The sequence below is a fragment of the Mixophyes fleayi genome, chromosome 1 (assembly GCF_038048845.1).
Source record: "Mixophyes fleayi isolate aMixFle1 chromosome 1, aMixFle1.hap1, whole genome shotgun sequence".
Taxonomy (NCBI): Eukaryota; Metazoa; Chordata; class Amphibia; order Anura; family Limnodynastidae; genus Mixophyes; species Mixophyes fleayi.
The window spans coordinates 445,063,225-445,135,313 of NC_134402.1; positions in this window are offsets into that span (position 1 = coordinate 445,063,225).

Here is a 72,089-nt window from a genome sequence, read left to right on the forward strand (position 1 = left end):
GAGGTGGATGGGACAGGGCTAAACTTTGAAAACACAGCGACTGCGACAATTAGAAGCCTCCCGTCTAATGACAAGTATAAGATTCTGTAACACAATAACAAAAAAAACGCCTTTTAGAAAATCCACCATAAGTGCATGCTGCAATGTACTCACTTAAAGTTATTTTTACTTAGGAAAAGTTATTTTTACTTTTGCTATGTTTTTTCTGCGGAGAGCTTTTAGTCATCAACTAAAATCCTTCTCAGCAACTACAATTCCAATTAGTCTATATATATATATATATATATATATATATATATATATATATATATATATATATTATAGACCAATTGGTATTCCCATCGATCAGCATTACAACCATCCAATTTGCAGAGAAATAGATAGAGGGTATATACATATGTTTTCACATTTAAGACCAATGCTTTTATCTTTTCTTAAATGCAACTTTATCTTGATATCTATAATAAGTTGTTGTTTATTATTTAATTGTGCAACTTGGCTTTCAAACTTTTTGTAGCATTTTTAACCTTTGTATGCTTAGTACTCCTATTTTATTACATTTTATTCCTATTTTAAGTACTTTCGTAGTTCTCCACCTCACTGCTTGGTGAATCTGTAGAAGAAGAAACATATCACAAGACTGGGAACAGACAAATCACCCTGCAGTAAACGTGGGCCTTTCAGAAATAGAGGCTGAAAGCGTGATCCAATGGGGACGCGGCGAGTAACGAGAAAATATGTTTATGGTTTGACACTGAAATATATCCATTTGTTGGAGGCCCAAATGAAGGGGATCTTCTATATCAAGCTGAATACAAGGAGTGATGGTAGAAAATAAAGCCGGTGCAGGAATAGATGAGTAAATAATCACTATTTTGGGGTTTGGCTTGGGCAGGTGTTTTTAAGAGCCCATTATAACTGTGAAAGAATCTTGTGTGTGATGTGAATGAAGGTATTTGTTCTGCCCCCCTGTAATATTATCAGCCAACTATAAGACAGAATGTCAGCCAAAACCTCAGGTTAAAGCAATCGCAGCAGGGAACAGTAATTGTCTGTAGAGGCTCGTAGAGGTGTAATGTTTTCCCCGTACCCAAAGCTGTAGGCCAAGGGCGCTTCAGAGCAAGAAAGGATTGGCATCGACCTTCAGCTTCAACTGGCATCATAGACCTTCATTCCTCTACCGCATCGCCCGGTCCATAGGGGCATTGTTAAGTGCTCAGAAAGAACCAGGGCATGTTCCCAGGGCTCCCCAAATTCGTAGTCAGCCCTACCTGTTTATTATAGCTGGAGTCACATAACGGTTTAAAGGATAACTCCAACTAAAACAAATGTTTCGCTGATATATCCCTCTGCCCCAACTTCCACAAAATATCTGCCCCCTTCAGGGGCGAACGCAGGGTTTAGAAGGGGGGGTTTCCGCCCCCCCGGGAAAAAAAAAATAGAGCGAGAGAGAACTGCTGCGCATGCGCAGCAGCTCCATTTCGGCGAGGCTGAATCCTACAGCAGCCGCGGTGCTGTCAAGAAGCATCCGCGGCAGTGCTGTATTATACTACAATACAGCACTGCCGCAGGGGCTTCTTTGACAGCGCCACGGCTGCTGTACAGTATCGTTGGTTCCCGGAGGGGAGGGGTTTCTGGAGAACCAGAAACCCCCCCTGCGTGCGCCACTGCCCTTTGTGTAAGGGTGACAGCTATGCTTTAAATGTACTTAGTTAAGGGATATGTATATAAAGATATTGATTAGTTTAAAGAATAGCTTATTTCTTATCTTATTTTCTTCTTTGATGTTCGTTGTTTGCCCCAGATGTGGGGTTACTTTGGTGTCAGGATGCAGACATAGAGTCCAGCATTTTCAAATAATTACCTGGTCAATTTGCTGCTGCGACGGTGCATTGAAGTATGTTATACGCAAAAATAGGGACAGGTACAGAGACTGGGACTGTCGTAGGAAATCAGGGACAATTGGCAATTAAGCGGCACGTTGGCGTGGGCTTATTTTAGCTCATTGAGACCCAGACAGGCTTTGATTCGTCTTGTACTGTTCTCAGAGTACAAAGCTCTCAGCTCCTCTGCACAAACATTGTGCTGCTAATCCCAGCTTTCTCTGGACATCACAAAGCTCCGACTTCTGCTTTTCCATTTGTTCTTTAATGTTTGCCAACATAAAAGAAGATTATTTTGGAAAACAAAACAAAGTGCGCATTTCACATGCTGCTGAGGCCATAGAGAGAGACTGTCTCATTTTGTCAACAATCGTTCTTCCTATGTACCTTATTAAACACCCTGGGGGCCCATTTCAGCTCAGCACTTCCATGCAATTTGCCCTGAGATCTTCTAACCTGCCATCATCAGAACAATCCCAGGACCATATTTTAAGACCATAGTTTTACCTGTCCTTGTGGAATGCAGGAATTATTTCATGTAAATTAAATGACAGGTTTTTTTTTTTTATCTTAAAGGAGAACATTTTATGGTAAAAAAAAAAAGAAAAGAAAACAGCATAAGAAATTTCTATGCTGCCCTCTAACGCGCACAGTTTATATGATAAATATATCCCTGTTTGCAGGGCTGTCCAACCCGCGGCCCGCGGGCCGAATGCGGCCCAGCATGCCTGTAAATGTGGCCCAGCAGGAGTTTTGGTTGTGGCAAGGGGGCAGCGCTGTTAATGAAAAAAAAAATTCCTGCAAAAAAAGAAAAAGATAAGAAAATACTTACCTTGTGGTCACGCAGTCCCTCTCTGGTCTCTTCCTCCGTGCGGTGCTCACAGTGAATGTCGGGCGTGACGTCATCATGTCCGACATCCATTGTGGTGCTGTTCCGACATCCATTGCGGAGCACAGCACATAGGAGTCACCCGCGCGAACTATCGGCAGCAGTGAAACGAAAAAAATGAGAAGAGGATCAGAGAACAAGCCGATTAAAAAGTAAGTTAAAGGTTTCTTTTTTTTATTATTTCAAGGGACGCTGACCAGTGCATAAACTCACCTGGTCCTGGAGCATCACGGACCTTATCTTCCTGTCTTAATGACTGCTGTATTGAAGCCCTTCATAAAATGTTGTAACAATATCACTTGATGTTTGACAGCAGCCATTAGCATGTCATTGAAGAACTGAGCAACAACAAGGAGCATTAGCAATGTTTTCTATGGTTTTTTTGGATGATCAGCTATCATTAGTGCTAGTGTATTTTATGTGCGGCCCAAAACAACTTGTCGCCTTCCAATGTGGCCCAGGGAAGCTAAAAGTTTGGACACCCCTGGTCTAATGCATACTTGCCAACTTTTCCTCGTTGACTTCAGGGAGATCCTGGGGGAGATGGGCGTGCGGGGCGAGGCTTGATGAATTACATCATTTTGGCCCCGCTCAAGAAACGATTGTCACAATTTTGGGCATTTACAGCAGGGGGCAGGGCTAAGATGATGCAATACTTGCATCATTAAGCCCCCCTCCCCGTCACTTATCTATTGCGAGGGCGAGAACCGGGAGGTCACCCTGCTCTCCCGGGACCCCGGAAGGTCTACCAGAAATGCGGGAGTCTCCCGGACATTCTGGGAGAGTAGGCAACTATGCATTAAAGAGAAGCAGCTAATGAATCTCTATAGACTGAAGTGTCGTTTACATTTCTGTCTCCATTACGGAAGTCATGTGGTCTTATCTGTCAGTCTTTGATTAAATCTTGGTCTCCATGAAAATGGCCACCTCCATAGGCATCAACACATGGACATAGGACTCAATTTCTGAACTGTGTTATCATGCCACAGATGGCGAAGCCAACCACGTCTTGTACTGGCTCAGCATCAGGGAGAATGCCAGACTCTTCAGGGAGTGAGGGAGATCACCCCTATTTCAGGGAGTCTCCCTGACATTCAGGGAGAGTTGGCAAGTATGGTCTAATGTTCCCCTGTATCTGAATATGATTAGCACCTAAAATTGTAATGTTTAAAATGAACTCCTTAAATCACTGAAATAGGCTCACGCAGCTCGTAGTTCAGTAGCCGTCAGAACATGCTGGGAGTTGTAGTTCTACAATAGCTGAGGAGACACAGCTCGCCGGCCTCAAAGGCATCCAAAATTTGACACATGCTGTTGGTATGTATTTGATTCGTTTGTAAGGGTCACATTCCGTTTAATCTGATATTTCCCTAAAACTTAACTTGTGCGCGCAATACCATAACAAGCTCCACAAAGTCACTAAGAAGCTTGTTCTGCAATCTCGGCTAGTTTATTATTTTGCATGTAAGGAAAATACTGGTTGTTTTGTCATGCAGCACACAAATACCTGATGGCTTTATTTTTACACTGAAATTTAAAGTTGTTCTAGGACATGTCCTTCCCAACTATAAATCTGTCCCCATATTTTAAATTTACCTCCCCCTCCAATGCAACATGGTTTTGCCCGGGTGCAAAGCTGCTCCTTTTTTATACTCTTCTCTCCTTAATGACTCAGGCCCTTGAAGTCTAGGCATGTGCAACGTTCACACATGTTTATGCTAAATTCCAGTAAACAAGGAGCCAACCAGTCTCAGACATGAGCAGAGATTGCAAAACAAGTTTCTTAGTGACTTTTTTTTAACTTGTTATCATATTGGGACACAAGTTGTGCAATGCGGATTAAGTTTTAGGGAAATACCAGATTAACCGGAATGTGACCATTACATATGAGTCAAATACATACCAAGGCACGTGTCATACCCCTCCTCTCTGGTGAACCTCGTGCTTGGACCTAACACTTATGGGACAGGAATGATCCTCTTCTATATGATGTTTGAGCTTTCATTGCAGCCTTTCGGAAAGTCTTCGGTGAACCTAGTAGAGTATCCTCTACCTCCGCAGGTCTGTTTGGCTTGTGCCAGGGTACCATGTCTGTTGGCTAGTATGCCATTCATGTTCGTAAGTTGGATTTGGAACTCTGTTGGAATAACGATGCCTTGGCAGCCACCTTCTGGAAGGGTCTCTCAGACAACAATCAATGACGTGTCGACAGGTCGAGATGTTCCGCCATCGTTTGACAGTCTCTTATCCATTTGTAATATTGGGGAATGGCCAGAACGAAAGGAAAACATCTGAAAAAAGTTGGTCCAAAATTCAGAGAGACTTCCAGTTGTTTCTACAGAGGAACCTATGCTAGTATCCCTTGAAATGCCAAAACTTGGTGGTTCTTGAGAGGCTGTCCTAGGCGGTGTTGGCAGTTCTCCAATCACTTTAGTCATGTCTAAAATGACTCTTTCATTTTGAGTTCACAATTTGAAAAATGCTTTACTGAGCTTTTCCTGGTTTCTGGGGCAAGATTTGTTCAAAGGTATCAGATTCCATTACTCAAGAATCATTTTTACATTATGACTATTAATGTAAGTTCTTGGAGGATTATATCAAGTTCAAAGTTTAAGTTCCACTTAAAGCAGCAATTCCATGAATAAATTCAGGACTGTTATTTTTTCTTCTATAAAGAATGTTGATATTTACCATTTCCCTTTTTTTGCCTTCCAGGCTGCTATTAATGATTTATGATTCTGGACTACCATGGCAACCACAGTCACATGGCAAATGATGTAGTGACCAGGGAGGCTTTGGAATGCCCCTCTGAATTCTGTCTGCACTGGAACATCCTCCTTCTCCTTCTCTGCCATCACATGACATGCTGAGAGCTAAGAGCCTGTGTTTGTGTAGCAGACTGACTGTGTCTGTGTCTGGCAGCCATTTTCATTTGCCATAAAGCGTTTGAAAAGGAAATAATTATTTGTAGGAGGATAGCTAAGAAAATGAATCTTTAATAGGTACTTTATTTTCTATTTAAAGTTAAAATACCTTAACTTACAAATTAGGGTCCTGCATGAAGAATAAATCTTTTTATATGTCATTTTAAAATGTTTGAATGTGGTCTTCCTGACAACTAAGGACTACTAGGACTACTGTTAGGACTACCTTTGCTGGAACAACGCCTTCTAATTAAAGATGCCGAACTGGCCACAACTCATTTCTTGAACCGATTCATTGAATTGGTACCAAAATGTAAAAATTTGCTGGAATTTCTCGCATTTTAGATTGAATAACAAAGTGAGCTAATTTCGAGACAGTGAAACAGATTCAATCATGTACAAGTGCGTTAACATTCCTTCAAAATTGAATTGATACATTTTAACTTTTTGCAGGAACCACAAAATTGAACGGCAAAATTCGAACTTTACATTACAGCGTTCCCAGTTCGAATGGAAAAAAATGTTTAAAATACTTTTGTATAATTTAAAATATTATTAAAATAGTGTTGAAAAATAAAAATATTTTAAAATGCTAATTTTAACAAAGAGGATGCGAATGGCAATCTTCGAAGGCATGCTGTGATGACGAACATCAACCACCAATTTCGGAATACAAATTAAGTTTGTGGTCTATTGATAGTTGTACCTTGAACATGTTCATGGCCTTGGAATTGGTGAAATTTGAACGACTTTTGAACAGGTTTGACATTTTCGAGCATTGACTTGTGGTACAGCCAAATCCTGCCAGGGGCGTTCTACATGTTTGTCGCCTGTCTTCTATTCATTTGGAAGACAGGTGACAAACAGGACGAGTATGTAACGGACTTACCTGATCCCCGCCGCTCCGTCCGGAGGCCGCATTTCCGCATCCAGGACCACGTGACCGCACTCGGAGGCGGTCACATGACCGCAACCTAGAGGCGGGGATTTTGAATCCCCTTCAGCATAAAAACCTCACTCTGGCACTCGCTGAGTGTCAGAGCAACACTTACCTATTCCTGGCTCCTGTTCTTCGTGGATTGCAGTGTCTTCCAGTTTCCAGTGACTTCCTGTGTGCTGATCTCTGCCTGTTTGACTTCCCTGGCTCTCCTATCCCTGTGTACCGACCCGGCTTGCTGACCATTCTCCTATTCTTGTGAGCCGTGTACCGAACCTGGCTTGTTGACTCCGAGTTGCCTTCTGATTCTGCCTGACTCCATTCCTGTGTACCGACCCGGCTTGTTTGACTCCGCTACCTCCGCTTCACTCCGCTGTACTGCATCTTGGGGCGAACCTGGGGACCGCGACCTGCGACTCCTGCCAGCGAAGCCCACCCCGCCTTGCGGCGGTTCTTGGTGAACACCGGGGAGATCGTTAGACTCCGCACCTCAGGTAAGCCAGCGCTAATCAAGATTAGTAATATAGTATCCAGAATCTGTTACAGAGTAGCACCTGGGCTCAACTAGTTGCCACCAGAACATGGAATCCTACAGGAGAGATAAATGCTTCTATATCCACAGAAACATTCTAAAAATAACACCTGAAATATATACCGATCTCTTCCTTCGGAATATTCAGAATTCGCGACAAGGCCGAGACTTAAACCACCGCTCTGTCCCTTCGATTGTGCTAACGATTTCCTAATACTGCTCCCAGACTTCAAACGTAATCAAGTTTATTTCTAGAAACCAAAGTCACACATCCAAGTACATTAAGGGGAGTTTGGAAAGAGGATTTTTTTTTTGATAAACTGTATTTTGACTACAATGGTCTAAAGAAAATAACCATAAAAAAAGAGAAAACCTGTTCAACTGATCTCAGAACACTTGGATTGAATTTAGGCCACAGTCTTCTCCAAACTATTTATGGGACGCATACAATATCATCTGTATCAAAGAAAGGCATGATTGGAAGATTGCTTTCAATACACAAGACGGGCACTCTGATTGCCTTGTGATGCCTTCCGTGCTCTGCAATGTCCCAGCAGTCTTTCAACATTTGGTCAATTAAATTTTCGACAATTATATCTATCAATTTTTTATTATTTCCCTAGATGGTTTTGTGGTCTATGCTTCAGACCTAGTTTCACACTGTTTCCATGGATGTGAGTGAGTTCTCTGTACAGCGCTGCGGAATTAGTGGCGCTATATAAATAAATTGATGAGGATGATGATATCTGCTCTTCAATGTCTTCGAAAAAATGGGTTGTATGCTAGACTCAAGAAATCACAATTCCATTCAAGGGTGACATTATTTTTAAATCCGACCTTTAAATGGACCCCGAATTAGCAATAGCCGTGTTTAACATGATGCAAACCCAAAGGTTTGAAAAATACAGATCTCCAAGATATCTGGAAAGAAGACATAAGTTGCTGGGCACCATCAGCTAACACCTGCTTTACATCCTGGAGATAATGTATGGCTTGCCACTAAACAAATCGAACTCAAGGTGTCTTCTCGTTGCTCTGTTCATTGGACCGTTTAACAGTTTCTCAATCCTGTCACTTTCCAGTTAAAGTTACCTTCTTGCTAATGTTTTTCATGTCTCTTCTCAAGCAGTAGTATTGGTTATTTGTCTGGGGTCATCCACCATCATCATCATCACCATTTATTTATATAGCGCCATTGATTCCCCAGCGCTGTACAGAGAACTCACTCACATCAGTCCCTGCGCCAATGGAGCTTACAGTCTAAATTGCCTAACATACACACACAGAGACAGAGACAGACACAGACAGACTAGGGTCAATTTGTTTGCTGCCAATTAACCTATCAGTATGTTTTTGGAGTGTGGGAGGAAACCGGAGCACCCGGAGGAAGCCCACGCAAACATGGGGAGAACATACAAACTCCTCACAGATAAGGCCATGGTCGGGAATTGAACTCATGACCCCAGTGCTGTGAGGCAGAAGTGCTAACCACTGAGCCACCGTGCTGCCCATAAGAGGGGCAGTTCTCTAACATGCCGCTTACAGACTCTTTGCTTGGCATCTTCGCTCCCAGTGCCAGGTCTCTGATTATTTTTGCCGGCAATAGGGCTCTACAGCCGTTGATGTTGGAAATTATTAAATTAATAACAATTAATATATAGTTGCAAGCCAAAGGGAAGTACGGGAAGAGCACTATAGAAAGGGAAAGCACCAGCAAAGACAGTGCGTGTTAGAGCAAGAGGGGTAATAAGGAGTAAAACATAGTAGAACTGATAAATATTATAATAGGTAGAGTAAGTATGAACAGCCGAGACTACCGTCACCGGAGCTACAGTGAGGACGCCAACTAGACAAGAGTCCAAAGGGAGAGACCTCAGGCTTCACTATAACAGTACGGACGTCTACCAGGACAAGTAGCACCAGGGCTCAGCTAGTGGTCACCAAAACATAGAATCCTACAGGAGAGATAAATGCTGCTATACCCACAGAAACATTCCAAAACGACACCTAGCCAAGAGAATTGGCTCTAAACGGTGCTCAACCGAAATACCAAGTAGGATAGAAACACACGTTAAAAATATTATTGCAGATAGAGACCGAACCCTGGTAGTGGATAGATCTAGTGAGCATCCTGGAATCCACTTGGTTACTAATTGTAAATCAAGTGTTGTGTTTAACTAGAGAGAAGTTCTATATATTTAATAGGGAGAGATAATTGTTATAAGACTGACGGCACACCGGCCAACCTGTCTGATTTAGGCAGTAGAATCCGTATTTGAGGGAACTGTCCCCCAGATCAGGACTTTTGTCCAGATTCCAGGACCGTTGGAAGACGGGCACCGCTGACGGGCGCCCATTCGATACCAAACATGCAAACTGCAGGTGCTCGTGGTGAAGAGCAGGGGCAAACGCAGTGGGCGTGACCAGCATACATCTGGGCGTAGCTATAATTTTAGACAGTACTTGGCTGCTCTCCAACTCTTCCTATCCCCATAATATACATGGGCAATGCTGCCAGCACTACTGTTAGGTGCACGCAGCTCTCCCTTTTCAAGCAGAGCTGTGTGAAGTGGGAACAGGGTCCAGCCACCTCAATTATACAGTGCTCCAGGCTTAGAGGGGGTTTCCAGGCACTAAGAAACTCCCCCGTGGTTTGTCTATGAAGGAATACGCCAATGTAAGGGGAACGGAGTTAGGGACGGCGCAGCACCACGCCCCAAACACACGCACAACATCCCAATTAGTAAAGTGTTGGGAGGGATGCTCATGGGGAGAGTATTAAAAATATTTAAGAAACTTTTTTAAGATAAATTACAAAATTGTATAGAATATTGAGATTACGTTTCCTGTTTTGAATAAATTGGTTATTAACTGGGGAGAGTTATATCTTATTGATGCCCCGTGATTGTCCATACATTCATCCCTCCCAAATTCCTTCCCATGGTCCTGCCAATAAAGACCATTCCACTAAAAATGTCTAATTAATTGGGCTCGTGTTCTGGTTGGGAGTCTCAAAGTTGGTGACGCTCTCTCAGAAGCGAATCCGTCGACATTGGCCGTCGACCAACGAGAGCAACACATTGTTTAATGCGCAAGAGTGAAATAATCTGCTTACTGCAATGTGGCCTCATCCGTTTCTATCTCATTTAACAACCAATGATAAAATGTATTTTTAACCTTGGACATCTCATGTACTAAATCACGATCACTATCCCCTACAAGCTGAAAACAATTATTTTTTTGACTTCCCCAAGGGTGATTCATAGGCGTAGTTTATGCATTTCCAATCCCCATGTCTTCCCGGGAACGAATCTCACTGACTTAATCATTGATCTAAGCTAATGATGATATTGGAAAAGCGGCTGCAGATGAAACTCTGGGCGCCGGTCACCGGTGAACTGCATTAAATGAAAGGAATTTAATTTTCCTTTAATGAACGAAGACCGTTTGTAGGTTAAAAGCAGAAACACAAATTAATAATTGTTCAAAAACAATTTAACAAAAAAAATACAAAACTCCAAAAATGTAAAAACGCCTGTCTCCTGTAATGCTTTTTTATATTATATTATATATATACATGATATAGCAAAATAGACTGTGATATTATTTGTTTCCAAGGCAATAGATTCTGATCTGGAACACATAATTTAAAGCAATATTGCTGATTAATTGATACATACAGTTTAATGATTGCAATTAATTTTTAAAAAAAATGCAAAGTTTCTTGATTGAAATGTACAAATTATTGGTATTTTTCTTGTTTGAAGATCTAATGATGCTAATAAAGTACAATAAGTTATACTATAAAATAATGTTTATGGAGCTTTATGTAAATTATAAGAAGGGCGCCATATCAGTTATCACCTAGCTACGCCCCCCACCTCTGACCAATACACATTGAAAGCAGCCATTCTGTGGCCTGAACCAATATTCAGTCTGTATATTCACTAGAAGCTAGTGACACACCTGAGGCATGAGGCACAAAGTGCTTCGTGAATCACTGATGCCACAAGCCCCTTGTGAATAAATTAGCTGCACGCTCGTAAACATGGCGTCCCACAAAATGGCCGCCTCCACTGTGTGTAGCTGGCAGCCTGTGGCATATTATAGAGAGAAACAATACCTCACAACACATCATACTTGCCAACTTTTCTTCGTTGGCTTTGGGGAGATCCCCGGGGGAGGTGGGTGTGTAGGGGCGGGGCTTGATGAATTGCATCATTTTGGCCCCCGGGGCTAATGACACAATATTTGCGTCACTAAGCCCCCCCGCCACTTATCTATTGCGGGGGCGAGAACCAGGAGTTTGCCCTGCTCTCCCGGGAGCCCGGGAGGTCTCCCGGAAATGCAGGAGTCTCCCCGGGAGAGTGGGCAACTATGCGTTAAAGAAAAGCAGCTAATGAACCTCTAGAGACTGAAGCGTCTTTTACATATCTGTCTCCATTATTGAAGTCAGGTTGTCTTACCTGTCAGTCTTTGGTTCAATCTTGGTCTCCATGAAAATGGCCACCTCCATAGGCATCAACACATGGACATAGGACACAATTTCTGAACTGTGTCATCATGCCACAGATGGCGAAGCCAACCACGTCTTGTACTGGTTCAGCATCAGGGAGAATGCCAGACTCTTCAGGGAGTGAGGGAGATCACCCCTATTTCAGGGAGTCTCCCTGACATTCAGGGAGAGTTGGCAAGTATGAGATACATGTCTGGTACAAAGTAGTTTAGGTTTAGGGTGGAGTTCGATGAGATTAAAATGAAAGATGAATGCGTCTGTGCTCTGGTTACAAGATGTGCCATGATGCGCGATCCATCTAACACATACTTGCCAACTCTCCCGGATTGTCCGGGAGACTCCCGCATTTTGCGAGAGTCTCCCGGACGAGTGTGGCAATCTCCCTGATAGGAAGGGGGAAAAATTTAGTTTAAACGCCGCGATTCACCCGGAATCGCGGCGTTTAGCCCCGCCCCCACTGTAAAATGACGCGATTTGCGTCATTCCGTCACGGGGCGGGGCCAAAATGACGCGATTTCGCAGCCCCGCCCCCTGCACGCCCACGACCCAGCCGGCATCTCCCGGAAACAAAAAAAAAAATGTTGGCAAGTATGATCTAACAATCCCGTTGCCCCACTTCACTCTCCTCTGTCGGCTTAGCCTGTGTGTCAGAGGTCAATTGGGTGACCTGAGTTGGAGGCTTATGGTGGTAAAAACAACTCACAACATTCTTTTTATATTTGGGTGAAGTTGTCTTTAAAAAGAAAACATTTTTATTTCTTTATAATGAAAACTCATATCCAAATTTTAATTTAATTGCCAAATGTTACCCTGACATTCAACCGTCTCTATATTTGGGACACTGTCCTAATTGGGTCTGACACAGATACATGTTCCAGATCTATTGTTTTGTCCCAGGCAAATAAATAATTGAAAGTTCATGCGGACAAAAATATCAACCATTGTTCCTTTAAAGAATATTTTGTTCTGCGGTATCACAAAGCATTTATTCCACCACAAGTACAAAACAGAGAATTTATATGAGACCAATCGCTTAAAAAAATATGTTAAAGTTGAAGGTGCATCTTTCCTTTCATGGAAAGTCGAAACAGATTTGGTTACTCCAGAAAAGCCATCAGAAGTTGTTTACTAAATGCTGCCATATTTCTTGAAATGTCAAACACACATCTGTAGTGACTTACTTACTTTAGACACTGCGAAATTGAAGATATTCTCTATTTCATACAAACCCCTCCAAGAGAATTGCCCTAAGATTCTGGCCTCAACCCAACCCCACTTCATGAAAAGACCAGAAGAAAATGTCAGATCAGAAGAAACAAATTCCAGCAATATCGGCCTCGATTTATTAACAATCCAAAAACCTAATCATTTTCACAATTTATTTCTTTTAAGTCCTAAACATTTTTAATCTTTTGAAATTTGACCATACATTTTTCTGTCAGATTTTACAGAGAAACTAAAACTTTTTTTGTGACAAGAGCTGACATTTGTTTCTCTGAAATAAAGTTGTCACATTGACGTTGAAAAGAAAGTTCACCAGATTCAAGAAAACTCCTTGTACTGCAGATTACCAACCATTAACGATAGATTTACAGTATATTCTTCAGAAAGCTGCAATTCCTACATGAAATTCAAATAAATATCTTTTTATTTTATCTGAACTGACTGTAATAAAAAGATACTTTACGTTTTAATCTGATTTTACCGTGAGATTGAACTTTTTAATGTTATAATCTCAAATCCCCCAATCACACACATGATTGCAACAGTCTCTTACGTATTTTCAGTTCAAGCTTCTGGATTTTTACGTTTATTTATTTCCATAGCCCTTTTATAAGGTTCCTTGGGGTAGATTTATCAAACCTTCTTAAAAGGAAAAGTAGAGGTGTTGCCCATAGCAACCAATTAGATTATCGCTATCATTTATCTAGTACATTCTAGAGAATGATAGCTTGAATCTGATTGGTTGCTGTGTGCAACACCTCCACTTTTCGACTTGGGTCAGTTTTGATAGCAGCCAATTAACCTACCAGTATGTTTTTGGAGTGTGGGAGGAAACCGGAGCACCCGGAGGAAACCCACGCAAACACGGGGAGAATATACAAACTCCACACAGATAAGGCCATGGTCGGGAATAGAACGCAAACGCAGGATATGTAAAGGGGGGTTTCCACACCACACCGCCAGTGGGCGTGATCAGCATGCATGGGGACGTGGCTATAATATTAGACAGTGCTTGGCTGCTCTCCAACTCTACCTATCCCCATAATATACATGGGCAATGCTGCGTGGACTACTGTTAGGAGCACGCAGCTCTCCCTTTTCAAGCAGAGCCGTGTGAAGCGGGGGCAGGGTCCAGCCACCTCAATTATACAGTGCCCCAGGCTTGGAGGGGGGTTTCCCATGCACTAGGAAACCCCCCTCGGTTTGCCTATGCCTTCGCTGTGAGGCAGAAGTGCTAACCACTGAGCCACCATCTTCTACAACTGTTTATTATTGGGAGTATTATTATGGCGCTGGCTTCTTACATTGTCATACCTCCCGCGGTAGAATCACTAATGTCCGCCTCGTTCTACAATGCCGTGGCGCGATGACATTATCTGACACAACTATTATAAACTGCTCTGGTTTTTTCCGAGAAGCTCCGCGTTTCAACTACAAGCCGGATTGATCTTGAAAATGAGAAAACACAATGTTGTCTCTGATCATCAAAGAACTCGGGTTAATTCTTCTAATTTATTACTTGTACTTGAACTGTGGCCAATAGCATATATCACCCAGCAACATTTACTTGGAAACGGTCCAGGGATAATATTATTCCTTGTTTTTACTTGCGATAGGAAAGCATCTGAGGCTCCAAGCCCCGGGAAAATAAAATAAAACTGGCTCCAGATATTCAATAGCCATTAATAACCCAACCTCAGGCCAAAATGTTCTTATTTGTTTAGGACGTGTGTTCTTTGATAAGAAACTGTGATACGACTTAATGAGCTCAGATTTGCGCGTAGAGTACATTACATGTATGTACACACGTATTGGTCAGCTATGGTCCCAGGTGTGTACCTGACAGCATTGGGACAAGTAAGGCCACGCCCCCATCTGTTTGAATAAAGTCCAATTCAGCCAAAACCGCACCCCATTCTGAAGGTGCCACACCCCTTTTGTGATAAGCCACACCCCTGTGGGTTGTGAAAATATGAGCCTTTGCAGGTATTTTCAAATGACAGAACTTCTTTCATGCTTGGAGGGTACGTTAGGTATTAAAGGAAATATAGGGGCTTATTTATTAAAGAATTACTTGTCGCAGAAGAGTTACTTATGGCTCTGTAGCCCGCGATACGCCCTACTGAGCGCGCGTGGGACCCCGTCACATTCGAGGAAAATGGAAAGCATTTATATATAAAAATATTCGGTAGATATATTATGTAATTTATATTATATCTACCGTTTCTTTTTCGTTTCCCTACAAAAAATAATATTCATCTTCTAACGGAGAGGTGATAGCCCCTAGCATTTGATAAAGAATCTAAACGGCATAAAATCATTTATTTCATCAATTAATTCTTTTATCTTTTCCGCTCGTACCATCCTGAGATCCTGATCCTTCATCGATCGGTGACTTTCCACATTTGCGGTTATTTGACTGATTGAACTACTAGGTGAGTGTTTGCTCATGACGCAGGCCCCCTTTGTGAACGCCTACAGCGCAATTCTGTCTGCCCTGTGTGCATCCAAATTCAGCGCATTTATTTCCTGATCCCTATCAGGTAACAATTAATTAGGCAAATCTTTATAAAGTTTTTGTAAAATTAAAAAAAATATATATTGTCAGTGCCTAGAAGCAGTGTCACACCTAGGTGTGTACTGTAAATAAACACCTCTGATTTTCCTCCTTCACCTTTTGGACCCAACACTGTGTGAAAATAAATACAGCACAGAACAATGCTGAATGCCAAACAAAGAGATTTAGTAGCCTGAGGTGATGAAGTACAGACACAGTAAATTCTCTGCATGAGAAGTCTCCAGCCGCTCACAATATACTGCATTTATGCTGATAACCCTGCATAGGGGACTGTCTGATACACACCCAATCTCACCGGACCTGTCATTGCCCAATGTATGGAAAGCTTAAGGCCTGAGTAAGCAGAACGAGGGATTTCACCTCTCGTCTATCAGATGGGCTTTATTGGAGAGATGTATAGGAATATACTGGTATTTGTAAGGAGAGGGAGAGCAAGCCCTAGGAACTGAGGTATGAGGCACTATAAAAACCGTAATGATGACTCTAATCACAGATGGAACAGTGCATTGCCAGTCAAGACCGCCAGGAGGAATTTCGGACCCTGATACGGCAACTTCTCGGAGGCCCCTTCTATAGCTGCCAAAGGGGGTGTGGCCACACCAGGGTGGTGACTCCTCCCACTACACAAGCAGATCACTTTGTTCCAGCCCCCCTCCTTAGGCAAACTGAGGGGGGTTTCCTGGTGCCTGGAAACCCCCCTCCGAGCCTGGGGCACTGTATAATTGAGGTGGCTGGACCCTGCTCCCACTTCACACGGCTCTGCTTGAAAAGGGAGAGTTGCGTGCACCTAACAGTAGTCCACGCAGCATTGCCCGTTTATATTATGGGGATAGGAAGAGTTGGAGAGCAGCCAAGCACCAGTCTAAAATTATAGCCACGCCCCCATGCATGCTGGTCACGCCCACTGGTGGCGTGGTGTGGAAACCCCCCTCTACAAATCCTCTGGTCCAGCCTCTCGATCGCCGCTCTGCTTTCAACAGAACAGAGCCTGGATTTTTTCTGAGCCTGCATAGGTCCACGGGCGAGGCTTCGGGATGGGGAGGTCTTCGGATAGGAGGTAACCTGGCCTTGCCGGCATCCCTCACTTCCTGTAGCGCCCTGCAATCAGGGGCAGGCTGGGCTGGGGGGGGAAACTGCCCCACGGGCTGGTCCCAAAGTGGGCTACCTTGAGCTAGGTCACTGGGCCACCTTCATTTTTTTACCTTAAAATGTTCCTAATAGGCTGCTGAGTCCAGTCTTGCCCCCGTGCTAAAATTTGCCAGCCCTCCCTTGACTGCAATGCCTCTAATTCTAACGTACGTAGATGAACTGGCCTCTCGCCCAATCAGGAAAGCAATATAGAGCCCTCGTTTCTTTGCTAATTAAAAAGTGCAGTTTATTTTTCTTCATATTTCTGTTAAAATTAGTGGGAGAAGTGATATTTACTTGACAGCCAATATGTACATCAGACACGACAGCCACAGACTCCTGAGGAACAGTAGCGGAATAAATGATTTATCGCACAAGGCCAAACGCTTGCACAAAGTCTACAATGCACCGTAATATTACAGGATAACACGCGTGCGCACGTCAGGTGACCTCCGCCGCGACGTAATCTGCAGCGAACCTGATTATTTTTAGACGCATGTATCAGCCGTCTATGTACTCTCAGTCAAGGTGAATTCAATGTTTATATTTGCTATTGTCTGGATTTAAGCTTTAGAAAAATAGAAAGCAAATAACAGCTGCCGACAGCTGTCATATTTTCATTTTGATATGCGGGGCCGGCATACAATAGTATGACCGAGAGACGTTTATTGTCATTATCATCCACTGGTTCTTTTTCAGGGTCTGTTTATAGACAGAGGGCATTTACATCCAAGGGACCACGTAGTTGTTTTAATAGTTCCAATGCAAATTCTGTATCGTTAGCGCTGTATTTAATAAATTAATATAGTTTCAGCTAATTATAATGCTTTATATTTTTTCTTATTTAACATTTGCAGATTTGTTCGTTAATGATGGAGTTTTAGGGTCTGATTTATCAATTGGCGTAAAGCCCTTTTGCTGGTGAACGTTCCACAAAGACTTGTCGCGGTCGGTAATACCGCTATCGCCAGCAGTAAACCCTGCCAGCGTTACAATGTATTTGTCTAGTTAAAGTATTGTGGCAGTACTGGTCAGGCTGTAATACCTGATATGCTTTAAATCGGTTTGGCCGATCTTCCAATTGGAACTGTTGAGAAGATTACAATTGCAAACTGTATTTGATACACAAATACATTAACACTCAAATAAGCACTTTATCTTTTATATATATATATATATATATATATATATATATATGTATATTAATACTTTTATTTTTTAACGTCTTTATTACATACTTAAAGTTGGAATTTCAGGCAGTTCCATAAAGCTCAACTTTCAATTCTAATTGCGTTGATCCAGAGCAAAGAAACACAAAGTCTGTGACAGTCGCCAATTTAGCATCACAGGGAAAAAATTCCTACCTGACCCCAAAAATGTAAATCTGATCAATTCCCCGGATCAGTCACCCACGTAACGGCGTCCTCTAATTATCGGTACTGATTCCATTTATTTTTTGTTTGTTTTATTTGATTGGATGACTGCAGCTTTTGCAATGATCATTACTGGAAAAAACCACCACAACAAAGGATTAGTGATTTGTCATAGTCGCTGACCACAGTTGTAGTTGCTCATTTCCTTTCCTGCTCTGTAATAGTCCAGGACAATGAACAATGATTAGCAAATAATCTTCTGTGTGCGCCTGTTTATTGTGTAGATAATTTAAATCAAATGTATATGGTCACCTGCATATGTACAATGGGTGAAACAAATAAAAGAATCCTTTTCCTGAAATCCATAAATATGATTTGCATCTATCCCTCTATCTTATATTTTAAAAAATCATTGATCTGTTTGTTTGTCCAATTATGCATTGGGTCACCCGTGCACCGATTGGGATGAAACCAATGCGAGGTGGTCCAGTTGGCTCCTGTCCTAGTTTTTGGGGGGTTAGGGTCCCAATCGGACCTCCTGTTGGTGTACACTGGACTGAACTTTGACCCAGGGAGCCTGTTCTGAGTCTTCCACTGAATGGATGAAAACTTCACATACTGGTGACATTGGATCCCATAAAACATACTAGGGAGATGAGGTCCCGGACGGACCCCCCGTTGGTGTACGCTGGGCAGAACTTTGACCCAGGGAGCCTGTTCTGGTCCTTCCACTGGATGGATTTAGATGACATCAATGCTGAGTACTCCAGCTAGTGTGTGTGTGTGTGTGTATATGTATGTATGTATGTATGTATGTATGTATGTATGTATGTATGTGTGTGTGTGTATATATGTATATCCCATTCCTTAAGAAAATTTGGGTCACTAGAATTAAAAGTAGGGGATTTGTTCATTTGTAGACCTCTTGGGACCCTGTCAACCTGGATATACTGCTCCAAGCTCTAAATGTCCCACCATAACTTGGTCTCTTTAATAAGGACCTTCTCCAGATCCCAAAATAAATTGTCCAATTCATTATTGGATTCTACTGGAACTATATTATCATCAAATATTTTACTTGAAAACTCATTCCTCTGGTTACCTCTATTACCAAAAGCCCACATTATTAAAAACACTGGTAGTATCAGCTGCCTAGTATCTACAACACCAATAAAACAAGATATTGCCGCTTTAAATTTCTATTGACAGACGTTGTGATGACATCACCCTGCAGTGCCGAACACTTCTCCAAATGGAATCACTTGCTCTCAGCCACGTGCACCCATCGGAGATCTCCAGCGTTGGCTTGAAGGTAACTCTGTTTCTTTTCCAATCGGTTTTTCATAATTTTGGATTTTCTTTGTAGGCCATCGGTAAAGCGTACCCAACCTGGCTCAGTGGATCTCGGTGCACTACAATAATCATCATATCCTGTTCAATGTACATAGTTAGAATATATGTGTTTTAAGTAAAATTGTAGTCCTTAAAATATGGCGCAGTATAAAGCACAGAGAATGAAGCTACATAATGACAATTGCTTTCAATTTGTATATTTCTATGTGTACAGCACAGACAATGCCTTATAATAGTATTATGTTTATTGATGCAAACATACATACCTCTGTGTGTAGTGTGTTTGCATTATTCCCCCATTTGCAAGAGTGGGAGTCAGACCAGCCAATCACTTTGATGAGCGAACTAAGAGGTAGACTAATCAAACCTTTTGAAATGGAAAAGTTGAGGTGTTGCACACAGCAACCAATAAGATCCCAGCTATCATTTGTCTAGTATGGATAAATGATAGCTAGAATCTAATTGGTTGCTTCACTGGTCCTCCACTTTCCATTACGATTGACCCTCCTGGACCCTCCACTCAGTGTCTCCAGGCTGTGCGTTGGGGCAGTTTCTGTATTTGCCCCTGTGTTGGCAATCTGCACAATCACCTCCAACATTTCCCTGGGAAATAATCACTTGAAGACGAGAGCAAGAGGGTGGGAAACACAAAAGCAATAATTATTTCCATGTTTGCCTTTGCTTCCAGTACAATATATATTTGCACCTTTGTTGCAGCAAGGTTAAAAAAAAAATGTTCTGCTTAAAAATTAACAGCCATTCATGTCCAGTAGCCAAAATAAACAGCTGAGAGGGAAATGGGTTATTCAAATAACAAGGTAACGCACACGACACCCTCGCCGTACCTGGAGGTGAGTACAGAATTACTAACCGAGTTTATTGCCAAATAGATCAGGTATCACAGCGGATGAGACCGGCCCAGGAACTATGGAGAGGGGTTTGCAGTAAGTTGGATCTAAACAACAGGCACAAAATGAAATTGATGATATAACAACTGTGTGTAAAAATGATCTGTTTATGCCTTTAAAGGATTTTACACCCTGTATTGTTACATTTTTCAGAACATTGCTCTATTGCACATTTTTAATGGTGAATGGTCCTGTGGGCAGCACGGTGGCTCAGCGGTTAGCACTTCTGTCTTACAGCACTGGGGTCATGAGTTCAATTCCCGACCATGGCCTTATCTGTGTGGAGTTTGTATGTTCTCCGCGTGTTTGCGTGGGTTTCCTCCGGGTGCTCTGGTTTCCTCCCACACTCCAAAAACATACTTGTAGGTTAATTGGCTGCTATCAAATTGACTTTAGTCTGTCTGTCTCTGTGTGTGTGTGTGTGTGTGTGTTAGGGAATTTAGACTGCAAGCTCCAATGGGGCAGGGACTGATGTGAATAAGTTCTCTGTACAGCGCTGCGGAATTAGTGGCGCTATATAAATAAATGGTGATGATGATGATGCTGTTAATGGCCATAGGGATCGATCATTCATATGAATACATATGCTTTAAAGTGCACCAATCGCCTGTGTGCAGTGCAGGCAGCCGTTTTGAGAATGGAACCTCTTAATTCAACAGTAACCAGTAGCTCATTAATATGTCAGGTCTGTGAGTGCCTCAGTGATGTCACTGGCTCCTGGCAAATTGATAGGCCGCTTACTTCACCAGCCCCGCACATCAGGGGAGGCTTGGAAAATTTTGGCCCAGGGTGCAAGATTCAATTAAGTAGCCTATTTTAAAAGAATAAGATGATGGTGGTGGAGAGGGGAACAGTGTGAGCAGTTGAAGTGGACTGATGGCGAAACACATAGGTGGCTGGTCCAGGGAAGGAGTCAGTCACCAGGCAGCACAGAAAATACTCTAGGCTAGGTCTGGGACGCCCAAACCAGAGACCCAGGTTATAATAATCTGGGACGCGGGCGGGGGGCCTATGTTGCTAGTGGGTGATCCATTTCTTCTAACAAGATAGTTTAACTATTGGTCTAAGTCTGTGATTTGGGATGCGGGATGGACATTCTTAAAAATGTGACAGTGCGTAGTGAGCAACTTCTGAATGATTTTCTGAGTAAATAGCACTAGTCTGACATTTTTCAAAAATTCAGCAGCATAACTCTTCTCTCCTACACATGAAAATATTGTGTTTGGGTTTAGTTCCACGTTACCGATTTCCTGGAAATGAAATGCAGATTAATTCAATTGTTAAAAAAAAAAATAGTTGTGTTCGAAAGTCACAGAAAAATAAATCTAATTTTGGATGTAGGATTGAGAAATACTCCTGGCTGCATGCAAAGGATAAAGGCAGTAATTTGGCTGACTATATGTAGTATTCATACTCTGGTATTTCAGGGTAATACTGTTTATCTGCAAATAGCATGAAGTTATTCAGAATTTGGCGTTGTTCCCACCCACACCATGCTGGAAGGACCCAGAGCAGCGCCAGGACTTAAATTACAGACTATATTAACCCTTCCATAGGCTAAAGCACTGAGTGTTTATATATCCTGTTCTCTTACAGATCCCCACAGAGGAAGTGAAAGGATGACCACAAACATGGTGCAACCAATGTTGAGACATAGCACAACTTAAGTAGAAAATCTTTCCTAGACGTGTGCTGCCCCAAGAATTATGCCATATTGCAGCTTATATCGGTTAATTGGATAGCGCTGAAACAACCACGATGTCCAGAAATTTTAGCGCTAGGGGCAAGAAAGAAGAACTATATCCCTTGGCCCTCAACTGTAATTAAAGTAACCTAAAATAGTCATTTCCTGCGCCCCCTTCAGCGTTGCACTCTGGGCGGATGCCCCTCTCGCACAGCCCTGGTTACAGCTCTGGCGGTATTCAATAATAATCCAAATGAAATGGATCAGATCGTCGTTGTGTGTGTTGTTGGTTGTACGTTGAGGAGACTGTCAGCTTGTGTCATCTTCCGACAGCACTAACAGGCTTTAGCTGACTGAAGTCACTGGTGCTTTCCAACATTCCAAAAAAGAATGTTGGGATAAAGATTGGCCACGCCTCTGCTCTGCCTCACCGCGTCCTTACCTGCCTAGCCACTCCCTTATTGTTGCAGAAACGGTGCCCTCAAACCGCTAAGCCCCACCCCTTTTGGCCATTAAAAATCTTGACTAATGGGGGGAGGTTGCATTGATGCAAAGCAAGCATCAATTAATTACATCTAAGTTAATAAAGTGGAACATTAAGGGTAGATCTATCAAACCTTCTAAAAAGAAAAGGTGTTGGTGTTGCCCATAGCATCACATTCTAGCTGTCATTATCTAAACTGTACTAGATAAATGATAATGAAAAATGAAATTACTGAGGTCATCACTTTGCGGCGTGCTCCCAATCAGTGACTGGGAGCCGCCGCGTTGCGCCTACAACATAATAAGGGAATTGGGGGCATTTGACTGTGATGAGGAGGCATATCCCCCCCCCACCTCCCGGGGCCTGTCCCATGGTGGGAGTCCTTGGGCTGGATATTTGCCAGCCCTTCTCGGACAGTATGTAAGCAGCGTTAGCTACTCCAGCCTGCCCCTACGTACAAAGCTTGAGACGTAACCCCACCTACTGCGCCTCGCATTTTTGTCCGACTCATGAGCACCGTATTCTGTACAATAAGATAGCGTAAGCGTCTGTTTACCATACGCAGCAGCCGTACTAACCACGGCCAAGCACAGACCAATTCTGATGTTAGAGCGTCTTTAAATAATAGAGAACGATTTCAATAAATTGCTACCGGACTACATATTACATGTGACACTTCATAAGGAAAAGACGCCGTCTGTTCCAGACCTGAGACCCAGCACTCTGCAAAACGTCCATCGGGACATCTGAAATAATGTCGGTCTGTAGAGACTGAACCTGCACCATAAATATTTATATACATTCCCGTATAAGCTGGTTACCATGGTGGTATCTGAATAACACGTGTAAAGCTGAAACAGGCGAGTGGCAGCCCTGGCTATATATTGACCACTGTGATGATTCGCTGGCAGTATCCTCTATTTGGAATAAGTTTATTAAAAATATAAAAGAGAGGGAGAGGATTAATAAAGCAGAAAGACTTCAAAGACAGACGTACCCCCCCCCCCCTCCCTCCCCTCTCCTGTATCCATCTATTTACCAGAGTGCCTAGCTACTGCCTCTGGCTCTCCGCAGTCGGCTTCACCTGTTAATTGCTGTTCCAACCTCGTCAACGGAGTATGAAGCATTTTCTGCCGGTGTTGTAATATGGTCAACTTCAATGGGTTTTAACTTTTTTTTTTTTGCATTTCCAAAAACAGCCACAAACAGCCTCTATTCGCGGCATCATCAACACGGTCCATCTTCTAAATATTTTCTATATTTTTTTTTTTATTTATTTTTTTTCCCCAGTTCACATTTCAATCTTTTTTCTTTTTTTTTTTTTTGCAAAGCGATAAAATAATTGTGCGATCATTTGTTTCCCTTGTGTAAGAGGAAATGGCACAGCTTCAATTCAAATAAAAATCTTTAAAAGAAAAAAAAAAAAAAAGTAGAAGAAACTTGGCACACGATGTCATACCAATGACCCAATGTGGCATAGGGGGCGGTTAACCCTGTGGGTGCCAGAGCGAGGCCGGCACAGGGGTCTGCAGGCTCCACGGGGGTTATACAAGACGGAGAAATTGTTACATTCATTTCATGCTTGGAACAGGAAATGATGTTAAAAATACCAGTTCCTTATAAATAAGAATATTACTACCGATGTTGATGTATCACTAGAGTTGTTGCCTGGATGCGGAGTTCTGCTATTGCTTTGTAACCCGCAAAGCCGTGAGCTCAACTTGGCAGAGCCGCGTCTGCACTGGCCGTAGGAAATTCCTCCTCTATGCAGGATGTCTCCTATTGCTGGAACATTGTCTATTTTCACACATTTTATTTGGGCTAAGGCTTTTTTTTTTTTTTTAATGATGCAAAGCTTGGCACTGGTGTAACCTGGATGCTCAAGAAAAAATAGTTTTGCAAGATGGAAACGCCAGGAGATCTGTTTCTTCAATAGCGCTGGATTCTCCCCCCCCCCCCCTCCTCCCTCACCGTCCCCCCTGAAAAATGCTTTTGATTTTATGTACAAAATGTCCTTATTGACTTCTGCCCGGCCGAACGACTTTTATCTGCTCGACATGCGATACCGAAAGATCATATTAGGCTGCAGGTGGCTTGGAGTATATTTAAAATGGACTTTGTTTGAGGCGTGGATTTTTATTCTTAGATTTGTCTCCCGAGCTGCTTGATCTACGAGGCCAAGACAAAAAAAAAAGAACAAGAAAAAAAAAATATATATAACCTGAAAAATGGACCCTGAGTCCTGATAAAATGATGTTTCTTTGTTGGCTTGTCTGTCTTCTGGGAATAACCGCACTCTAATCTTGGTGTCCGAGTCTCCGACTCTTCTGATGCTGGAGGACCACTCGCCTACAATACGGTGGTGGGGAACTTCTACCCTGTCTTCTCTCCTAAGCTGTGACTTTCCTGAGCAGGGACCAGTAAAAAATTTTGGGACTTTTATAAAAGTATTCTTCAGTGGAAAAATAGAATGCAATTAACTGTGGTTTTAGAATGTTTCGAAATGAGACACATGAACAGAAAAGTCTTCAATGAGGAGCAGGCGAAAATATATCCGAGACGTTTCTAGGGCAGCAATGACTTGGAGAATACTTTATTCTGTCTTTTTTTTCCCATCAATGATTTTTAGTTAAATCTTACAAGAGATATACAGGGATACCTGAAAAAATGAGGATCAAAACAAGGGGGAACACAGGGTGAACCCCCACACAGTGGGGAGAGAATAGGTACTCAGATGGAAAAGTATTCAAGTGTCCTTGACGGGCACAGCATAGAGAAGTAGTATGACACGGCAATAGAATCAGTAGGGGGAAACAGGTGAGAAATCAAATCTGCCACTTATCTAGTCCTGGTGGCTTAAAACTCTCAAACCCTCGAGACATTGCAAACTTATTTGCTTCATACTATTCAAGCCTCAACAATCTCAAGGACGACCCAGACATTCCACAGCCCTCTCGGACCAACATACATGGCTTTCTTCATCACCTGAACCTCCCCTACCTGGACGAAGTCACCCTCCAAGATCTAAATTGGTTTCAAATCCAGGTTCAAATATGTTTGGAAGGAGAAATTGATCTTGTAGCTCGGGATACATGTCTCCTCGCACATATCCGCTGTATTTGAGGTTAACTACCCTCCACTATTGGCTCAACTCCTCAAATTATGTACCTCCTGGATGGAGTATGTGGCCTCCTGGATGGGATGGGTGGTGGTCTTTAATATGTTGCTTCTCCCTAAGCTTATGGACCTATCTAGAACCATCCCTCATATTCTTCCCAAGAAGTTTATGTTCGCACTCTACTCATGCTCCGATACACATGGAGGGGTAATCCCTCTCGGCTACCCTTTGCCCGAATGGCCTTGCCCAAGAAGTTGGGAGACCTAGCCCTGCCGGACCTTACCTGTTACCAAGAAGCAAACATTCTTACCCAAACTGGGCGCTCCCAGTCCTGTAAAGACCTTAGGTTGACGTGGAATGAGCCCTTTACTCTGCATGCCCTGTGGCAGATTTGGTCTGGTTCTCTACCTCATTGAGGCTTTACTCCCCTTTTTCCCCAACCTCTCTCCTGGATGCTCTTAAGGTCTGGGATAGAACAATTGGGTCCTCCAAAGGCTCCATCTTTCCAACTAGCAACATCTCTGTACTTACAGTCTCTACATTGCTCATTGATTTTGATATCACCATCTGGAGTCGCGGGGGCCTCTCTTCCCTCACATATATATCTAACTAGGGGCAGTAACAAAGGAGGTATTACATTTTGGCATCAACACCTATCTAGCCTTTCTGATATACCCAAACACACTTCCCAGAGTAAATGGTAAATAGATCTCGACACCTCCCTGTACCTGTCCCAATGGTGAATTATTTATGGGACCCTCTCTAAAGTTTCCAAATGTGCCAATCATGTGTAAGTGTTGCTCAAACTTTTGTATAGGACTCATCTCACCCCAGACGACTTCAGAAGATCTGGCCTGACCACTCCAAACTCTGCTGGAGCAATTGTGGGGCTACCGGGGACGTTATACATGTGTTCTGGTCATGCCCCGTCATTCAGCCACTCTGGATAGAAGTTTTTGACCTCGCCGGAAAGTTATGCCAATTTCCTTGACTCCGACCCCACTTATCGTCCTACTCCACTTATACCCAGACTGACTGCCCACTATTGATAGGCCTGGGGCCACATGCTGATGGCTGTTAGGGCACCGATAGCTCAACTGTGGAAATAACCGTCTCCCCCTACCATTCATAAAAGTGTTGCCAAAATACGTTTTAGCATTCACATTGAGACATTGGACGCCCCTATTCCATGGCGCCAACCTCCCTATTGTTAAATGGGTGACCTGGCACAAGTTTCCAACTGATGGAGAAGGGGGCTTATGTGCCTCAGAGACAACCAACTCTCTCACCCCTGCCCCGGCTACCTTACCCTTACCACCTCCTTGATGGCTCATTACCCTCGTCCACTCCGGCCCCCTTAGTATGTTTGCACAGCTCTGTATTTGAGAAATGATGTATATAGCTTGGTGTTTATTGTTCTGTCTGCTCCCCAGTATGCCCCCTCCCTTCTCCCCTCTTCTCTTTCTGTATCTCCTTTCCCCATACCTTAAAACCATTAATAAAAACCATTAATGTTAAAAAAACCAAATAAGACTGGCCTGATCAGAAATTCAATGAAATAGCTAACAAATGGCAGTGATTTCTCTTCATCTCTAGCTAATACTTACTTGACAGTAACCACAAGGTTTGTAATATAAAGAGTTAAACATTGCATTCTATATACAGGAGTCAGTCTAGAATAAAATAAGTTAACAATGAACTTGTGGAATGACGGCTGCTCTTTAATACAAGTCTAATATTATCCACATTTTATCAGCCCCTCCAGGTCTGCAGAGATAATACACAAAATAAAATCAGAGCTTCTTGTTTGGCGTCAGACAGTGAGATCAATACTGACAAATGTTATTGGATCTAATAAATACTTTGTGTCTATTGATCAGGAACTATATCATGAATTAATGGAACCTGGCTGAAGCAATGACTGTTTGATCCTGGACCAAAGAGGAAAAGACCTGCCAAAATACATTGCTATATTAATGCTGATAGAAAAAGAAAAGCATTGTGAATTTGGCACCATAGAAAAGGCAGAAAGCATTTATTACATATTGTTCTCCATTATCAGGATTCAGGCTTTCACTTTGTGTCACAGGCTGCTGAAAACTCCAAAAAAGGTTTATTTAATAAGACCGCACACAAGCAGCACAAATGCTGTGCGCACTAATCAGAATGTTGCGTTCGTTAAAGTGATGAAAGCTGGCATGCGATACAACTGGGTCACAGATTGTCACTAGAATGCCCTCTATATTGTATAAAGGTCACTAGAATGCTCTCTCTAATATATAGAATGTTCTTTGTATTGTTTAGATGTCATTAGTATGTTCGCTATATTGTCTGCTACTGTTGTATGTATTGTATAAAAGTGTATTTTATAGTAATGTTGTTTGTGTATTTTATATTTGTCACTAGAATGTTCTCTGGATTATATAGAGGTCACTAGAATGTTCTCTGTATTATATAAAGGTCGCTAGAATGCTCTCTGTGATGTATAGATGTCAGTAGGATGTTCTCTGTATTGTATAAGGTTAGTAGAATGCTATTTGTTTTGTACAAAGATCACTAAAATACTCTTTATATTGTAGTTGACTAGAATGCACTCTGTATTGCATAGAGCACACTAGAATGCTTTCTGTATTGTATAGAGGTCACTGGAATGTCCAATGTATTGTATAAGGGTCACTAGAATGCTCTCAGCATTGTATATCTGTCACTAGAATGCTCTCTGTATTGAATAAAGGTTGATAGAATGCCTGTAGTTTTGTATAAAAATCACTAGAATGATCATCATCATCATCATCATCTATTTATTTATATAGCGCCACTAATTCCGCAGCGCTGTACAGAGAATTAATTCACATCAGTCCCTGCCCCATTGTAACTTACCATCTAAATCCCCTAACATACACACACACAGACCGAGAGAGACTAAGGGCAATTTGATAGCAGCCAATTAACCTACCAGTATGTTTTTGGAGTGTAGGAGGAAACCCGAGCACCCAGAGGAAACCCACGCAAACACGGGGAGAACATACAAACTCTACACAGTTAAGACCATGTCATGACTACAGTGCTGTGAGGCTATCTGTATTATATAAAGGTTACTAGAATGTCTTCTGTATTGTGTTTCAGCCACTAGAATGTTCTCTGTATTGTATAAAGGTTAGTAGAATGCTCTTTGTTTTGTATAGAAATCACTAAAATGTTATTTGTATTGCATATCGGTCACTAGAATGCTCTGTGTATTGCATATTGGTCACTAGAATGCCCTCTGTATTGTATATTGTTCACTGGAATGCTCTCTGTATTGTATAAAAGTTAGTAGAATGCTCTGTCTTATATAGAAATCACTAGAATGTTATCTGTATTTGTATATTATCTGTATTATATAAAGGTTACTAGAATGTTCTCTATATTATATAAAGGTCACTATAATGTTATCTGTATTATGTAAAGGTCACTAGAACACTCTCTGTATTGTATAAAAGTCACTAGAATGCTCCATATTGTATAATGGTCACTAGAATATTCTCTGTATTGTACAAAAGTCACTAGAATGTTCTCTGTATTGTATACAAGTCATTAGAATGTTCTCTGTATTGTATACAAGTCATTAGAATGTTCTCTGTATTGTATAAAGGTCACTAGAATGCTCTGTATTGTATGAAGGCCACTAGAATGTTCTCTGTATTGTATAAAAGTCACTAGAATGCTCCGTATTGTATAATGGTCACTAAAATGTTCTCTGTATTATATAAAGGTCACTAGAATGTTCTCTGTATTGTATAAAAGTCACTAGAATGTTCTCTGTATTGTATGAAGGTCACTAGAATGCTCTGTATTGTATGAAGGTCACTAGAATGTTCTCTGTATTGTATAAAAGTCACTAGAATGCTCCGTATTGTATAATGGTCACTAGAATATCCTCTGTATTGTACAAAGTTCACTAGAATGTTCTCTGTATTGTATGAAGGTCACTAGAATGTTCTCTGTATTGTATAAAGGTCACTAGAATGTTCTCTGTATTGTATAAAGGTCACTAGAATGTTCTCTGTATTGTATAAAAGTCACTAGAATGCTCTCTGTATTGTATAAAGGTCACTAGAATGTTCTCTGTATTGTATAAAGGTCACTAGAATGTTCTCTGTATTGTATAAAGGTCACTAGAATGTTCTCTGTATTGTATAAAGGACACTAGAATGTTCTCTGTATTGTATAAAGGACACTAGAATGTTCTCTGTATTGTATAAAAGTCACTAGAATGCTCTCTGTATTGTATAAAGGTCACTAGAATGTTCTCTGTATTGTATAAAGGTCACTAGAATGCTCTCTGTATTGTATAAAGGTCACTAGAATGTTCTCTGTATTGTATAAATGTCACTAGAATGCTCTCTGTATTGTATAAAAGTCACTAGAATGCTCTCTGTATTGTATAAAGGTCACTAGAATGTTCTCTGTATTGTATAAAAGTCACTAGAATGCTCTCTGTATTGTATAAAGGTCACTAGAATGTTCTCTGTATTGTATAAAGGTCACTAGAATGCTCTCTGTATTGTATAAAGGTCACTAGAATGTTCTCTGTATTGTATAAATGTCACTAGAATGCTCTCTGTATTGTATAAAAGTCACTAGAATGCTCTCTGTATTGTATAAAGGTCACTAGAATGTTCTCTGTATTGTATAAAAGTCACTAGAATGCTCTCTGTATTGTATAAAGGTCACTAGAATGTTCTCTGTATTGTATAAAGGTCACTAGAATGTTCTCTGTATTGTATAAAAGTCACTAGAATGCTCTCTGTATTGTATAAAGTCAACTAGAATGTTCTCTGTATTGTATAAAGGTCACTAGAATGTTCTCTGTATTGTATCATTGGAATAGTTTCTGCATTGAACAGTGGTTAGATAGGGCTGGTAGGTGTAGTATTTGATTATATGTCTTTGACAAAACACTTTTTCATATATTTAATTGGCGATATAAAACTGTGCCCACATTAGACAAACTATGTCCACACGGTTTTCGCCACACCCATTTTTCCGCTGTTGGCTTGTTGGTGGACTTGCCTGGGTAACTTGCTTGTGTTTGTCGCCCAGACCAAAAGTTGCCAGATATTTTTGAAGTTTGGCTGTGACACTGTCATACCCGATACACAGTTTCCAGGACTCTGATTGGTGGATAGTTCCAGCCATTCACCAATCAGGTTGTGGAGACCTTTCAATATTCTCATCAGTGAATGAGCATCGCCACTCTCCAATCAGCATGCTTGGAGCCATCTACTGTGTATAAGTCACAATATCCAGTAACTGAGTGGCCACACAGATCATAGCCACACGCAGCAGCCAAGAGGCAAGCAGGGAATGCTCCCTGACCATTATAAAACACAACACAATTGCCATCTTTCTGGAATGGCTGTTACAGATTGACAAAATAGAAAAATACTATTTTGTTGTGGGTTTTATTTTATTCTGCAAATATGTTTGTGTCGTGGGTGGGAATGTTGGGGAAAGGGAGATAGCTAATGGGCAGCCTAACTCTTTACAGTACTAAGCAGCCCTCTGAGGGCTTGGTCACACCCTCTCAAGATATGGCCATGCCCCCATCCCGCTGTCGGGGATTTGCATGTTGGGAGGTATGGAAGTGAATGATTAAAAACATTCTCTGTAAACCGCTACAGAATATGCTGGTGCTCTATCAGTAAAGGTTAATAACAATATCACATGCAAAACACGTCAGGTTTTCCCAGCAGTGCCATCAGGGGGGCAACGGGCTAAGGAATAACACTGGGCACAGTCTCCCCCTAAAATAGCTTGTTCATGTTTATTTCTTCATGTTGCAAAATGCTTCCATTTACAAACACATGTTTTTATTTTCTGTTAATTGGTCCCTAAATGTGGTTTGGACAAAAAAAAAATAAAACATTAAAGAACGAACCTAAAAAATTTCACCATAGCAAAAAGAGAAAACCAATGTATCAACTAAATTGACAGTCTCGCTTAAAACTTCCAGGCTTTCTGTCTTCTACATAAACCAAACACAAGATGATATGATATCTGTCCAAGTTCATTGATCCCACTAAACGGAGTTGATTTTTTTTTTCTGAATTGGCGTCAGCGTTGGGTTTTTTGTTTGTTTCTTTGTGTGTTTTTTTATTTTTATTATTTTGCTTCCCAGTTTTGATCCTATCCTTACACAGTCAGCAAAACATTCTGAGATTTGCTGAGCTGTCCTCTCGGTCAGCTAATGACCATTGTGGGTATGAAATATCTGCAGAGACAGAGCTCGAATCAGACCAGGTACGGCTTCAGTCCATGCATCAAACTGGTGGTGCAGCAATTCCTTCCAACTTAGTTTATCGCTCTACCCAGGAATAGGAAAATTACACTGCTGGCGTTCTGCTCTCTAGAGACTCTATTTCATTGTCCGACAAGTGATCTTTATGGGCATGAAATATGACTTTATACCAGAGCTGTTCTCTCCAGAAATATAACATCTGCCTGGACAGAAAATTACTTTTTGTAAAATGCTAGAAAGGAATTGACACTTCTCCCGTAACTGCCTGCAATGAAGGTTTATCTGATGACATAATGAATAAATTATATAGGGATAAAAGTAGGGTGCTTGCGGCACTGGAATTTAAAAAAAGGTCCTGAATGTGATTTTTATGCACTTTGTTTACCCTAATAATAATAAACTAATCTGAAAATCTTTTATCGTATATAATAATTATTATTTTACCTACTGTGTTATGATTGAAAAACAGCATTTAAAGGGGTTGTCCACTTTGGAAGTCAATGCTGTCACCTATTATTTCCCATGTTGCATTCTGATTGGATCCTCCTGTTTGTTGAGTAAGATACGTATTTTATATACTGAGATCCATACAAACCAAACAGATTTTTGTCCTACTCTTAATGACCTCAAGGTGTGACGGTAACGCCTGATTGGATGATCATTGCACCTGTCCAATAGGACGCTACGTTCCGACCCATAGAAATTTGAATCCCCTGCATGCCATTGGTCCTTCAGTGCTGACTTCTCTCTTCTAGACGGTCTCCTGCACCATTTCTCAAGTAATTGTCCCATGAAGGCAGGTACTAAAGGCTTTAGCTGTGCTACAAAGTATATAGGGGCCTATTTATTAAGCCATAAGCCATGCGGAGAAAGCTTTTTCCGCATGGTTTAGGCATTTTTAAGTATCACTTATATCTAGCAAAAGACTAACGCAGGATATATCATAGATATCTCCTGCATTAGGCTAAGTATTGCATTAAACCGAAATCCCCATAATTTTCAATGGGGATTGCAGTTTGGATCAATTTAACAAGCTCCAAAAAGTACAGCTTGTCGGAGCTGGACCCCGATGGATAAAGATGATGTTACCCGTTCTGTCCTATGGGGAGAGCATCGCAGGAGAGGGATCTTCAGATCCTTCTCTGCAGCATTCCTGCTCTCCCCTCCGGTAACAATCTCCATTACAGACCGCTGGAACTTCTCCCACATCATCAGGAATGTGTTTTTATGGAATCTAATATATAGGTATGAAAACTGTAACTGCAGTCAGTTGATCTCTCATGACATCACTGTGATCTCTTGTGACATCACTGTGATCTCTCGTGACATCACTGTCATCTCTTGTGTCATCACTGTGTTCTCCTGTGACATCACTGTGAACTCCTGTGACATCACTGTGATCTCCTGTGACACCACTGTGATCTCTCGTGACATCACTGTGTTCTCCTGTGACATCACTGTCATCTCTCGTGACATCACTGTGATCTCTCGTGTCATCACTGTGATCTCCTGTGACATCACTGTGATCTCCTGTGCCATCCCTGTGATCTCTGGTGACATCACTGTGCTCTCTGGTGACATCACTGCCCCTGTGTATGAATCATCCAATCCACGAAGTGTATTTCTGAAGAATATTCCTTCCAGCCGTCAGAAACTCCGTGGCGGTCATTTCAGTAACACAAAATGACTGGTGAGCATCCCAACATCCTCTTTGGTGGCTCCATTCTAGATTTATTCTTTCTATTCCATGAAAAGGGCAGGAGGTTGGACTCTGATGACACAGTTAAACTTTTGCCCAGGGCCATTTCTAGTTTGCGGAGACATTTCCTGAGAGTGCAGAGCATGGTGTGCAGCTTGCAGAGCACATCAGTGCTCTGTGATAGAGAAGCAGCGCTCTCCTAACATGGCAGCCTGCGTGACGTAAGTAGTTACCTCATGCATATTATTCAGACCACTAATACACAGCCTTTATACATATAAAATGGTAAGTAGCGGCTTTCTACATTCACTTGGTAGATCTGCATGGAGAATTATGCATTAAGCTTACAGTCCATACAGACAGGGGCGGGCTGGGCAGGGGGGTAGGCCGGCCGGCCGCCCCCCCGGATGCAATATACCACATTTTCCCCGGCGGCCGCATATCGTGTCATGTGATGCGGCCGCCTGTGTGCCCCCCAGGCTTCCCTCTCCCAGCCCGCGCCTGCATACAGACCTGTGTCTATTTTCCATAAACCATATACAGCAACAGGGAAAATCGCAGGACTCCTAAGTGCTTGGTTTCAGAAAGAAAAAACCAACACACACATTATTATTAATCTTTTTTAAATAAATTATTCTTGACCATCTTACCAGAATAATAAGACATAATACAACAAAATGACTACTAATATCCCCGTCACATCCAATTAAAAACATTACAGTTAGTGCTACAGTTACTCACACAGTGCTTCACATCACTCTCAGCAGTCAAGAAACTGCAGAATATCACAAGTAACTTACATTTACTGCATTTTCATTCCTCAAAAGACACAGAAACACTAGAGCCAAAACTGAGAACAATCGTAGCAGCCATTTTGTGGAAGCCAAAGTTCATTAAAACATAGGCAGATCCCTGCAATAATGGGTCTTAGACTGCAGACAGTTTTTTTTAATGCAGACAAGAGGAGGAGGTTCCTTATAAACCCCAGAACTGTAATGGTTTAAATTAAGGCCACGCTAACAACACGTGGTCACATACTTGTTACTTGTCAGTCTCAGTGCGGCTCAGTCCTCAGAATAAAAGGACTTAGAAGGTTAGTATCTCATTTCCACCATCATATTAAGCCCCAGCCCGACGCGCTGGCGAACCCCATGAATTGCGGATGTCCTCTATGGGAGATATATGGTAAACGTGGAGGAATGGATATGTTGCTCTTTAACTTGTCTTTAGAATCGGACTTCCCGTTGGGTTTTTAAAAAGAGAAAAATGTCAGTCTGGGTGTAACGTAACAAGCGCTGGAGGCGTGGTTTAGTATCTGGGTGCGTCAGTAAGTATTATCCATACTTGCCAACTTTTAAGATTTCTCCCCTGGGAGATCCGGGGGAGAAGTCATGTAACGACAAAGGGCAGGAGGGGGCGTGGTGACATTGTCGCGTCAACATAGCCCTGCCCCCACTATGAAATGACGAAATTCACAGCATTTAATAGCAGGGGCGGGGCTTAATGACACAATTAAGCCCCACCCCCAATTCAATGCCGTGAATTTCGGCGTATGCGGGAGCTTTGCCTACTCTGACGGGAGTCCGGAATTACTCCCCGAAATTCGGGAGCCTCTCGGGAATTCAGGGAGAGTAGGCAAGTATGGTTTTATCTAAATTATCAAACACATCCCATCGTCCTAAGCTCATGGGAATAGGGAAAGAAGTGTTTAAATCTTTAAGGTGGAAAAGTAAAAAGACTAAATGACCAGAGTTGGCTGTAATTTACCTTCATTAAATAAGCCGCATTTACAGCCACGTGCGAAGCGGAGCTAATGCTAAGAGGCGTGCTGGTTGGCAACATCAGCATATGCGCCAGGCAAACCTCACGTACACTTATATCCCACTTGCGCCAATGTTTTTAAGCATTTATTTTATTTGCAACAAATGCATGCACTATTAGGCATCAATAAAACGGCTAAAACCTCTCTAATACACCAGGAACACTGCCCGTCCCATGTTCGGAGGAACATTTGCTAAAGCGTAATATATTCCCTCGGAAATCACCAATCGGCATAAATGATACTTGCCTACTTTGGAGATCTCCTGTCCGGGAGTGGAGATCACCATGCAGCTTACTGGGGGCGTGGCCATGAGAAAAACGTATTTAGGCCCTGCCCCTCTGCCAAACCACGCACACCAATTCCGTCCAATTACAGAAAGAGGGCGGGGCCAGGATGACTCAATTAATCCCCGCATCCACCCACGTCATCAACGAACAAGGCAGTATGTGGGAGGTTGCCCTACTCTCCTGGGAGTCCGGGAGAACTCCCTAAAATTTGGGAGTCTCCCGGACATTTCGGAAGAGTGGGCAACTATGGCATAAATGAATCATTCACAAACAGCCAACCATAATATGACTTTCTCATACGCAATTGCGGCTTTGTCCCAGTCTGCATCTGTTTACAATTGCGCAACATACCTCAGCGTACGTTAGAACGCTCCCGCCCTGCCTCGCGCAAATCCGCATGGGCACCTAGAGCGATTTCACGTATGATACGCGACACAAACTTACGCAGTACTCCCTATGCATCAGCTCCTCAAGGATCCAGGCGCCCCTGAAATGTTGGTGCTCTAGATATGGCGTAAACTGGTACAGGCGCTACAATTCTGCGCCATTGGTCGCCTAACGGTATTGCCGTCCCAGACGTAAGCAGTGAAAACCAATATACTGTGTCGTGGTAACAAAATAACCGATGTGAACGTGATCTATGTCACAACATTCTGAGCGATTGTAAATAAACAAAAAGTATATTTATTAAAATAAATAAATAATAAAAGAGAGAGATGTATTTTGGAAGAAAAAAAAAAGTTACCAATGTTAAAAATATTTGGCTGTTTTCTTTTTAAGAATCTCTTCTGGGATCTGAAACCACACTGACCGCTGCTGGCTTATAAATAAAAACGAGTTTCAATTTGGAAAAGAGCTGTCGAAATAAATGTATCTCTGAGATATTAGTTTACAAGAGGACGTTATATTTATGTTTCTTGCGTGTTCCAGCGCCCCTTTCTGAAACAACACAGCCCTATGTGAGATACATAAAGAAATTAAGGGAGGGGGGGGGGCAGCTCTGGTCGCTCCCTTGCCATTTAACTCTGAGCAGAGTCGGATGCCAAAATAATATTTTTAATAGTCAAAAAGCTTTGAGAATTTTATTTTAATGTGATCCATTGAGGAAGTTCATGTTTCACGGTGTAGTTTATGATCAGCGGTTAATTCCTTCATATCTGTTGAGAAGCGTCAACAGACATTTTGCCAATTGCCAATGGAAACAAAGCAAACACAGTCAAACACTCTCGTCCGTCAGTGGATGAGTCGTTATAAGGGATTTCACTTTAAATAGATGTTTAAGTAAATATAGAAATATCACTTTACAGGGATCTAGGGGGAATGGGAAGCCTGGGTGCCTCTTATTGTGGATACTAATAGTCACAGAGAATTTGTAGTCTTATCATGTTGTAGGCAGGACTTGTTCTCTGATATCTTAACAGGTTATAGCCATCCCTGGTGGTGGGAAGGGCCGTTTTTATACAGGGGTAAATGGGACCCACCGATACACTTCCCTAGTAACAGAATCTGTATTGGAGAAACCGCGGGAAATTCTATTTTGGTGCCCTGAGGGGGGGGGGGGGGGGGGGGGCTCACATTTCACGTGGCATGTAAAGTGAAAAAGTTCAAGTTAAAAAGAGAGCAAAACCAAAAACAAAATACTAGACCTTACAATCTAAAGACTGACTCTTACATTGCCATAACCTTAGGCTTAAATCTGAACTTAAATCAAGTTTTAACTCTAATTCAATCATAACCATAAACCAATCAGTCTTAAAGTATCTCTGATTTTTATGCCTGGTCCCTTAACGTGACCTTGGCAGTGGACAACAGCGGGATAAGCTACTTGCCTGTACAGTCTCTTAATGGTGTCGGCGGCTGATGCGGACGTTGGATGTAGAAATATTGGTCAGCGACTATCGCTACGTTTACAAGGCTACGAGTTCAAGGGCTACTAAGTACTAATGGTCACACTAAGTTCTTTGGAAAGGAGGCTGCTAAAAGCTGAGGCCACCACTAGTCTGGCTATAGCGGCTGATCTACTGGTGTCACTGGTGAACATTACACACCCTCAGGCGGTCACGTAGAGCGGGTCGTAAATCCGATTCATAAACGCAACATACACATATACTTATTGTGCATGTGCAGTGCAAAGATTTATGCCTCAGACTGAAAACACTGAGACATATTTCTCTGTTGCATCTCCCTTCGCTTATAGAGGCGGAACTGGGGAGGTAGTAGGGGGTAGGCGTAGTATAGGACAGTGAGGGCGTGTTAAGAAGACGCAGATACACCTCTAAGAGGCAAGATCCGTAAAGATGATGTCAATCAACGTGGACATTGCATTTAGTGGTTAGTGGAAAATAGCTAAAGAAAATTAAAAATGAACGTGCCACCCCAAAAATCAAAGCCAGTCCTAGTGCTGATAGCCCAGGCTGGTACCGACAAAACCAGCACTGGGCTGGTGCCAGGGAACTCGCAGCGTGGGATCCCCCTGCCATCGTGACAACCAGTCCTAGGCCAGTCTGCACGCGGTTCCCTAGGTGGGAGCCGGTGTCACAAAACTCACCTGCTCCACAGTCCTGTGCTGCTGAATCCTCTGCCTCTAGGTTACCGCTGGTTCGGGCGGTCACATGATCATGGCTGGGAGGCGGCATATACAGAGTATATAAAGGTCACCGGACACTGAGGCTGTGTCAGAGCAACAAGTTACCGCTTGGCATCTGGCTCTCCCTGTGCACCCTTGTGCTGCTTTCTGGTGTTTCCCTGTGTATGTCCTAGTGGCTTGTTAGACCTCTGCTTCTGGACATCCACTCTGCTACCTGTGCTCCTGTGTATCCGACCCGGCTATCCATACTGACTACTCTGTGGTCTGTGCTTCAGTGTATCCAACCCGGCTATCCATACTGACTACTCTGTGGTCTGGGCTCCAGTGTATCCGACCCGGCTATCCATACTGACTACTCTGTGGTCTGTGCTCCAGTGTATCGGATCGATCTATCCATACTGAGTACTCTGCAGTCTGTGCTTCAGTGTATTCGACCCGGCTATCTATACTGACTACTCTGTGGTCTGTGCTCCAGTGTATCCGACCGATCTATCCATACTGACTATTCTGCGGTCTGTGCTCCAGTGTATCCGACCCGGCTATCTATACTAACTGTTCTGCTGTCTGTGCTTCAGTGTATCCGACCCGGCTATCTATACTAACTGTTCTGCTGTCTGTGCTTCAGTGTATCTGACCCGGTTATCCATACTGACTACTCTGTGGTCTGTGCTCCAGTGTATCCGACCGATCTATCCATACTGACTATTCTGCGGTCTGTGCTTCAGTGTATCCGACCCATCTATCTATACTGACTACTCTGCGGTCTGTGCTTCAGTGTATCCGACCCGGCGACTCTCCTGTGTGCAGTGTTTCTTCAGTGTATCCGACCCAGTGTTCCACTGATTATGAATTAGGATTCTTCTGTGTGCACTGTACCACGTCAGCTAACTAGATCCTGCTTTACCTCGCTGTACTACACTAGCGCTAGAGTCTGCTCTCCCTGGTTCTGCTTTGATCTCTTACCAACTGTCTGTCACCTATCACGTCAGTGGGCTAACCTAAGGGACGCCACCTGCGGACCCCCAGCAGCACAATCCATCCCGCCTTGCGGCGGTACTTGGTGAAGACCGGGGGGGTTCGTTAGACTCCAGCGCTAACACTGACTGATAGAAATCTCCCTAGAGACGTAACAGTCAGGCCCACAAAAATAAATGCCCCCCCTCCCCATAAGATTATTTTTAAGGTGCATGTTCCCCAATACACATTTATGTATTTTTAATACCAGATGCTCATCCCCTCCGGCTCCACTCTTATTAAATACTTCTAAGATGAATCCTGTGAAATTGCGATGAATATGTCACAGATAATAAGCTTTCGGGACGTGGTTAGGATCATACAGAGGTTTTTTTTTTTTTTAATTAAGTTCTGTAGACAATAGTCTGAATTAAGAGAGCGAGGTCCCGGTGGAATGCTAATTGATGCTCTGTGCCAAGAAGGCATTTTTTTTAACCTTGAATTTCCCTGTCTGCAGATATGGGTGATGTCATTTTACAACCGTGTGACTGTGAATTGTAATATGTGTCTAGGAAGCTACGACAGTGACTGTACAGGGCCGCGTTGGGGAAGAGGTTTATTGTTCGTATAGAATGTTAACTGCATTGTCTTGTTTCAGGTTTGGCACAAGAGACTATTAAACCTAATACATTTATTTGTGTGGGATTTGCATTTCATGTTTGTACTCATGTTAGTACACGCTACCACCCTCTGAAAGGATTATACTCTAAAACTCTGAATTAAGCCTAGTGTTGTTCTCTGTGTTCTTCACAAAATCGTTTCGGCTCTGCCGCGCTCCCTGATTTGCCCGCCTGTGCTTTGATTTCTTCCAAAGAGCGTGAATTTGCGGAACAAGATGGCGGTGTTTGCGGAAGAGGAGGGGTTTGTACCAGGCGATGGGAGGAGTCTAGTGGACTGAGGGAGTTTCTTGCTAAGTAAGTATGGAGCAGGTGCACTGTTGCCCCTAGCTTCAGTTTATGTAGCGAGAGTATTGAAAATCTTTGCCCAATGGGACAGCACGGTGGCTCAGTGGTTAGCACTTCTGTCTCACAGCACTGGGGTCATGAGTTCGATTCCTAAACATGGCCTTATCTGTGTAGAGTTTGTATGTTCTTCCCATGTTTGCATGGGTTTCCTCCTGGTGCTCCAGTTTCCTCCCACACTCCAAAAACATACTGGTAGGTTATTTGGCTCATGAACTCATGACCCCAGTGCTGTGAGGCAGAGGTGCTAGCCACTAAGCCACCGTGCTGCCCCCATATAAGGATTTACAGGTCATTATAGGATTCCACCAACCGACTGATATATAAAACTAGGACAGGAGTGTATACATGTCAAATTGTGTATTCTCACCAGATAACCATTGTTTATATGAGAAATGCACCCAAATCACAATAAACATGCTGTATAACCAAAAAAAAAACATTTCCAACTGGCTTTCAGGGCTGTTTGATAAGGGTTAAGAAGTTCCATTCCGCGTGGGATTCAAGTGAACGCCTTTTCCGAGTTGTTAGTCTGGAATGACTTGGATGGAGGACTGAAACTGACTGAGGAATTTCACGTTGGACACATTTGTCTAGGGTTTTCCATATTAAAGGTAATTCAGAAATGGTTCTAATCTTGTTTTTTAAACTTTTGGAATTTTGGATGACTGTCGATTTATCTGTTTTTGTGGGAATCTCAGCAGTTGGACGGTTATGGAGCACTGACGTGGTCGTGAATCTGATCCCCATCGATGCCTAGTACTAACATTTTGAACTTACAAAGATTTTTCTATTTGAACATGTTGTAGTTAACTTCATTTATTTTCATCACTAATGATTGAAGTAGTTGCATCAATATATTTATTTTTCTTATTTTAGACATCAACCTGAATCACTTCCAAACATAACAGAATCTTTCAGGATTTAATATATAGGGATTATGCGCTCACTGTTGTGTTCTGACCTGATGGAATAATAAACTAAAATGGCATGGACTAGCACTCATGTACAGGTATGATAACAGGTATCCATGTGACCAGTATATTTGGATGAGGAGTTGGACTCCCTGGCTGATCTCTTCAATTAACAGCACAGGTTTGGATATAAATAGATGATGATGATGATTGATGATGATGATGATGATGAAAGATGGAGGCATTGGGTATTCCTGGCTGAAGTGAGAGTTACATCCATGGATATAAGACAAACACTTGTTGCTCTCATCCAATAACGTGGTGGCCAAGAGGAATTTCAGACACCGGTACAACAACTTGGGGTCCTTTCCATAGGTTGAGAAGAGGGTGTGGTTACACCAGGTTGGAAGCTCCTCCCACTATACCGGCAGACCAGGTCCAAATGACCAACAATCCCCTAAACATCTGACCGAGTTCAATCAGAAGCCAATTAACACTTCCCGAGAATTCAGTTGGCCAATGACCTTGAACGGACAGTGCGCGCCGGTGGTCAACCTCCCTGTAACGTCACATGGTGCTCCATCCAATATGGCCCAACAAGGACACAGATCTCAAAATGGAGAATTATCCATGACAGAATGATGATGGCTTCTTTCAATATTGGCAGTTCAACAGGGATTTCCATGAAAGACCCTGTATATGGCTTTGTACTGGTCCTGTGATGTCATGAAATGGGTGGGGGGGGGGGCACATGTAGTAGATCAGAAATTGGGACTGTCTTCTGAAAACCGTGACTGTTGGGTAGTATATAAATATGTGGTTTATACACTGTGGGCCTGATTGAGTGTGGAACACTAGCGTAAGCCTAAAAGATGAGTCCAGGGGGTAAATTTATCAAGCTGGGAGTTTGAAAAAGTGGAGATGTTGCCTATAGCGACCAATCAGATTCTAGTTATCATTTATTTAGTACATTCTACAAAATGACAGCTAGAATCTGATTGGTTGCTATAGGCAACATCTCCGCTTTTTCAAACCCGCAGCCATGTCGGGTTAAGTGTTTAAACACTTAACCTTAGGGGTCCCCTTATTGCCGCTTTAAATTTCTATTGACAGTGGCGAACATTTCTCCAATCAGGATAACTTGCTGTCAGCATGGTTGATCCAATCGGAGATCTCCAGCATCATCTTCAAGGTAAGTCTGTTTATTTACACATCGGTTTGGCAAAAATTCGGACTTTAGTTGGAGGGCTTGTCGATGTCGGATGGGTGGTAATCGTTACCGCCGATCCAGTCTGAATCCGTACGCAATTGCTCAAACACGCCCTTACTGTACATTGCTTACGTTAGAACACTACTTCCCTCCCCGTGACGCCTCTTTGTGGGTAAGGAGTCGTAAGTGCCAAAAAGTTGCAGTTCTGAATAGCGCAGTTGTGTAGTTCACTTTCTGTCTCACTTTAAATCAGGCCCTATGTGGATAAGGTTTGATCTATTTCAATAAAACATTACTTTTTATAGGCGAATAAAGGGTGAAATTCTGCCGTTTGTTTGGCATTAGCCATTAGGCAGTAATGAGTGAAACAAAACTGACTGTTATTAAACAACCAAGCATGCTGAGCAGATAATGGTGGAAAACTAATTTATAAATCTTTTGTAAATTAAAAATCTGTATTTACCACTAAATAATTTAATACAATTCAGCCGGTGACCTTCAAAGAAATACTTGGGACAACACTGCATTAGATGAAACTGCCTTTTAGAACATGACTAACACAATATATAGCAAATGTAATAAGCCTAAATGTAATTACAAGTAACAGAGCGTAGAGCTTAATATGTTGGGATAGGGAATGAACTATTATTTAGCTGGTCAGAATGAGCTCTCAGAGATAACATAACCTTAGTTTGTTTGATATTTTTCTCAGTATTGTATTTACTATAAGTTCCAAAATTAGAAGTTTGGGATCCCGGACAAGGCGTTCAAATATCTGAAAAATGGGGTGTGTTTGGGGTGTGTTGTATAGTGGGGACTGAGGGGCTCAAATTAATGTAATCTGTTTTTATGTGTGGGGGGTTTTACAGATGGAAGTGAGTCCAAACTAGTATCTTCCCTAGGGCTCCATGAGGTCCTAATCGGGCTTTGCCTGGGGGTGTGCCTAGTGCTTCCAACACCCCTTCCTTTTCCTAAACCCCCACCACATAACCACGCATTTGTGAATATGGCAGACATATTACATACTTGCCAACTCTCCCTGAATGTCAGGGAGACTCCCTGAAATAGGGGTGATCTCCCTCACTCCCTGAAGAGTCTGGCATTCTCCCTGATGCTGAGCCAGTACAAGACGTGGTTGGCTTCACCATCTGTGGCATGATGACACAGTTCAGAAATTGTGTCCTATGTCCATGTATTCTGATGCCTATGGAGGTGGCCATTTTCATGGAGACCAAGATTGAGTCAAAGACTGACAGGTAAGACAACATGACTTCAGTAATGGAGACAGAAATGTAAAAGACACTTCAGTCTCTAGAAATTCATTAGCTGCTTTTCTTTAACGCATAGTTGCCTACTCTCCAGGAATGTCCGGGAGACTCCCACATTTCTGGGAGACCTCCCCGGGCTCCCAGGAGAGCAGGGCAACCTCCCGGTTCTCGCCCCTGTAATACATAAGTTGGGGACGGGCCTTAGTGACGCAAATATCGTTTCATCTTAGCCCCGCCCCCTGCTGTAATTGAATATTTCCCAGGTGTTACCCTGAGTGGCCGCGGGCACAGCCCTTGCGATCACGATAGGGATGAATTATCCCTTTTTAAAGTTCCATTTCAGGTACAATTCCTTTTTCCTTCAATGGTAACACGACTGTTTAATGCAGCTCAGGGGGAGTTGGCAGCGTGGTCTGAACTCCAGTGGGCACGCATCCTATACCTTACACCTACATCCTATACAGATTTAGAGTTTCACTTATTTTTTTTAATCTTCAAATTCAGCCCTGACTACCTATATAATATATGTGACCAGTAAGCCAGTAGCAACCTGCACACCAGACAGGAAGATGGGCAAATACCATTCCGTCAAAAATAATTGCCATGTTTTATTAAGCTCATCAATGCTGTGTTTTAATTGTGAAGCCGACACTAAACATTAAACTTCTAATTCTTTTGAAGGTATTGAAGGGGGGGGGGGGGGGGTGTAAAGGGGCCTCCCTGCTATTCCCATAAACACATGGAAGTTTCAATCAGCTTGAATGGAGGGGGAGTCAGAGTGATCTCTTCACTCCCCGCAGCCTCACAATCAGTTGTGATAACATTGGTGGTGTAGAAAGTGAAAACACTGTGACACATTTCTCAGATAACCAGACAGCCTGGGGAGGGGGGACTGATAATTCACAGCAAAGCCCAATAACTGTAAACATGTAACACACTGCCAGGATCTAGTAAGGTAACCTACGTGCAGATCACTAGACCCTCAACCCCCATCCGTCTATCATCATCATTTATTTATATAGCACCAACATATTCTGTAGCGCTTTATAATTGGGGACAAACACAGTAAACTAATAAACAAACTGGGTAAAATGGACAAAGAGGTGAGAATGCCCTGCTCGCAAGCTTACAGTCTATGGGACTATTACTTTTATTCATTCATTTTCGTTTTGTAGCAGGATAAAGAGGAAATAAAGAGATCATTTTATTGGCAAACAGCAGAATCTGGTCGTATAAATCTCCTCATCAGACTTGGTGGTCTTGGAATGTTTCAATTAAACGCTGAACGCTGTTCAGTTATCCAACAAGCCCTTTAATTCGGCTTGTCTCTGGTTATTTTCATGCTTTTATTCCTTCGTAGGAATCCCTGAATAGGCGCAGGACACCCCGGTAGGTCTTGTCTATGTTCAACTTTAAGAAATGGAAAGACTTCTCCCACGCTGCTCCCGGCTTATGGAACTCTCCAACCCCACCTGGTCAGGCTCTCCCCCTTGTGGGTGTTTGAAGCTTGATAGTACATTGGTGGAAGTGTCCTATGCCGCAAATGTGAAGCTGTAATAAAATTATAGGATCTGCGTCTCTCTTCCACTCTCATCACATCCTCCCATTCCCGGTTACAGGACCTTTTTCGAGCTGCACCCACTTTGTGGAATTCCCTCCTTTGCAAAATATGACTTTTTCTAGTCTTCAAACCTTCAAACGTTCTCTAAAAACCCAGCTCTTCAGGCAAGCTTATAATATTCCTCAACCACCATCTTAATCTCCCTAGGTTACCCTATTACCATCCTCTACACAGCTAACACAAGACAACAACCCTGTGACCAACATTGCCCCACACACAGCCCACTCAATACTTTTACCTTTGCATTCTAGCTGGACCAGTGTGCAATATGATGTAGCACTTACCCTTGTGTTTCAAACTCCCATTGTCCTATAGATTGTAAGCTTGCGAGCAGGGTTCTCTTACCTCTCTGTCTGTATGTATTACCCAGTATTGTTTTATTAATGTTTGTTCCCAATTGTAGAGCGCTACGAAATTTGTTGGCGCTATATAAATAAATGAATAAATGTTGATGTTGATGATGATGATAGGATTAAATCCGATCTCCAACTCCTCAAAGGTGGTGAAATAATCAAGCAGAATCAAAATGTGTACCCTCCCATAACACAGGGGTAATAAATGTTCCCAGGCAGCCTATCACTTTACAGCGCTAGACAGCCCACTGGTGGTGTGGCCACGCCCCCGTTGTGAGGTGACCACGCCCCATTATGATATGACCACGCCCTCTTTCTTGCTGCCAAGGACTTTCATGTCGGGAGGTATGATTCTATGACCGTACAACTTGCCTCTGTTACCCAATGCCGACTCACAGTGGAGGCAGCCATTTTTGAGCTGAACTAATCAATTTATCAATTGATTATGAGTCAGTGAGATCACAGATATCCTCCACTGAATGGAGGCAACAAGTAAAGTTTCAAGGACAATCATTACATTGATATTTATTTTAAATGTCTGTGGATTTATGCAGAAAAGTGACAATTAATTAACAAATATAAATGTAAAAGTTGCAGTAACATTTTAGAATTAAAAATGTTTGCCCAGAAATCTATTTTTCGATGCGTTAGATCAGGTCTGGCCAACCTGTGGCACTCCAGGTGTTGTGAAACTACAAGTCCCAGCATGCCCTGCCAGCTACCGGCTGGCTATCTACTGGCAAAGCATGCTGGGGCTTGTAGTTTCACAACTGGCCAGGCCTCCATTACACCTTCTAGCTAGTTAACAAGGACACATTCAGTATCAGATATTTAAGAAGTTAGGTGTTCAACTTTTAAAGTGATAAAGACATACTGGGTGCTATGAAGAAAAGGTGGCGGTGTCCATAGCAACTAATTAGAATTTTTTTTTTCTTTCTAAACTTTACTAGAATAATGACAGAAGCAGGTCGGTTGCTATGGGCAACATCCCATTGTCTTTATAGTCACCTGTAGAACAGTTTTTAGAACTGTCTCCCATTGTATTCAAACCATCTGAGCAGGTAACAGAACTGTACAGACTATGACTTATTTAATTAGCACAGACTGCAATAAGGTGATAATTCCACTTCAGTGTTCTTTTTCCAGGATAATAAGATTTAATAATTATGACCCAGAGGTAATTACACTGCTTCATTATGTGGAGAACAGAAATACCATTTTAGTACATGAATGCCCTGTATTGTCTTTAGATGACAGAAATAGGATGAAAGAAATGGAATCCAAATTATGACTAAGGCAGTCTTTAAAAATCATGTGTGCAATAAAAATTGTAGCATAAAGAACACTCTATTCAGCGCATTATGTTACTTCTTTGTATTCTTTTTCCATTTTTAGGTCCTATATGGGGACATTTCCCAGGGGTGCAAATGCCAGTTTTTCCCCTTTTGTGAAGTTGCACACCGAGAGGTGGGACTAGCGAGGTGTGGGCCCCGCTGCAGGGAGGCGGAGAGGAGGGAACCCGGGCCACCGGACCTCTGCATGTGCCATACAGCGGGCCCCATTATCTCCATGCGCCTCGTTGCATTGTAATGGTAGTTCCGCCACTGTGCACACCTATTTAGAAGCGTTGTTTGCACAGAACCCATACAGCAAGATAGTGCAGTATTTTACTCTTGATGAGACTTGTTGCCCATATCATGGAGCATTCCCTGCTTACTGCAGGTTAGTTACGATGATGCGCTTTGTAATGCGCGCAAATAAAAAAAAACAAGGTACAAAGGAAGAGTAGAGATGTTGCCCATAGCAACCAATCAGATATTAGCTATCATTTAGTAGAATGTACTAGGTAAACGATAGCTAGAATCTGATTGTTTGCTATAGGCAACATCTCTACTCTTCCTTTTTTAGAAGTTTTAGTAAATCCAGCCCTTAGTGCTGAAAGGGCCGGAGGTGGTGGGGGGTTGGGGGGGTTTAGCGGTGATTTGGCATCTGCCGATACCTTCAGTGGATTCCCTTTTTCACCATAGCAGACATACAGACTATCAATAGGCCCACAAATACCGTTGTACCACAAACATTACAATTGTACAGACGTTGACGCATGAAATGAAGACAAAAAAAATTATATAAATAAAAGTCGGAATTAATTAAGAAGGGTCTAACATGAACAGTAGTCATTGAGTGCCTTTGAAGTCACGCTTCTACTTTTGCCAGCATGTGCATTTAAATCTTGGACCGAAATCCTACAAATCTGTCTGCACAGAGGCGCTTCCCAAAACCAGAGATGGCGTGTGCACCTATGCATGCGCAGGACAGTGGAATAGGAACAGTATTAAGCCAGCGTGTCCACGTTTATCCCTGTTCATACATGACCCCTACTGACTTTGTCGACTCCTAATTTTAGCTTGTCAAATAGATCTGCAGCTTCCCTCATCAAAGGGACTGGAGTCGAATATAAAGTCTATGAATTGCTTATTGAAATAGGAGCATCAGAACGAGCTGTGTGCTGATTGGTTACTCAGTATTCTATTAAACTACAAGCAGATTTCTGATTGGAGGGTTTACTAGTAGCGCTAATTTTACCTCAGTTTGTCGGATCTGCAGTTGCTTCCAACACCCAATCATATTAGTAGATTGTTTTTTCATTTAAATAATATGTTTTTTTTTAATTGGGCTAAATTGTCTTATTTTGTGTACCAGGTCGCAGTTTAAAATACGCTGTTGAATGGAAAATCATTAATAATACTATACAATGTAGCCATTAAGCTTTATGTTCAAAATAGCTGGAATAAGGTCCAACCTGTTCGCCTTGCTCAAATTATTGGCTTAATCTAAAGTTTGAGAATTTACTGCAAACTCTAGAACGGGTCGGAGTATCGCTATGAACCAATTTTGAGCATCGATACCGATCCAGAGTTTTCTGGACTGTGCGAGGAAACTAAAGTACCTGGAGGAAACTCCAAACAGACATTGCTGTGGTCGGATTTGAACCCCTGGCGCCAATATTGCTGGGTGACAATACTAACCATGGTGCCAGTGTGAAATCTAAGAAAACAAAGAACCCCATATTAGCAGTGTCGGTAAAATATCATATTTTGACTGATAACTATGTTTTTTCTACTGACAAACACTGTACTTTTTGTATACTGACTAAATACTTGGTAACCATGCCATGCTGTTTAACTGGCATAGAAAGGGTGGGGAGCTGGAAAGTAGTGCCCCCTAGTGGCTTGCCTCATGTGTTCACCATAGTGACCACTCTTGCTAATTCTGCTTACCGATATATCATATACACCCTGCAGTGCACACAGCTGGAAATGTGGTGTATTTGGTGCATACCCTAGGATTGTTTTTAATTGTGCTTTATTTTTAACAAAAAGTGCTGAATTTTATTAAATCATTTCTAAGATGGACAATGATTTGGTCCTACAAGGAGTATCTGGATAATGTTAATGTATTAATGACACAGTGACTGGGAGATAACACAGAGGTATGTTTGTACAGTGGTGCAGTGAAGGGTTAATGTCCTATGGGTCTTAATGTCCAAGCCAGGGGCCTGTGACCCTTCTATCTGTCCACATGTCTGTGTGTGGGTTATGTTAAACATACCAGTAGCAGCCAGTACAGCATTGTGGAGACAGTAACTGATAACACAGAATTCTGTGTGCAGACTGAGGATCTGAGCCGTCCTTAGTTGGCAGTTCTAGGATAATCCAGTTTGTTCTCATGTCCTGTCCGCCTCACCCCCTTCTAAACTTCACAGACACTTTAGTGATGGGATTTACAAGTGCACTGTGACAGCCCGGGGCGTCAGCCTGTGAGCTTCCTATCTAATAACCCTTCCCCTGCCAGACGCCACTGTTGTGTGATCTCTGTACAGCTCTGCACAATATTTCTTGCTTTATAATGAAACCATTTGACGTTATTTTACATTATAATCTCAATCTCGGATTTTCGTTCGGATTAAAATTGCAGTTGTTTCTTCGCTTCCCTAAATTGCTGAAGGTAGACATGTTACCTATTCGTAGCACTATTCCCAACATTTAAAAAAAATAAAAAGGATCGGGACAAAAATAATCCCTGTGCATGATGCCCTCTAACCGAGACCCCGGACTGCCCACCCACGCCTATATTCATGGCCGCGCACAGACAGATAAGCCCCACCCCTATCGGTATCCTAGAATTGGCACAGTGTTGCCAAAACCGAGATTATTGGGAGGTTTGTGATAGTGTAGACTCTTTAAATTCACTTACAACTAGGCCTCAGTACTCATCATCATCATCATTTATTTATATAGCGCCACTGATTCCGCAGCGCTGTACAGAGAACTCACTCACATCAGTCCCTGCCCCATTGGAGCTTACAGTCTAAATTCCCTAACACACACACACACAGACTAGGGTCAATTTTGATAGCAGCCAATTAACCTACCAGTATGTTTTTGGAGTGTGGGAGGAAACCGGAGCACCCGGAGGAAACCCACACAAACACAGGGAAAACATACAAACTCCACACAGATAAGGCCACGGTTGGGAATTGAACTCATGACCCCTGCGCTGTGAGGCAGAAGTGCTAACCACTGAGCCACCGTGCTGATCTCTACACTTCCTAGTCTATTGATAGGCTGAATATTCGCTCATCCCACAAAATCGCTGCCTCCACTGTGCCTAGATATTGATACCAGAGTCGTAACTTGAAATTTTTAACGCCTGAGGCGAGAAAGATAAATGCCGCCTGCCTAGCCCTCAATTTTAACCAAATGAAACTAAAATATTCATAAATTGCGCCCCCCTCGGCCGCCCCCTATCGCACGACCACAGTTACAACCCTGATTTATACCCATGTATGCGCACAGCTTCCCTACAGTGGCAAGAACGAAAGCCTGCACTCAGCTCCCCAATCCGAGCAGCAGATAGGTGATGAGTTATTTAATAGTTATTTAATCCATTCTTATTCTCTGGACATAAGAAGTTTAACATCTAGTAATTATAATTAAAAATACCAACGACCAATATTGGTATTGTAGTGCTGCATATTCCGCCGAGAAAGTATCGTGTGTAACTTGCACGGATGAACTGGCTCAGCAGCAAGATGACCCCAGCAATTATTTTAAAATGTTGGCAACTATGCTGTACCTCCGAAACATGTCCTTCGCTATGGCTCCGTAAATAAAGGGTCAGAGCGATTCTCCACGCATTCCGTTCCTTTAATAAAGACAAACCAACTCACCCTTCATATAGCGGTATAACACACTATCCCCCGCTGACAGAGGCACAGGGCTGTTCTATGTGACTGCTGTCTTGTGAGAAGGTTTATTTAGATCCTATTTACTTCTCTTCATGCGATAGAAACTTGGAATAAATCTAAACGTGCTTTATTTGAAGAATTAGGACGAATGTAGTCGATCCAGCGGGGCCGGTGTGAAGGTTTCTCTTCAGCTGAAAGATTTGGGGAGATTATTATTGAACGCTCCGTCGTAGGGATTGGCAGGACTGTGTGATGATTGACAGGTTGTCAGACGCACAATAATCCTTTCCACATTTGTAGTTTCTCCACCAATGCTGTGTAAAGTTACAAATGACAATAATAACAAAAGGACATTTCTGTTTATTCCGTCTAAACTGCCGTTGCAGTCATACAACAGTAAAGTATATCTAAAAAGTTGCGATAAATACCTTATAAATTAATACAAAAACAATTAAATTAAACTGTCAGGCATCACTCGGCGCCCCCAGTGGTTGGGCAATTTGGAACAGATTAAAAATATTCCAATTCAATCGGTTAGACGCAGTCATTGATAATCCTGTGGGGACCTTAACAAAAGCCACGCTACCACCATGAAAACCAAACTTACATATACTTTTGGTTCTCAACTTCTGGCATAAAGAAAAGTTGAATGTTTTTATCTGAATTGAAATATATATCGTATAAGTGAATTCACCAGGTAAACCCTCCCACTGCTCCAGCAACAGGGTAAATGGCGCAATTCATGCATCGTGATTTGCGGGTAACTTCACCCCCAACAGAGAAACTTGCGGCCTAGTGGTTAGCACTTCTGCCTCACAGCACTGGGGTCATGAGTTCAATTCCCGACCATGACCTTATCTGTGAGGAGTATGTATGTTCTCCCCTTGTTTGCGTGGGTTTCCTCTGTGTGCTCCAGTTACCTCCCACACTCCAAAAACATACTGGTAGGTTAATTGGCTGCTAACAAAATTGACCCTAGTCTTTCTCTGTGTATGTTAGGGAATTTAGACTGTAAGCTCCAATGGGGCAGGGACTGATATGAATGAGTTCTCTGTACAGCGCTGCAGAATTAGTGGCGCTATATAAATAACTGATAATGATGAAAGTTCAGAACTACCGGTAACAATTGTTCACAAAAGTTGAAATCAAAAGCCATAAATGTTGATATGTGGTCCCAGAACCATTATCTGATTAGCTCGTCAACATGTTCACCAACAAGACAGGCGCGGAGAGCCAGAGTTGCCCATGGGGTGTTTGCTGGAGAACGAAGTACAAGCAGAAGATATTTGTGGGCTATAAATAACCCAATGACATCTTACATTTCTTTTTCAGACTTTACACAATCTTTTTTGACAGCCCTGTCAGGCCGTGATGGTATAAATCACCAGCCATATTAACAGTGAGGAATTTACAAACAAACCCGGCTTTTGTCATGGGCTGGTTACCTAACCATACAAAAATGCTGGAGCAATTTCTGAATCAGTGTCCACCAGATTTACGTACATGACGGTGAAAGTCACTTGTAACTTTTGGCATTATAAATGCCCCCCCTCAACGCCATTCGTTCCCAAAAAATATCTGGCACCCCAAAATCTTTGAACGTTTTATCCGGTACTGCAACCTGATATTATACCTCCTGCCAATTTACAGCAAATGTTTTGAATAATAATAATTTTAAAAAAAAGTTGAGTGTAAAATTACTCTATAAAAGTAGTAAAAAGACTTTAGTCTGCAGTCTCATAAAGGATGAATATTTTGGTAATAATGCTTCCAGCAAAACGACCTGTAAAGGCAGCCTTCCTAGCATTAAAACTGAGGCTTAAGTGATATTTCCCCATTAACTCTTGTCTCTTCTGAAGAGAGAAAATCTCTGCACAATATATTGTGAGATAGAAGATCCTGCAACATCTACACAAAAACTGGTGCATAAAAGATTGACACCTGTGGAAGCAAAGTAGGTTATATAGTTTTGCAAAGATTGCACAAAAATTACCATCTTTAAAAATAATAATAATAAAATAATGTGCATAAAAGCTTGCAATCTATACAGGCACATGGACATAACTCTATCACCAGTGATTCCAATACCTGTCTCATCTAGGCTAAATATCATGCTGATTTGCAGATACAATTTAGTTTAAAAACACTTGATTTCAACGTGGCCATTCCTGTTTCTGCATCATAGAAATGCTTACAGCTGAACTCAAAATAAATATTACAATATACCAAACAGAGTTTCCCTTTAAATAAGGATCCTGTGCTGCGTGTTACAGGGGATGTTGTTGGCTGTCACACTGTAAATCTGTCTTTTAGGAGCCTTGCAGATATATGGAAACTTTATGCCAGGGCTATGGTGGAAGTTGCACAGACAGGAACTTTTGCAGTAAATGTGTTGGAGATGTGACAGCCACGACTACTGACCTGCAAACAGTAAGTGTGTCCTGGTGACAGCAGTGCATTCTGTCCTGATGATATGTAATGTAATACTAATATACTAAAAGTGTCTGCACTTGTTTTTTTGGTTGCTAAAAGACCTTAGTACAGCAATGTGTGAGGTTTAATGTATCCCAAGGAGGCTGCTTGGTCACTGAAAGAAGTGACATTTATTTTATTTGCTGCAACAGAATATTTTTTTATTTTATTTTTTTTGCAAACTTTTATCAGCCGTCACAAGAGCTCCTGCAGCAGCTGAGGCTGCAGTCCCACCCGGCAGTGAAGAGGTCTGCCAGGCCGGGGGCGCGGGGGTTAAGTGCACAGAGAGTCTGAGAGCTGCCCAGTGTGGCGCCAGCGAGGAATATGTGAACAATGGGAGTGTGAGGCACAGAGAGCCGGCGCCTGCTCCCCTCCCTCCCTCCCCCCCAGCTCCCAGCCAGCTTCCCAGCCTGATTATCAGCAGCATCTCCTCCTGCTGCCCCGCAGCTACTCACTGACAGCAGCAGGAGGAGCGAGCACCTGGGCCGGGAGCCTCGCAGTCTGCAATGCCCCAGGCAGGGGGCAGAGGAGGGGCATTAGTGGGCTATATATGCCACTGACCTATATAATCATGGAGCACTCATGGGGGTGGAAGGGATGTGGTGTCTGATTGTATGATGATATGATGGGACATTTGTCCAGTCTGAACCTAGAGACAGTGGGGAGAGAATAGAATATATATATATATATATATATATATATATATATATATATATATATATATATATATATATATATGTATATATATATTATTACATTTTTAAAAATGTTAAATGTTATTTTTTTGCATTATGAAACCTGTATTACACCCACTCTTATTACATATATTTCACTGATGGTATGAATTTTGACCGATGTCCTTGTTTTCAGGTTGTCCTTAAAGCAGTCCCATTATCTGCACACAGGTGACATCATATCCCAGTGTAATCCCATTACCTGCACACAGGTGACATCATATCCCAGTATAGTCCCATTACCTGAACACAGGTGACATCATATTGCAGTGTAGTCCAGTTACCTGTGCACAGGTGTCACCATATCATATCCCAGTGTAGTCCCATTAACTGCACACAGGTGACATATCCCAGTGTAGTCCCATTACCTGCACACAGGTGACGTATCCCAGTGTAGTCCCATTACCTGCACACAGGTGACACCATATCCCAGTATAGTCCCATTACCTGCACACAGGTGACATCATATCCCAGTATAGTCCCATTACCTACGCACAGGTGACATCATATCCCAGTGTAGTCCCATTATCTGCACACAGGTGACATCATATCCCAGTGTAGTCCCATTATCTGCACACAGGTGACATCATATCCCAGTGTAGTCCCATTATCTGCACACAGGTGACATCACATCCCAGTATAATCCCATCACCTGCACACAGATGACATCATATCCCAGTGTAGTCCCATTATCTGCACACAGGTGACATCATATCCCAGTATAATCCCATTACCTGCACACAGGTGACATCATATCCCAGTGTAGTCCCATTATCTGCACACAGGGGACATCATATCCCAGTGTAATCCCATTACCTGCACACAGGTGACATCATATCCCAGTATAGTCCCATTACCTGAACACAGGTGACATCATATTGCAGTGTAGTCCAGTTACCTGTGCACAGGTGTCACCATATCATATCCCAGTGTAGTCCCATTAACTGCACACAGGTGACATATCCCAGTGTTGTCCCATTACCTGCACACAGGTGACGTATCCCAGTGTAGTCCCATTACCTGCACACAGGTGACATCATATCCCAGTATAGTCCCATTACCTACGCACAGGTGACATCATATCCCAGTGTAGTCCCATTATCTGCACACAGGTGACATCATATCCCAGTGTAGTCCCATTATCTGCACACAGGTGACATCATATCCCAGTATAATCCCATTACCTGCACACAGGTGACATCATATCCCAGTGTAGTCCCATTATCTGCACACAGGTGACACCATATCCCAGTATAGTCCCATTACCTGCACACAGGTGACATCATATCCCAGTATAGTCCCATTACCTACGCACAGGTGACATCATATCCCAGTGTAGTCCCATTATCTGCACACAGGTGACATCATATCCCAGTGTAGTCCCATTATCTGCACACAGGTGACATCATATCCCAGTGTAGTCCCATTATCTGCACACAGGTGACATCATATCCCAGTATAATCCCATTACCTGCACACAGATGACATCATATCCTAGTGTAGTCCCATTATCTGCACACAGGTGACATCATATCCCAGTGTAATCCCATTACCTGCACACAGGTGACATCATATCCCAGTATAATCCCATTACCTGTACACAGGTGACATCATATCACAGTGTAGTCCCATTACCTGCACACAGTTGACACCATATCCTAGTGTAGTCCCATTACCTGCACACAGGTGACACCATATCCTAGTATAGTCCCATTACCTGCACACAGGTGACATATCCCAGTGTAGTCCCATTACCTGCACACAGGTGACACCATATCCCAGTATAGTCCCATTACCTGCACACAGGTGACATCATATCCCAGTATAGTCCCATTACCTACGCACAGGTGACATCATATCCCAGTGTAGTCCCATTATCTGCACACAGGTGACATCATATCACAGTGTAGTCCCATTACCTGCACACAGTTGACACCATATCCTAGTGTAGTCCCATTACCTGCACACAGGTGACACCATATCCCAGTATAATCCCATTACCTGTACACAGGTGACATCATATCACAGTGTAGTCCCATTACCTGCACACAGTTGACACCATATCCCAGTATAGTCCCATTACCAGCACACAGGTGACATCATATCCCAGTATAGTCCCATTACCAGCACTCAGGTGACATCATATCCCAGTATAGTCCCATTACCAGCACACAGGTGACATCATATCCCAGTGTAGTCCCATTACCTGCACACAGGTGACATTATATCCCAGTATAGTCCCACTACCTGCACACAGGTGACTTCATATCCCAGTGTAGTCCCATTACCTGCACACAGGTGACTTCGTGGCTCAGTGAATTTATAGGTAGAATCATAGTTCAGCCCACACAGTGGTTGCTCCTATTGATGTGGATGTGACCGACCAGTCCACTGTATTATAATTCAATGGATCGGTTATAGCACATAGAGAAAGCATCTAAAATAGAAGGAGAATAATATATGTCCTATTATACTAATATGTGGTCTATGTTCCAAAGTGGTCTATTTAATACTCACAGCTTTTGGTGTTTTTAAGCTATAAATAAATTTTTGTATATTTGGTACCATCCTGGAAACACAACACATTATTATATTCCTAGAAATGGAAGTGAAACGTGTAACACCTTGTACCCAGAGACATACTGGAAGATTAATTGGCTTCTGTCTGTGTGGTAGGTGGTAAGGAATATATAGATTGCGAGCTCCACTAGGGACGGAGCAAATAATGAAATATTCTCTGTAAAACACTGCAGAATATGTAGGCGATATATATATATATATATATATATATATATATATATATATATATACTGTTCAATAATAATAATAATAGTATTACACTAATCCTACTGCTTAAACTGTATCCAGTCAATGGTGGATTAAAGTGAATCTGTCATCAGCACACAGTGGAAGTCGCCATTTTGTGGTGCCATATTGGTGAAAATACATGAATATTTAATCAGTTCACATAATGGCTACGTGGACTGTGTGGACGCCCTGTTCAGTGCTCAAGCAGTAGCAGATCACCCACAGGGAATGTCCTATCCCACTAACACCCACTCTGGGCCATTTTTAAGTTGACATTTTTATTTTAAAATGTTTAAAATGAATGGCATAACTCGGGCAGTAGGATGCCAGCTACGTGGATGGTATTATGACGACAGTCCAGACGTGGCGCTGGCTGCATCTTCCTGACAGAATATTTTGTGCTCAAATGCGTCTGTTCTTCAGCCAATAGTAAAAGAGCTACAGGGAGATTTTATTTGGAATAATAATAATCTGCTGGAGGCAGAACGGGACAGCAGCCAGTGACATTTTACATCAGATGCCATCTATGTACTCTTCTAAAGCTTGACATAAAACTCATCTGTGTACCTTGCATTGATGTGTGGGAGCTTTAAAGCGGATGGTTGTGTACTGGTGCTCAGACGCCTGAGGGCATGTACACACGGCTGGTTATATATTGGTATGTAGTACATCGTCACGCCGAGCAGTCAGCGGATCAGAGAATACATCACTTTATATGAATAAAAACACAGAATCTGACAGTAGAAAAGAGCTAATTTTTTTTTTTATTTTCCAAAAATAATTTGTTTGTGTTCTTTTAAAAAAATATTTTCAAGAACTGCAGAACATTGATTATTGTAATGAAGTGTTTGCTAAACCTAAAGATTTAGCGGCACAAAAATATAGCAACCAAAGTTTATGGCTCGGTTTGGCACTTGTTAGGATTACCAGAATAGTCATAGTGTTTATTGTTAGGGGCTGGCTGGACTGGGGGGCAGGAGGGTGTCTACCCACCAGGCCGGTCCCATGGTGGACTACCTTGGGCTGGGTCACTTGTTATGTGATGAGCTCTAGGGGTTGTTATGTGATGGACACTGCTGGTTGTTATGTGATGAGCTCTACTGGTTGTTATGTGAGGGACACTGCTGGTTGTTATGTGATGGACACTGCTGGTTGTTATGTGATGAGCTCTACTGGTTGTTATGTGAGGGACACTGCTGGTTGTTATGTGATGGACACTGCTGGTTGTTATGTGATGAGCTCTACTGGATGCTATGTGAGGGACACTGCTGGTTGTTATGTGAGGGACACTGCTGGTTGTTATGTGATGGACACTGCTGGTTGTTATGTGATGAGCTCTACTGGATGCTATGTGAGGGACACTGCTGGTTGTTATGTGATGGACACTGCTGGTTGTTATGTGATGGACACTGCTGGTTGTTATGTGATGAGCTCTACTGGATGCTATGTGATGGGCACTGATGGTTGTTATGTGATGGACACTGCTGGTTGTTATGTGATGGGCACTGATGGTTGTTATGTGATGAGCTCTACTGGATGCTATGTGATGGGCACTGATGGTTGTTATGTGATGAGCTCTACTGGTTGTTATGTGATGGACACTGCTGGTTGTTATGTGATGGACACTGCTGGTTGTTATGTGATGGACACTGCTGGTTGTTATGTGATGGACACTGCTGGTTGTTATGTGATGAGCTCTACTGGATGTTATGTGATGGACACTGCTGGTTGTTATGTGATGGACACTGCTGGTTGTTATGTGATGGGCACTGATGGTTGTTATGTGATGAGCTCTACTGGATGCTATGTGATGGGCACTGATGGTTGTTATGTGATGAGCTCTACTGGTTGTTATGTGATGGACACTGCTGGTTGTTATGTGATGGGCACAGCTGGTTGTTATGTGATGAGCTCTACTGGTTGTTATGTGATGAGCTCTACTGGATGCTATGTGAGGGACACTGCTGGTTGTTATGTGATGGACACTGCTGGTTGTTATGTGATGGACACTGCTGGTTGTTATGTCATGAGCTCTACTGGTTGTTATGTGATGGACACTGCTGGTTGTTATGTGATGGACACTGCTGGTTGTTATGTGATGAGCTCTACTGGTTGTTATGTGAGGGACACTGCTGGTTGTTATGTGATGGACACTGCTGGTTGTTATGTGATGGACACTGCTGGTTGTTATGTGAGGGACACTGCTGGTTGTTATGTCATGAGCTCTACTGGATGCTATGTGATGGGCACTGATGGTTGTTATGTGAGGGACACTGCTGGTTGTTATGTGATGAGCTCTATTGGTTGTTATGTGATGGACACTGCTGGTTGTTATTTGAGGGACACTGCTGGTTGTTATGTGATGGACACTGCTGGTTGTTATGTCATGAGCTCTACTGGATGCTATGTGATGGGCACTGATGGTTGTTATGTGAGGGACACTGCTGGTTGTTATGTGATGAGCTCTATTGGTTGTTATGTGATGGACACTGCTGGTTGTTATTTGAGGGACACTGCTGGTTGTTATGTCATGAGCTCTACTGGATGCTATGTGATGGGCACAGCTGGTTGTTATGTGATGGGCACAGCTGGTTGTTATGTGAGGGACACTGCTGGTTGTTATGTCATGAGCTCTACTGGTATTTATGTGAGGGGCACTGTTGGTTGTTACGTGAAGGACACTGCTGGATGTTATGTGAGGGACACTTCTGGTTTTTATGTGATGGGCACTGCTGGTTGTTATGGGATTGGCACTGCTGGTTGTTATGTTATGAGCTCTACTGGTTGCTATGTGAGGGACACTGCTGGTTGTTATGTTATGAGCTCTACTGATTGTTACGTGATGGGCACTGCTGGTTGTTATGTGATGGACACTGCTGGTTGTTATGTGAGGGACACTGCTGGTTGTTATGTGAGGGACACTGCTGGTTGTTATGTCATGAGCTCTACTGGATGTTATGTTATGGGCACTGCTGGTTGTTATGTTAGGGACACTGCTGGTTGTTATGTGATGAGCTCTACTGGTTGTTATGTGATGGGCACAGCTGGTTGTTATGTGATGGGCACAGCTGGTTGTTATGTGAGGGACACTGCTGGTTGTTATGTCATGAGCTCTACTGGTATTTATGTGAGGGGCACTGTTGGTTGTTACGTGATGGACACTGCTGGTTGTTATGTGATGGACACTGCTGGTTGTTATGTGATGGACACTGCTGGTTGTTATGTGATGGACACTGCTGGTTGTTATGTGATGGGCACTGCTGGTTGTTATGTTATGAGCTCTACTGATTGTTACGTGATGGGCACTGCTGGTTGTTATGTGAGGGACACTGCTGGTTGTTATGTGATGAGCTCTACTGATTGTTATGTGATGGGCACTGCTGGTTGTTATGTGAGGGACACTGCTGGTTGTTATGTGATGAGCTCTACTGGTTGTTATGTCATGAGCTCTACTGGTTGTTATGTGATGGGCACTGCTGGTTGTTATGAGAGGGCAACTGCTGGTTGTTATGTCATGAGCTCTACTGGTTGTTATGTGATGGGCACTGCTGGTTGTTATGAGAGGGCAACTGCTGGTTGTTATGTGAGGGACACTGCTGGTTGTTATGAGAGGGACACTGCTGGTTGTTATGTCATGAGCTCTACTGGATGTTATGTTATGGGCACTGCTGGTTGTTATGTGAGGGACACTGCTGGTTGTTATGTGATGAGCTCTACTGGTTGTTATGTTATGTTATGGGCACTGCTGGTTGTTATGTGAGGGACACTGCTGGTTGTTATGTGAGGGACACTGCTGGTTGTTATGTTATGAGCTCTACTGGTTGCTATGTGAGGGACACTGCTTGTTGTTATGTTATGAGCTCTACTGATTGTTACGTGATGGGCACAGCTGGTTGTTATGTGATGGACACTGCTGGTTGTTATGTGATGGACGCTGCTGGTTGTTATGTGATAGAGACTGCTGGTTGTTATGTGAGGGACACTGCTGGTTGTTATGTGAGGGACACTGCTGGTTGTTATGTTATGAGCTCTACTGATTGTTACATGATGGGCACTGCTGGTTGTTATGTGATGGACACTGCTGGTTGTTATGTGATGGACACTGCTGGTTGTTATGTGATGGACACTGCTGGTTGTTATGTGAGGGACACTGCTGGTTGTTATGTGATGGACACTGCTGGTTGTTATGTGATGGACACTGCTGGTTGTTATGTGAGGGACACTGCTAGTTGTTATGTGATGGACACTGCTGGTTGTTATGTGATGGACACTGCTGGTTGTTATGTGATGGACACTGCTGGTTGTTATGTGAGGGACACTGCTAGTTGTTATGTGATGGGACACTCTGCTAGTTGTTACATGATGGACACTGCTGGTTGTTACTTGAGAGACACTGCTGGTTGTCATGTGATGGACACTGCTGAGTGTTATATGATGGACTATGCTGGTTCTTATGTGTTGGATGCGGTTAGGTGATATTTGATGGATGCTGCATGGTGTTATATGATGAGTGCTGCTGGATATTATATGGTGAGTGCACTAGGTAATGTTTACAATAATATAATGTGCAGTGTATTTACATTATGCATGGTGATTATAGTGAAAAAATATCCACCCCCATAAATCTACTAATTAATTTGCAGTCACCCCCCACCCCTTACACAATCAAATTTGTGCAGCGGTACGTAACGTTATAACCTCTCCCCACCCCCACCCCCGGGTGAAGAATTGGTGGAAATTCTTGTCTAGACACAAACTGTGTCCACATTTAAATAATAATCTTGCTTAAAGTTCAAACATATCTGACACGTTAAGGGCGTTAGCCATATATTGTAAATTACTTAATTGATTGCTGTATGTTTATTTATAATATTGCTGTATTTTTAATCATCAGCCCTGCCCCTGTTTAAAAAATAAAATATATCTCAAAATCTAGATTGGCCTGTTATTTTCATTGGCTGGCTGTCTTCCTGTTTAATAACATACATGCCCATCAGATGAAAATAACTGCTGTGACCCAGTAATGGAGCTGCCTTTCTACTTGTACCAAAAAATTGCAGAATTCTCGGTTACACCCGTTTACAAATGTATGATAAGCCACCTGCCACATAAAGGCGCTCCTGTTAAGAGGGTGGTCCTAACTCTAAACAATGAGAGTCCCTATATTGGGCCACACAATTATGAGTTTTTAAATTGAGAGCTAACTTACCAAGAGGTGCCCCAGGAGCCTCCAAATGGCAATAGAGGACCTACACTCTCTAACAGCTACCGATACCAGAACATGATTCTGAAGCAAGCAATACAGAAATGGAAGTTGCTCAATCAATTTATAGGATCACAGCAGGTGCTTCAAAGGAGAGGAGCTGCTATTTCTACTTCATCATCATCACCATTTATTTATACAGCGCCACTGATTCCGCAGCGCTGTACAGAGAACTCATTCACATCAGTCCCTGCCCCATTGGAGCTTACAGTCTAAATTCCCTAACACACAGACACACAGACTAGGGTCAATTTTTGATAGCAGCCAATTAACCTACCAGTATGTTTTTGGAGTGTGGGAGGAAACTGGAGCACCCGGAGGAAACCCACGCAAACACGGGGTAGAACATACAAACTCCACACAGATAAGGCCATGGTCGGGAATTGAACTCATGACCCCAGCGCTGTGAGGCAGAAGTGCTAACCACTCAACCACTGTGCATTAAATTGCATAATTCTCAGTTACACCCATTTGCACGTGTTGAATCCTTATGTACTTTACTGTACCTCTGAGTTCTACTTCACAGTCATATACAGCAAGTTTTGTGATAGTCGGCAGCCAGGGTCGGGTAATGTGCAGCAACAGAGGTGCAGGACCTAAGGAGGTTTGGGTTTGAAAAACAGCTGCTTTTGGACTGATTCAAGCCCCATAAATTTCCATCCTTTATTCCAATCCAAACGTTTCTTAATATACGCTACGATGTGAATAGGGATGGTGATATCAGTGCCTACTTTCACCGTATGCGCTGACACACAAACAGGTGTAAGTCAATTTTTTTAAGCAATTGAACTATGTTTACTACAGGCTTATTTACAATCAGTTCACAGAACGCACATATGTGGATTTTCTCAACTATATCGCACATGCAGTCCCCATAAATCATATTTATCAAGCCTAAGCTTGGCCCTGATCTGAAGATGGCGTATTGGGCAGCACGGTGGCTCAGTGGTTAGCACTTCTGCCTTACAGCACTGGGGTCATGAGTTCAATTCCCAACTATGGCCTTATCTGTGTGGAGTGTCTATGTTCTCCCCGTGTTTGTGTGGGTTTCCTCCGGGTGCTCTGGTTTCCTCCCACACTCCAAGAACATACTAGTAGGTTAATTGGCTGCTATCAAATTGACCCCAGTCTCTGTGTGTGCGTATGTTAGGGAATTTAGACTGTAAGCTCCAATGGGGCAGAGACTGATGTGAGGTGAGTTCTCTGTACAGCGCTGCGGAATTATTGGTGCTCTATAAATAAATGATGATTTAATCAGAAATTCAGACAACCGGTAACTATATAATAATAATCCAACAAAAAATAAAATCACAAATAAAAAGTATTGCTATAATATTTTTCCAATATAATCGATATATTTGAGATTGGTGTCGCAGTCATCCAATCAGAGATGCGTTACATAAACAGGCCTATATATCTATACAGGACTAGACCACTATGCAATAAAAACAAGCTAAAACCATAATTATGGTAACTGCTGTTAATGCATCAGTACCTCATTGTAATGTACTATAACTAATCTGTCACTTATGTGTTGCACTGACGCATCCGAACATTATTTTTTTGTCCTGATTTTTATGTGAATATTCAGCATTTTGCCCACTTTCCCGCTTGCTTTGCACTCCCAGCATCGCCCAAGGAGAAAATAATTAATTTCTGCATAAAATAATAAAAATCTGCCCTTTGATAAATGGAGGCTGCTGGGGATTATACGTCATGTGCTGGTGGCTGCAGAGCCTACGTCGCCTGCAATCTTGCCAAGCATTTAAAACTCATAGTTGCGTTCAAGGATTTAAGCTTGTTTTCCTCCCGGCTCCTGGCGTCATTTGTACAGTCAGGCCTGAAATGGCATTAACCTTGTCTGAGAAACTTGTCTCAAATGAAACCGGCCTTAACAGGTGTAATTAATGTGTGGACACAGTGTGATATGTTGTACTGCCATAATAGAGCCTGGGCTGTATTTAGTCTGTAAGTTCCTGTAGGTGCCTCATAAAAATGACTGATTCGGTGGATATCAGGTATTTAACTGACATCATCTGATCTATTAATAATGACTCATTATTTAGGTAGTCGCATGAAAATGTCTAACAGGAATGTAAAAGAATTGTGTACTTGAATGGTTTTGAGCACACTCAGCCACCGTACCGCACTTAAAAACACACCTACACACAGTCAATGCAGCCATTTTATGCTGATCCGATAACCATGACAACATAACCCACCAATTGGCTTGGTACCATTGATATTATCACCTTAGTGATGTCACAGGCCACACTAAACTGAATAATCATAAATGCATCCTTAGCACAGTCGCTGGCTACAACAAAATGGCAGCCTTCACTGTGCAATCAAGCAGACCTGTCACTGCCAGCTAGCATTTTCTGATTCAACCGTATATATAAAAATGTCCCATGTATAATGCTTACTAGTTGTTCCAGAAAGATAATTTGAGAATTTCTTTCCATTTTTAATCCGCCGTTATCTAGTGAAAGTTTTATTTATTTGAATAAACCAGTGCTGTGTTGTTTTTTGTAGGCAGACTGGACACATCATTCCCCAAATTTAAACGGCAAATAAGGATTCGTCTTATTGATTTTATAGTCACAAGGTAAAGGTATAGGGCACGCTTCTTTTTAAACTAGCAGAATGACTGCCAACACCGTCTCCTTCTTCTTCCTTGGCGCAATAGGGAATGTCTGGGACCTGTCACCAGGGGAACATTGAACGTTTAGGCCTTAGCCGGGAGTGCTCTAAAAACAAAAATCCTCCCGCACCCCTAAACACAGGAGAGGGGCTGCATTATGTGGTCAGCGCCAAACAACATTACAAACAACATAACACCCAGCCACCATAAGAAAACAAATATTGGTTGCTATGAGCTACAGCACCTGTGCATCAGATTTTAGAAATTGCAGGTGTACAGAAGAGCTCTTTAAAAATGAACAAACATATTGTGAATATAGGGGGAAAAGCTGCCTAATTTTTGACTGAGATGATTACCCTATTAATGACTTTCCAGTTGTTTTATTTGTATAGCACTGACATGACCTATGCATTGCTGATGGTACATTAATGAGCAAGTAGATAAATCCAAAATGTATACAGTAATAGATGTATAGATCTCTTACATTATTTGCACCTTCTGCTGCTGCTTGTGCTGTAAAATATTTAGCCCATAAAGTCCTTTCCAGTATTGGAATCTCTATATATTCATATTTATAATTTTGCAAGATTTTATTATATTTATTATTAGTTTTATTCCACTTTGGTCTAAAACAACCACAATGGTAGTGTGTGTGTGTGTTTAATGATATTTGTTCAATGCTGTAATTACCAATCAGGAAAACTAATAACAGGGCTGTTCAGGGTCATTTTATAAGGTTAAAGCAGGAATCCCACATGGTCTTTTTTTTCTGTCTCTAAATTGCATGTTAAAGCACCAATCCCATGAAATAAATCAGGTCTGGTTTTTTTTGTTTATATAAATCATTGCGGCAGGCTATAAGAAGAACGTTGGTTTTTACCATTTTTCTCTTGATTTTTTGTGTTCAGGCTGCTGTTAATGATATATGATTCTGGGCTACCATGGCAACCACAGTCACATGACACATGATGTAGTGAGCAGAGTGGCTGAGGAACGCCCCTTTGAGCTCTGTCTGCACTGTGATATCCTCATTCTCTCCCCTCTGCTATCACATGACATGCTGAGAGCTGAGAGCATTTGTCTGTGTACCTGACTGTCTTTGTGTCTGGCAGCCATTTTGGTTTGCCAAACAGAGAGCTTTTGAAAATGAGATAATGATTTGTAGTAAGATAACTAAAACAACATAAGAAACAAAATCTTAGAAAACTATCACACATATGCTTAAAAGGTACTTACCTTGCTATTTGAAGGAAAACAATCTATGCGGGATTGCTGCTTTAAGTACCTTTTTCAAAAATGCTTCTATAGACATTTTTCTTAGCAGTCCACCTACAAATCATTATCTCCTTTTCATAATCTCTCTGAAGGGGAGGCAAGTATGGCTGCCAGTCCACACACAGACTCACCGCTCACAGTCGGGCATATGAAGGCAGAGGGGGCAGGAAGGGAGAACTTTTACAGTGCACAGAGCAGATTGAGCTCAGAGGGGCGTTCCAAACCTCTCTGCTCACTGCATCATGTGCCACATGACTGTGGTTGCCATGGTAGTCACATGACAAAAATGGTAATTACCTAGATTCTTCTTACAGCCTGCAACTGTGATTTATGTTTAAAAAATAAAATAAATTCATGGGATTGCTGTTTTAATTTTACTTACTTTTAATTTTGTTTTTTTTGTTTTTTTTTTGCTACCTTTTTTAACCTCTCCTATTTATACTACCAGCTTAAAACACAGGGCAAAGATAGCGTTATATGATTGGTGTTATAATGAGGGTGAGATATAATGAACATAATATATTTGGTGGCTCTGGTTAGAATGTTATCATTACACTTTCTGCCCTTTGTGTGTTTGTTGTGCAGGTTTCTTTTGTCTGTGTTTTATAGATTACAATGTACACTATGTGCACTGCGGTATGATCACTGCCCATCTGACCAGCTCAGTTCCCAGTATCCTCAGAGACTGTCCATCATGGACTTAGTGCACATAGAGAACTGTGAAACGGATTCCCAATTAGCTCAGTCTTATCTGATGAACTGATTTATTGTGGGATGACAAGTAGATACCTGTCAGAGCTGTTGCTAGAAAACAGACAATAATAAGCTAATTTGAATATAACTATTCCTTATATTTCCGATGGATTCTGTTTAAATGAAAGGGATACTAACTTAAATATTTATTTTATTTTCTTAGTTGAATTTTTGTCAGGACTCTTGTTTATTTTTTGTTGCAAATTAAAGGCAGCACGGTGGCTCAGTGGTTAGCACTTCTGCCTTACAGCACTGGGGTCATGAGTTCAATTCCCGACCATGGCCTTATCTGTGAGGAGTTTGTATGTTCTCCCCGTGTTTGCGTGGGTTTTCTCCGGGTGCTCCGGTTTCCTCCCACACTCCAAAAACATACTGGTAGGTTAATTGGATGCTAACAAATTGACCCTAGTTTGTGTGTGTTAGGAAATTTAGACTGTAAGCCCCAATGGGGCAGGGACTGATGTGAGTGAGTTTTCTGTACAGCGCTGCGGAATTAGTGGCGCTATATAAATAAATGGTGATGATGATAATAACTTATTTTTGGGGGGCCAATACCCAAAGTTCAGTGCCATATCTCCAGTCCTATTTGAACCTTGACCCTCGTGGACCCCCCTCTCAGCAGCCATCATGCAGACTCGTGGATTCCATAACGAGAGCCAAGCGTAATTCATAGCAAGCAATGTGTACTAGCCATCAATGGCTGAGCAGGCTATAAGTCACTACGACTGGCGGCTGATCATAGTCATGTATAGCCAGCTGTCTGTTCAGTCATTAACTGCAAGAGCAGCCTGTTTGTTTCAAATAGGAAACAAGACTCTGAGCTTGGGTATACACAAGCACTGTTTGTTATCGTAATTTAAACAACAAATAAACAGGGTGTTTACACTAACAGTCGGACGAAAATACAACCAAGAAAACAATATTTTGAGGTTAGTGGCCCTATAAGACAAAAATTAATCCAATAAAATACAAGGAACATCACTGTAATGCTGTTGTACAAACATAGAAAAATAGACAGAACAATACAATCAACATGGTGCATCCAGAAGAAGCTTATGAGGCAGAGCGACCAATTGTTTACAGTTGTATATGCAGTATAGAAAAAAAAGAAAAATTTAACTGTAGAGAAGGTGGGAGGTGAAGGGAGGGGGGGGGGGCGGGGATGGGAGAACTTTTACAGTATGTGCGTAGTTTTTTAGTGAATTTGTCAAGGTTCAGGGGAGGGTAACATAGTAGGAACACCCAGGGGTCCTTCGCAATGGGAGCCTCAAATAGAGAATTTAGAAAGCTATGTACACCGTCCCAGAAAGAGGAGATAATTGGGCAGGTTCACCATATGTGGAGCATAGTCCCCCTGTGGCCACAGCCCCTCCATCAGTCAGGTGAATAGGAGGGATACATGCTATGGAGTTGTGTGGGAGTATAATACCAGTGATCCTAGACTTTGTAGGAGGTTTCTTTAAGCTTGGTGGATATGGAGGTTTTGGCTATCCCCGGTCTCATGACATCGCAGGCTCCATCGTCCGGGGGAGGACCAAGGTCCCTCTTCCATTCAGCCTCATGGGACCTCGGAGAGGGGAAGGCAGCAGCAAGGAATATACTGTAGAGTTGGGATATCATAACCCTGTCCTAGGGTGATTTTTACAAAGGTCTTCAAAGGGGGTGAAGGTCTCGTGAGACATAAGTAGGAGGCAGGGACCGTAGGAAGTGATTAATTTGGAAGAATTCAAAAGGGCTAAGTATCCAGGATGTGGAGCAACTTTTGAGTTCCGCCAGCGGGACCCAGCGGCCCTGTTTAGAGAAGTCTATTGGGAATTTGAGGCCAGCTGGAGTCCAGAGACGAGCTCTTATGGCGGAGAGTCCAGGCGGGAATACAGCGTTGTGCCAAATAGTGGTTAGGGGGGACAGTGCTGTGGTGAGTTTCAGTTTAAAGGAGTGAGAGTCCCAGAGCTTAATGTCAAATTTGATAGTAGGGAGCATTGTGGAGGGAGGGGGGTGTATAGGGGGAAAACCCCAGAGGGGAGTGAGATTGGGCAAGGTAGTATAAGCCGATTCTATATCAAGCCAGGAGATGGATCCTGAGGGGGAATATGAGGTCACAATGTGGGAAAAATGTAAGGCCAGGTAATATAGCTTAATATCAGGGAGGCCCCTGCCGCCGCAGGGGATTGGGTTTTTCAGGACGTTGGCTGAAATCCCTGGGGGTCTGTGGTTCCATATAAATCAGATGAGGGCTGTCTGAATGTTGACAAGGAGGGAGGCGGGGACTAAAATATTTTTTTTAAACTAGAACTCCATCTAAAACTATAAATGGAATTGTGGGTGGAGTTTAATGTGGTAATTAATAAAAATAATAATGTGTTTACAATGGATACAAATTTCACTGGATCTGGCAGGGTCCCTAATAGCTGTAACAATCTTCTTACTTCTTGGCCTTTTTGGAACAGGCTGAGTGGGTATCAAATCACATTTATGAACATGGTTAAGTCCTTTCGGAGGGGCATTGACAACCTGCATGAAATTGGCCATGTGGTTAGAGGAAAATGGAGTGCGGAGAGGGAATCAGTGACTCAGAGGATCTGCAAAGTGGTGAATCATAGGTAACTACAGTTATTTTATATTAACTCTCTGAACTCCACCTAATACTATTTTTTTTTAATATTAAATACCCTCCACCCAAGTATAAGAGCCCAAGTCATCACCCTCCATCTCCTTATGGTCAAAGTATCCCCCAAAAAGCAGTGGTCACCCTGCCATTTTGATACTTGGAGATAGGAAGTGTTAACATAAGAATGAGAACTGAGGGCTGAATTAAGCTCGAAGGATTTTAAAAGCTAAGGCTGGATCATTAAACTGTAGTTAGTACTCTGGGGTGAATAGTTTAACTAAAGGGAGTACGCCTAGCTGATGTAATATGGAAGGGCCAGACATAGCACATAAGTTAGATCGGCGGAGAGTTAAGCAGCCTCTTGGCTTCTGGACGTTGCCCACCCACCCTCCCTGGTTGGATGACATTAGGGTCTGCTGGGGGATGCAGGCTGGTATTATAGTGATGGAGCCGGTTCTGGTACGGCTGGTGTTTTTGGTGGTGGACAAGGATGATGAAGTTGCCGGAAAACGCAGTGCAGTCGACGGCCAGTGGTTAGGGCGCACATTACAGTATTGGGCACCCTTAACCCGCCTCTCTTCGAGTTGGCAATAGTCTCGGCCCAAGTACCGCCCATGCGGGTCGGTTTGTGGTTACATTCCGTTAGCCCAGAAGGGTTGCAGGTTTCTGTAGTGCCTGGGATGAATGCCCCATATAAGGTAGATATGTGCGCCCGGGGTGTGTCTGGTAGTCCCCCCATCTGCGGGTGTCCCATGGTTAATGCTGGGGCATCCTGGTTTACCTGACGGATGTCGAACTGACTGCGCTTTTTCTCCACTGCCATATTTTCAAAATAAACTCCGTTAATTTTGTCACTCTAAGGTGTTGTGTCATTTATTTAAGAATGGTTAAAATAAGGTTAAGAGGAAGTAAAGATATCGGCCGTTAAGCATTTTAAAATCAATTTAGGTGAGCATCGGCTTTAAAGTTGGTTTTAACGTATTTACCGGTGTGCTTGAGAATCTGGCTGACATGTATCAAGTGAGTTTGAAAAGTTTCATAGGATCTTGTCGGGCAGCCAGACGATATCTGACCTTTGATGACATTTTCAAACCAATTAAGTTGTTGTTCTGCTAAAAAAAAACACAGTATAATAACAATAACAATAAAAATATTAATACCAATTATTTTCAACTAAACTTTTAAGCAATAAGTATTAAAAACGATATGATTAGAGTAAGATAATCAGAACAGTTATTTTTGTAGTAGGACACCTGTTGTCAAATGGTGCATTTCATCATTATCTTTACACATGCATAGAAAAGAAAATACTGAGGTTAGACTGACTTTACATTAACACTATTTTTAAACATCTCTTGTGGGGTACTCCCATTTTAGGGTTATTTCACGGTACAATTTTCCATGTTAATTTAACCACTAGGCGCACTGTGCCATTGGAACCTATGAATGAGATTTAATTTTGTCTGTACAAATAATCTGGCAGCTGCCACTCTTGTTAAATGAGATCTCTCCATTTGATAATCGATTGTTACAAGCAAACATGTATCCAATGTAGGAACCATAGTGGGTGAGCTATTTGCATAGGGCTCAGTGCATTTTGGTCTCCAGAAAAATGTCTGCTATCTCACTCAGTCACTCAGCAGAGTGAAGAAAACCTGGAGTTCTTCTGTTTATTTTTTCCACCTGGCTGTGCACTTTGTGGGTGGGGCCGTGCTTTGTGCTTTTTGAATCACTAGGCTACCCAGTTCTGTCCACCCCTCCCCTCCGAGCCCATACTTGCCAACTCTCCCTGAATGTCAGGGAGACTCCCTGAAATAGGGGTGATCTCCATCACTCCCTAAAGAGTCTGGCATTCTCCTTGATGCCTAACCAGTACAAGACGTGGTTGGCTTCGCCATCTGTGGCATGATGACACAGTTCAGAAATTGTGTCCTATATCCATGTATTGATGCCTATGGAGGTGGCCATTTTCATGGAGACCAAGATTTAATGAAAGACTGACAGGTAAGACAACAGGACTTCAGTAATGGAGACAGAAATGTAAAAGACACTTCAGTCTCTAGAGATTCATTAGCTGCTTTTCCTTAACGTATAGTTGCCTACTCTCCCGGAATGTCCGGCAGACTCCCGAATTTCTGGGAGACCTCCCGGTTCTCGCTCCCGCAATAGATAAGTGGCAGGGCGGGGGGCTTAATGATGCAAATATCGTGTCATCTTAGGCCCGCCCCCTGCTGTAATTGGACAAAATTGTGACACCCGTTTAGGGGCGTGGTCAAAAGGATGCAATTAATCAAGCCCCGCCCCTGCACGCCCACCTCTTCCGGGATCTCCCTAAAGCCAACGAGGAAAAGTTGGCAAGTATGTCCGAACCCCTTCATTGCCGTACACCCTGCACCCGTTCTTGCAGAGCAGCAGTGGACAGAATCTCCCCCAACATGTATATAACTTTCCTAGTATTAATACACAGATACTTGTAATACTTTTCAAGCGAGGTTTAAAAATATTTACACAGCTCCATGGGGCGAATGTACCAGCGCCGCTGTACTGCAAAATCAGCATCACATATTTTAACGAGGGGGAAATAAGTCTGGGACCGAAAGGCCGCCAGGTATTTTCCTTTGATTGAACCGTGCGTGGCGTCGGACATGTACCAGCTTTGCTGTTGGTGACAGAGATAAATAGTTCCACTACGTTACTTAAGACACAGCACTTTCTCGGGGCTGTTTGTTGGCC